We start from the raw sequence: 72,089 nt of genomic DNA on the forward strand, positions 1-72,089 counted from the left end.
TCGGGGCGGTGCGTTGGCACTCCTGGCAATCCTCTACATTCCGTTTCACCCCCGGCCAGTTGAACCGGTTCAGGATTCTGTCCCTCGTCTTGTCCATCCCCAGGTGAGCCCCCAAAAGGTGGGTGTGGGCCATATAGAGGACTTTGCTTACGTACGGTCTTGGAACGACCAACTGTTCTACCTCCTTCCCCCCTCTCTGTACCACACGGTATAGTAACCCCCCCCTGGTGCTGAAGTGTGGGTACTGTCGGTCACTCACTGAGTCCCGCAAGAGGCCTTCATGGACCTGGACGTGTCCCCAGGCGTGGCGGAGGGCGTCGTCCTCCAGCTGGGCGGTGGCGAACTGTCCTCCCTTGTCGGGGCCTGCCCCGTCGGCCAGGGGGTAGTCGGAGAAGTCTATGAGGGGTGGAGTCTCCTCCCCGTCGGGCGGAGGGGCCTGCTCGGAGGCAGTCATCGTGTCCGGAGTTCCCGGGGGAAGGGACACCGTGGACGAGGCATGGGGGTGCTGTGCCGCCTCTCTCGGGGGCCTGTCGGGGGACTCGTCCGAGTCGGACCGGGAGGGCGCCAGGTGGAAGGCCATATAGGCGGGCCGGTTACGCAGCCGGCAGGGTCGGACCCGCGTAACTACGCTCCCTGAGTCGAGCAGGGCGTGGGTGTCGTGCCTCCCCACGCGTACCGGTAGGCTGGGGGTGTCGGTCCGCTCGTGGGACCAGCAGGTGGTGTGGAGACAGACCCCCCCCTCTCCGGTCGGACGGACTGGCCGTGGGCATGGATACGTCCCCTGCTCCGGGACAATGGCGGGCCAGGTGGCCCGTCTGGCCGCACGTGTAGCACCTCCACTCCTCTCTCTGGGTCGGAGGGGCGGGCCCTCGGCGGTCCGAGATGGTTCGGTTCGGGTAGGCGGGGGCGCGGGAGGGCGGTGCCTGGGTGCGCTGGCTCTCCGGCGTCTGTCCGCGCCGCTCGGTCCGCGTCTCACCCCCCCGACCGGGGGCCAGGGTCGCCCCGCTGCACAGCCGCTGGGTGACTTGGTGGTTCTCCAATAGTTCCACGAGGTCGTTCACCGACCTGGGTTGGTTCCCGGAGGCCCAGCGTTTGGCCCCGGTGGGCAGGGCTCGGATGCAGCGATCGATCACCAGCCGGTCCAGCAGTGGGGGACCCTCCCCCTCAACGAGCCACCGCTCCGCCAGGCGGACGAGTTGCGAGATCTGGCTCCTCACCGAGCCCAGGGGGTCGTACCCCAAGTCGTGGAACCGCTGCGCCTGGGCTGGGAGGCTGTGACCGTAATGGGCGAGGATGGCCCGCTTGAGTGTGGGGTAGTGCGCCGCCTGGGCCAGGCTGAGATCCCGGTAGGCGCGTTGGTCGTCCCCGGACAGGAAGGGCGCTAGTATGTAGCCCCACTGGTCCGCTGGCCACCTCTCATGGGCCGTGGTCCGCTCAAAAATCTCCAGATATGCCTCAACGTCATCGTCCGGTCCCAGTTTAGTGAGCCGCTTCGTGGGGGCGGCATGGGCTGGTTCCCGTCCGAGCTGCTCGGCCATCCGTACCAGGCATCGCCGCAACACCTCAATCTCCTCCTCCCGCGTTGCGGGCTGGTCTCCGGGTTGGTTCATGGTTGCTCCGTCTAGGGTCTGCCGAAGGATCGCATTGCCTGCATTCTCCACCACTGTGGCAACCCCGACCGTCGGCGGCTGAGATTCCAGAAGGAGATGCACAAAACAGGGTGTGGGTCAACGGTTTTTTATTGCGGTTTACCACACATGCCAAAAGGGGTAACGAAAAAGTTAAGTGAGGTTCTTCCTGGTATCGGGGAAAAAGGGAACCGTCCCGGGTCTGGTCCTGCTGCGGGGTCGGCGTCTTGATTCCTTGCGTCTCCTGCTGCCTAGTCGGGTGTGCGCTCGGTCCTTAAGAACCCTTCGCCGTCTCCCTCCGCCGGGTGCTCCGCATCTCCGTGATTGCGCGGGTGCGCTCGATGCGCGCTCCCGCGTCGCCGCGCCGAGCGGCACATATCTCCCACGGACTACCTGCCCGCGGAGAGGGCACTGGCGGGGCTCGAACTCCTCCGTCGGATCGGGGTTGCCACAGTATGCATAGGTATACTCAGTGTTGTATAGTAGCGAAGTAGAAATACTTCGTTACTGTACTTAAGTAGTTTTTTTGGATATTTGTACTTTACTTTACTACTTATATTTCTCTGTACTTTTACTTTTACTTCGCTACATTTTGCGAAGAAAACTGATACTTTTACTCCACTACATTTCCCTTGAAACCTTCTTTACTCGTTACGAAATCAACTCATCTTTAGAAAAAAAAAAATGAATCATGAGAGATATGAGGATAACGTCGGGGACTGTGGTAGAACACAGACTGCGAGCCTGTTTGGCGAATCAGCTGTCCCAGCGCACGTTCGCAAAGCCCCCTTGCTTAGTTACTGTTGCTACGTCGATCAAAACTCCTACGACTGTCAACACACAAATGGATGGCTAGGACGAGGGCAATCAAAATTCTACTATTTGTATCAGGCTGGTTTGTACACGCAGTATTACAACACTATCTTATACACTTCAATACGCTGTATATGTGCCATTTTTGCTACAAAGCTAATTTAAATACCCTTTTTGGGCAGGGACTTAAGTTTTCCGAAAATCCGCGATCCTGGATGACACCAAAATCAATATTAAGTAACGTGTACCAGCGCTTGCGGGATAATAGGTCGGGCTATGATATCTGTCAGTGTCAGTGATTTTTTTTTTGGAGTAACTCCGCGACAGCATCCAGATCATGGCAAAATGGACTGCAATATGCAGTGGAAGGATGTTTTCAAAAAAGATCAACAACGAAGGGGAAACAACAATAATCAAAGCAAAATCATACAGGTCTCAATCAAAAAATTAGAAACTTCACGACCTCAAAATAAATACCACCAGCACAACATTTTAAACTAGTAAGGTTCTTTCACCGCTGGGTAATATTTGTATATAATATTTCAAGCTAGCTAATAACCTATAAAGATTATTTATTCTTATTCCATCTCTGGCGAGGTATCTATCTAGCCAGTTAGTGCTAAGGCATGATTGGACGAGGGCAGTTATAGGGAGGAGTTTCGATAACGGTTACTTGTACTTTTACTTTCAGTACTTAAGTACATTTAATATCAGAAAAGTACTTTTGATACTTAAGTACAGTAAAGATCAGATACTTTAATACTTTTACTTAAGTACTATTCTAAAAGGTGACTTTTACTTTTACTTAAGTAATTTTCCAGTAAGGTATCTGTACTTTTACTTAAGTATGGCTTTTGAGTACTTTATACACCACTGGGTATACTGTGTATACACGCTGTTGTTTCACATTCATACTGTTACTTGTTAAATTTGTTGAATGTATGTTGTAGATATATATATATGTGCATACTTACATCTATATATTTATTTATATAACATAACATGTTCATTTATTATTATTATTGTTATTATCATTATTATTATTATTAAACATACAGAGTAAGCAATAAGAGGGGTGGGAGTACATACGTTTTTACTTCTTCTCACTCCTTTTCGGATATGTTTACATTAATGTTTATTTTTATTTCTTGTTTCTTTTTGATTTTGATTTTTACTATTTCTATTATTATTTTTGTTTTTGTTATTCATTCTTGAATGGCTTTATTGTTGTAATTGGCAAAATTTGTTGTTTTTGTTTTGTCTACATATTCGAAATAAACATGAAAGATAGAAAGAAAGAAAGGAAAAGGACAGCAAGGTGAATTACTTATGTGACCAAAAAATCCTGCCACTTCGAAGCTCAACACAAGACACAACTAAATACGTCTGACCTACACACATGCACTGATGGCCTCTCTGAGGTGCATGTACAAATTCACTGCCTGATATGGATCTGTTGCTAGAGTGATATTGGACTCAGCCATAAAGATGTTGCATAGTTCATATAGATCTGGATCACACGGTTTGGTCTGGCGAAAGATACATTAATTTTTGCACAGTTGAAAATCACCATCTTCAGTTGGGGAAAGGAAGTTTCTTGTCCCATAGAGTTCAGGTAATGCAAACATCACGTTCGGCCGACCGCTGGGGACGTTAGGGTTTTTCGATGGCCTGATGGTGTGTGTGTTCCAGACCTGTGCAGTGTCATCCAACTCATCCTGTTAAAAACAAGAATATAAAAACAGTAAATACATTAAGGAAGAAGCTACCACTTTTTTTTTTTTAAGTGGTAGCACTTTTTTAAGCACAATAATTCAGTAGCATAAAAAAAAAAATTGTAGCACACAAAGTGTGATCGAAAACCTTAACCCTTGTATTTCACTCTAATTACCTTTGAGCATGTCATCTTGGTCTCATTTGAGATTCACAATCTTATATCCTTGTGTGCAGTAATAATTGTAGAAAAAATTAATAGGGCTGCACTTATTTAGACAAGAGCCTAACCTGCCAATAACAACTTTTGCTGATTCAGAATTGTTTCCCCCCCAAAGAACAATAATATTAATATCTATATCTGTATATTGTTTATCTATAGGCACATAATTATAATAATAATGATTAACATTTTTAGAACATTTCCTTTTAATTAAAACCAAACTTTATAGATTGAACACAGCCTATTCAATTAATTAGTATTCATATTTCTACAATTTAGGATAAATTAAATAGGTTGTTGTGATTGTTTTGGAGTAGTTCTTCCATGGCTTATTTCAAAATGTGTCTATAGGCTACTGTTGACTTCTCTCAGCTCTCTGCAGCTGAAGGAAAAGATGTGTCCAGCCAAAGTGGCGGGTGGACTCAATAACTTAAGACTACTTTACCCAGTTTGGCAAGTGTTAATTTTGAGCCCCCTAAGCAGTGTTGTGCATCACTTATGGAAGTAAATCTGTGCCATCGGATTTTGAAAATAAAAACCCATTGAATTCTAAGCACTGAATATTTATTTATTGAAATAACGTAATTCAGAATAAAATGTTTATATTATTGGATATTTTGAATAATTATTAGCTATTGCATATATAAACCCACACATGCATAATCCCATTCACAAATATATACAAGTTTTAACAATACTTGCTACACTTTTCTAGTTGAAGTTATTTATTTAGTTTAATTGATTATTTATGTTATTTCTTGAAGTGCTATTTTTTTTTACCATAGGGGAGAGCCGGGTCGATTGAAACACTTTTCAGTTAAACGTCTTTTTCAAAGATGACGTTACGTATACAAATAATTTCAACATGTGATCAACAACTCACATGTGTGTTATCTTAGTTTCAAGTGTAATTTAATACATATGTTGGATGATCGAGCTGTTTTTTAACTTTGAAAGTAAATTGACATCTGTTTCAAACGCCCCGCCTAGTCGGGACGTTTGAAACACACATGCGGGACGAATGAAACAGCATATTTTAAAAAGAAACTATTGAACTTAAGGTACGGCCACACCAAACGCGTCACCTGCGTACCACGCGTATAAAATCGGCAATTTTTCCATAGGGAAGCATGGGTGTACGCGCGTATGAGGTGCGTACACGCGTATCATGCGTACCAAGCAACATTTTACTCGCTGTAGGGGCGTATGAGGCGCGTATATATACGCGCGCACATATACGCGCGTACATATATGCGCGTACATGTACGCGAGGAGTTCAAAAAATTTAACTTTTTACGGTCATACGCGCCGCAATAGCCAATCAGCGTTGAGCTTGACCCGACGTCACTGGCAGAGAGTAGTGAGCTTGGACAGAAGCATACGGCCGACATCTTTCTTTATTCTGTGTGGAAATAGTAACATAGTTACGCCATTAAATGCTTTTATGGAAACATTTTTAGCGAGAAATGTGCATTTTACTTTCATAATGTTCGCTCGGTGAATGTGAAGGATGTTTGGTTTGATAGTTATGACGAAGAGGGAACGCTCCGTTCACTTGCATGGACAGAGTCTCTGGTTACTAAGCAACCTCAACGTCTTGGCGGACTATATATCTGCTGATCAACACTACGAATGCTGGAAACACACCAGACACACCATGTGAAGTTATTTAACCCGATTATTGTTATTTATATCCGAGATTATTTAATCTAACCCGATCTAAACTCTATCACCCAAACACGGCGACGTTTGGGTTTCCTACCTCGGACTTCAGAGCAGCCATGTCCATGGCAGCCACGGCCGGCAACTTTCTTTATTCTGAGTGGAAATAGTAACATAGTTACGCCATTAAATGCGTTTATGGAAACATTTCTAGCGAGAAATGTGCATTTTACTCTCATAATGTTCGCTCGGTGAATGTGAAGGATGTTTGGTTTGATAGTTATGACGAAGAGTGAACGCTCCGTTCACTTGCATGGACAGAGTCTCTGATTGCTAAGCAACCTCAACGTCTTGGCGGACTATTTCTCTGCTGATCAACACAACGAATGCTGGAAACACACCATGTGAAGTTATTTAACCCGATTATTGTTATTTATATCCGAGATTATTTAATCTAACCCGATCCAAGCTCTATCATCCATCCAAACACGGCGGCGTTTGGGTTTCCTTCCTCGGACTCCTTAATCCTCGGACTCCTTAAATGGTCAGATACGCGCGTATGCGTACGCGCGTATCTGACCATTTGACACAAAATGGTCAAGCAACATTTTCGCTGCGTTACGCACGTACATGGTACGCGAGGTACGCGCTTGGTGTGTTCGCACCTTAACTCTTGTTTTTATGCAATATACCGGACAACATAGTAGTGTATTCGTCATTGCTAAAATTTCACATAATTCTGCATAATATAAATAGGTTAAAATATATTTTTGGCCCGTGCGTAATTGTGCGTAATTGTCAAGATGCACATTTCGATTAAAACTCACCTTTCTTCTTTTGGACGACTAAATTTGCATTAAATTTACTTATTACCCTGTCCTAAGTCATGTTTAAGGATACACAGTTGAACATCCTTTTATTTATTTAAACAAAAACTACCACGTCAACCGGATAACATGACTCCTGTTGCGTTTGAAACAAGTGTTTCAATCGTCCCGACAGCGACTACTGACACTTAAACCTTTTTTACCTCTAAACTTCAAAACTCTGACATCGCACACTTTAACACAGGTTTAAGTACTAATTCATCTGTTGTATAGTCATATTATTATGGCATGAGACAAAAAACACAACTATTTATTACAAAAAAACGACCGCAGGAAGGATTTTAGTTAGCGGTCTCTAAAACAGGTTTGGGGGATAACATTTGAACGGTGGGACGTCATTACATGAAATTTCGTGGGGTTGGTCAGTCTTGCGTGCTGAACGTAGTGACGAAATTTGACGTGAAAGCCTTGCGTGGTTCTTGAGGAAATCGCTGTGTTTCAATCGTCCCGTGTTTCAATCGACCCGGCTCTCCCCTACATGCATTGCACATACTGTACCCCTGAAAACGTCAATATATACGTTATAAAACAGCATAGACAATGTACATGGGCTGAGTAGTGGTGTAAAAAAATGTGGATTAGCTAGTTAGCTAGCTAATCCAGTAGCTAGCTCCAGTAGCTACCGCAGGATAACAACAACCAGAAGCTTGCTCTGGGTCACGAGCTTTGAGTACGTGCGCGAAGGGGTCACGCGCGGGGGGAGTGCAGTACGACCGTTTGATTGACGTTCTTACTGTCCAATGCCACTCGGTGGTTCTGGGGATAATTTTTTCGAGCCCTGCCCGTTCCACAGATGATTGCCTTGTTTAATATTCATGTCAGTATTTCTAACTCAGTGGCTGTAAGTGGGTTATGATAAGGATTTCAAGTAATTTTGCAAAAATGGCCAAAAAAGAGAACTCCATACCCAACCTTTAAGTACTCAGACTTATGAGGGAAGACAGACTTTAAAAAATAAATAAAATTGATAAAATGGCTCCAAAATAAGTTACTTAGAGCCTAAATAAAATGCAAACTCTGCAAAAAGAGGATGAAACTGAAGGAAAACGCAGACGTTGACGGACTGTAGTGTTATTCTTTTTTTGGTACGTTTTTATCGATGACTTCCTTTGTTTACTGATGTGTCATGTTATTAATTCAAGTTCAGTAACATTAATTAAGATATATATTTATCATGAAGAAATGGGTTTTCTTCTGTAGGCAGTGAGGTGGGGGTCACTTTTTGAGAGGAGCAAATTGTCCCTATTCAGCTGGATGAAATACATTTATAGGTAAGGTATGCAGTAGGGCTGTACGGTATGGACTGCAATTCATATCACTGTATGATTTGAGGCATAGACGGAAATACCGTATTACATCACGGTATGTTCATTTTATCTTCTAATTTCTATCTAAATGCTTCTGAAGGGGTATCATCAGCCAATCAGCGTTCACTCCCTGAGGGACGTAACATAACAGCCAATCAGCGTTCACTCCCTGCAGTCCAGACTAGAGTGAATCGCAACAGGATGAGAAAGTGATTTTGCAGACCCCCGGAGCTCTATATCTAAATAATGTAATATCATTTATTACACAGCCCTTCTCAATGCTCTGTTCGCGGTGAATACTTTTTTGTTAATTCACCGTTGCATTTTTAGTGCAATATTTATTCATAATGTCAAAGTATATAACACTTTAAATAGGAATAAGTCAAAGTTAGATCAAACTAATAGTGAATATATTTCAGCTTTCGTTAGACCGTTTCCGTTCATGATTATTTATTTTTTTGAAGACTCTGTGTTACGACCCCTCCTGTGGGGTCCAGGGGGAAGAGGGGGGGCAACAATTAATATTAAACCGGGTGTTTAAAGAACAGAAGAGAGTAGCAGGATTTAAACCAATATACCATTTATTGACCATAAATGAGTCCTATGTTCAGACGGAAACAAACAATAACACTATCCCTCCACTGAGGGAGCAATGCCACGACGAAGAGCACCACGTAGCTCTGACTCGCGAGCGACAGCGACCCCAACTCTGTTCGCCTATCTGGCCCACTGGCCCCGTCTGCTTTCATCCCTGCAGCTTTATAGCAATCCACCTGATTGCTAAGGGGCTGCAGGTGTGTCTGACCAGTCCGATGGGGAGGGTGGTACCTGGAACAGCACACAAGACAGCAGAGGAAAAACACACATGTAACACTCGGTCTTCAAAAAATGGGGGCTACGCCCCTGGTGAGTCCACAGTCTGAAATAGGCCGTCGAGGAACTACTCCCAAACATTCGTAATTAACAATATAATTTTGCCTATATGTTATAGCCTAGGTTCTCAATTAAAAGTATAAAAGTTCTAAGAACATGTGTGTATGCTATGAACATATACTATATGTTATAGTAAATATCGGTATCGGTGGATTAGACTCTTTACAATCGTGATCGGCCAAGAAAATTGCAATCAGTGCACCCCAAATTATTTTGGTTGAATAACAATATATTTCTTGCCCCGATATGAGTTCTAGAAATAACACATTACCTGTTGGTGCTGGATGCATTTGAATTCAGATGTTTTTATCAGGGGCCCCTATTGTTTCTATAACGTTTTTTTTCCCCCTCAAATTCTGTTTAAGTAATTCTGCAGCGAAAACTCTTGAAATTTTCAAATTTGTGGTACTGCACACAAAGGTACTGCGGTACTGCACACAAATGAATTAGGTTTATTTCTCCTCACCAGATTGACCTGGACTCAAAATTCTTTCAGAATATTAATCTATAAAATCAGATGCATCTATTTCTCCCTTGTCTTCTGCTCTAAAAATGTTTACTTTTTCCACAATTTCATAGAAAAGCCAAACGTCCACAGTCTCAACCCATTTTGCCTATATGACCATTTCGTTATTGTATAACAACTATGGCTATCATTAGGTGGATACTATTAGGAGTGCACATTTTCAGATCTGTACTCCTTTAAGAAAGCCCTTAATTATCTTGTGAAATGTGTTCTTGGAGTTTTCGTGATGATGTGCTTATCAATATACATTTTCACCATGTGAATGAGGCTTCATGTTCAGGAATGTCAGTGGCTCAATGGGTTAATGTATTGTTCTGGTGATCCTTAGGTTGAGTGTTCGAATCCCGATTAGAGAAATATGAACAAGCTGAACATCGTTTCCAAGAATCTGACACAGTATGGCATTCAGGGGAACTATTTCGTTTACCATTTTTCCTTCATAATGAACTGAGCAGTTATTACAGCTTATTTGTTTGGTCCTGCTTCCCTTGTGGCTATAATAATGTAATATAATAATGAAATGTATTATTTAATTATTAATATATTCATATTCCAAACCTAATGTCTTAGCGTTTGAAATAATGTCAATGTTAAGTCCAATTGTCATTGCGAAGATTGTATATTAATGTGGTTCAAAACAATATGGCACACATTTCGACAATGTTCTGTTCTGATTGAATATGCTCCTACAACTGCTCTTCCGTAGTTGTAGGAGCAGAGTCGCAGACGCCACATATGGAAAGCCAAGAAGGCCACAATCCGGCCCTAGAATGGCGCGGTAAAAGTGGAAAACCGCACGGAATCCGTACGGTTTGGCAAGAATTCCGTACGGTTTTGAATGACTAATAGCCGCGGCTATTTGTCATTCACTCCGGCTATTAGTCATTCACTCCGGCTATTAGTTATTCACTCCGGCTATTAGGTATGCAGAACGAGCCCCTCCCTCTTCTTTGCTTGACCACTAAGTTTGAAGGCTGTCTAACCAATCAGAGCTGCAGTGCCTCCTTGTTTCGCTGTAACATAAAGCTGTGTTGTCTTTACTAGTTTCACTACAATGTAATGACCACCATTAGCTAGTGGAAAATACATTTGTGTCTAGTACAGTGATATATTTGTATATGTTAGGCTATATATTGAGATGGCAGTGTGCGAAATACCCGACAATATTCGGGTATGTCCTCATCCCCAGATTGTTCTCGATATGCAGTAGGCCTAGCCAGCTAGGCCATAACATTACATAACATGAACATGAACTGAATAAATGCCAGGTATATCGGAGACGGGCACACAATCAGTGCATTTGCAAATGAGAGCATGCAGTATGACCGTGACATGTGGTCGGAGAGAGTCGTGTGTGTGTGTGTGGCAAAGCAATAGGAGCCTGCATTGGTTAAAGTTGTTGCGATGCACGTTATTTTATAACAGGGAGGGGCGAAGTTGTGCATTACAATGCAAACACGACAATAATTGGCACCGTTCTTGCGCACTCAGAAGAACATGAACTGAATAAATGCCAGGTAAGTATATAGCATATCGGAGACGGGCACACAATCAGTGCATTTGCAAATGAGAGCCTGCAGTATGACCGATCTTGTGACATTATTTAACCATCCATCTACAGCTAATACGATCAGACAGACAGATACATCATTGATCACATATAAGCCCACAACAAGCCCAACATCACCACGGCAGATGCGCTCTCTCTCGGACATTCACACAATCACTCCAACTTCTCCAACTACAAGGCAAGACTGTTTCACTAAGACCACAAACAACCACAACTAACCAGCCTACATATCCACAACAATGCACAACAATCAGTTCATTGCGTCTATCTTCTGTTTGGGGCACATGGCTAATTTGCATACTCGCACACGACGCTCCGCTTGTCAAAAAAATAGAACGTATTTGTGAATAAATGCTTTGAATTCTGAATACTGGACTTGGTGAGCTTAAATAGGCTACATTTAAGTGACATTTAGTGAGATGGCCTAAAACGGAATACAAATGAATTATTCTAGGACATAGGCTTTCAGGATCAATTCAGAGGTTCAACTGTTCGGGATTCCTTTTGCTTAGCCAGTGAAAGTGATCAGCTGTAGATTCCACACACTGTTAAAAATACTTCACTACAAGGCTATAAGTCCTCCAAATAATTCAGCAGAATTGCATTACTGCCACAAGCATAGGCAGCAGTCATTGGCCCTCATTTATCAAACGAGCGTACGACAGAAAACGTGCGTAAAATGGACGTACGCTCATTTCAACGTTGAGCTTGGCATTTATCAATTTGAAGGTGAGCGCAGGCTGCGATGGAATCTCACGTCAGGTCTGAGCTCGTGTACGCAAGTTTTTTTGGCGCAACATACGGGTATTTCAATGATGAATAGTGCAGCACAAGTAGCCCATGTTCAACATCTGTATTAATTACTAAATAAATTGGAATTAGCCCAGCCGTTCAAACAATTACAATCAAGTCAGGCCTAATTAAAAACAGTATTGCTATGAAAATAATTAGAATGTGACAGGTGAAATGTTTATTCAGCTGTCTATATTAACAGGAGCTTTGCCAAATAGGTGGTCGTGTCTCAGCGATGGCAGATCTGGCTCTGTTAAGGACCTCAACGCACAGACGAGAGAGTTTTTCGAGACCGCGCCGATTTTTTTAAGGAGGGCGATGAATGGCTCTTGAGTCGTTTTCGTCTCCCAAGGCATCTCCTGATGGAGCTATGCAATGCTTTGGAGCCACAGTTAAGGCGAGAAACTAGGCGATCAAACGCAATACCTGTGCAGGTTTGCTCTACCTTGGGATTTTTGGCCACCGGGATCTTGCAGCGGGAGATCGGGGACAGGTCTGCTATTTCCCAGCCAAGTATTAGCCGAACCATGCCAGCAGTTTTGGCAGCTATAATGTCCCTCTCCGAACGTTATATTAAATTCCCATATAATAACGATCAGCAAACTGGAATCAAACGGGATTTTTATGCTATTGCTAGGTTTCCAAATGTGATTGGTGCGGTTGATTGTACCCATGTGCGTATGAACCATCTATTAATGATTACGCGTACATCAACCGCAAAAGCTACCATTCAGTTAATGTTCCGATTATTTGCGATGCCAGAATGTCAATCCTGAACATGGTAGCCCGATGGCCTGGGGGTACGCACGATTCTTTTATTTTCCAAAATAGCAACGTTGGGCATCGTCTACATCAGGGCGCACTACATGGTCAGAGTCATCTCGGTGAGTTACGCTGCAGTCGCACTGCGCCGGCTTCACAGCCGCAACACGTTTTTTGGTGCTGAGCTTCATGTCGGACCATTTTTTCTTCACCTTATTCGGAATTAAATAACTTTAACGGAATGCAAACAATAGCATCAGAAGCGGATCTTCCATTAGGCAAACCTAGGCAAGTGCCTAGGGCCCCAACCAAATCTGTCTTTATTAGGGGCCCCCAAATCTGACCCCCCCAGCCATTACTTATGTAAAGTAAAAAAAACAAACACATTTCTAGTAGAAAAAAATAACAAAAATATCAACATAACGCCGAACTAATGCCTAAATAATAATTTTCCAGCACACATGCCCCCCTCCATTGTGCATTGGACTAGTCCAGAATATGATTACGTAGTAACGCGCGCAGCGCGAAATAACGTACTTCAAACCAAAGCAGAGGGATGCGACTCTGTGAAAATGAAGCGGCGGAATTATGATAGTGGTTGTGCTAAACGAAAACAAAAAGCTGAGAAGAAAAGAATTGCAGATACACTGCCGAAATTGACTTCATTTTTTACACCTGCTGCTGCCACAGCAGGGCTCCGCTGCTGAACTTGCGACAGGCTCTGCTGTTGGGGTTCTATACTGCTGCTCACCACTTTTCTCTGATATTAAGACTTTTGAGAAGACGACAACAGTAGGACTTTGTGTTTACAAATGCTTTCTGTCTCACACACACACACACACACACACACACACACACACACACACACACACACACACACACACACACACACAGAGCTTTGCCACTCACCACTCAGTCACTCAGTCACACACACACACACACACACACACACACACACTGTTTTACTCACATGAAATGGTGAAGGCAACAGGGAAAATGGACATTTGAAGATGGAGAACTTAACCACTTGCACACCTAAACACCCCCCCCCCCCCCTCTCTCTCTCTCTCTCTCTCTCTCTCTCTCTCTCTCTCTCTCTCTCTCTCTCTCTCTCTCTCTCTCTCTCTCTCTCTCTCTCTCTCTCTCTCTCTCTCTCTCACTCACTCACACTGAACCACTGCTTTGCCTGTCTTTCACTCACACACACACCCACTGTTATTCCTGTCCACACACAAAATCTTTTCATTGGTCCTGTTTAAATGTAAATGGTGGTTTTCATAGACTCGTATCCATTTTGTATTTTAGTTCTGTTAAGTGCAAGAACATTTTGTATCTCTGGCAGAGAATGGAAATTTGAATCTCTCTCTCTCTCTCTCTCGTTTGAGTAATAAACATGTAATTTTGGCAAAGGCTGGAGAAATCGGAAACTGATTTTACTGTGGAGAGTTGAGTGGCAGTGCACTATGGGTTTATTGCGATTCTAAGAGTATTGGGATGGTTATTTGTTTTGTGTACGTGTTTCAAAAATGAGGGCCCCATGTCTATATTTTGCCTAGGGCCCCAAAATGGCTAGATCCGCCCCTGAATAGCATATATGTGAAATGTTTTAAGCTGGATAACAGAAGTTGTACATTTAATTTATTATTTAATTAATTTAATTAACAAACCTCTTCCGTAGCCCGACGAACATTTGAAACACTATTCACTGCAACAGTTATTTCCTTCCATATAGCATTCTTTTGCTGGCCTTTAATGCCAGCTATAGGCTACCAAATAAAACCAGACGGTTTGCATCCACCAGTGACCCGAGCGTCTCCATTTGGGTCTCGGAAAAATTCCTCTATTTTACCGTTGGACGTTTCTCCATGTCGTAAAAGTTAGGGGCGAGACTTCTGAAGACGTGCTTTTATATGGGCGTGTTACGTTAATTACGATCGATCTCAGCCGCCGTATTTATCAACACCAAGATCCTTCGTACGCTGGGATTGGTGTGATACGAAGGTTTCGTAAATCTCACGTGGGTCCTATCGTAAGATGAATCATGCGTTCAGATTTGCGCTCATTTCTACGTTCGTTTGATAAATGAGGGCCATTATGCGCTAAAATGGTCCCTGCCAGTGTTTTTCTATTCTGATATTTGTGGATGAATCTTTCAGCTACAGCTTTGTTACATTTCCTTGCGATGGTTTGCTAGTTTAACTATACAGCAATGAGCAATACATCAAATTATGTAAGATGATGTGTCCGTTGCGTGGCTGTCATGTGAGAGCCCGCGTATACGCATTTTAAAAACACCTGTAATCAGCGTGACTATGACTTCCCCAGCCGATCCAGGGGGGCTCTTCCCATAATTTATAGAACACTGGCCGGGACCATTTTAGAACACTGGCCGGGACCATTGGGACTGATGCCTATTATGCTTATGGCAGTAGGCCTAGGCCTAATGCAATTCTTCTGAATTATTTGGAGGACTTATAGCCTACTTGTAGTGAAGTATTTTTAACAGTGTGTGGAATCTACAGCTGATCACTTTCACTGGCTAAGGGAGCATGGGGCCGCTGTTGACAAACATGAAATATAGCTAAAATGTAGTGTATCAAATATATCACGTTTCAGTGTTTATCCTCATTACTCATAATACCGTCATTAGCTATTGACATTATTAATTAATGACAAAAGTTATAGACAAAGTTTGAGGAAAATATGTGATGGTTGTCAGAATTTTTTCCAAAATCGGTGGCACAGAATGACCCTCCAGTATTTGTCGGTTATTACTCACCAGAGCAGGGAATGGTATCGGCCATCCTTCCCCCTCGCCATGTTGGTCTGTAGGCCAGGCTTGAAGAAGGCTCCATGTTGAGGGCTGGTGCCGGGGGTGGAGGGAGTTGAGGAGGGACTGCAGTTCCTGGCCCATAGTGAGGTGGGCGGTGTGCGAGAGTCATCTGTTAACCATGACTGATAATACCAATAGGGCCTTTCTATTCATTAATATTTCAGTTTTCAATATATCAGTCCCTACCTTGAGTAACTCTCTGGATGTTAAATGCGGGTGCAGGGAGTTGAGAGGATATAGGGTGATGAGGTCCTGCCCTATGCTGAGATGCTAAGGGAGATAAATTGGTATTTAATGTTTGATCTGTTAACCATGGTAGGCTGCGAGCTACAGGGCCAAACAATGGTAAAACAACTGGTCATGCTGAACATTAATTTGTATGTTTATGCACTACCTATTTCAACCCCATGAATGGATTGACAATGTGTTTCAATACAATTTGATACTGATAAATGATTAATTTAATATTACATGCTGGATGCTAAGACTTTTCAGACTTTTCACAATATTGCATGAATGCAGAAGTTTTTAGCTGACAAAATATTTGGCTGAGATTTTGAAAGTTGCAATTTCAATAGAGTATGCAGAAAATCTGAGATGAATGACCATTGATGTGTTACGATAGATGGGGCCACTGTATTCTAAATTATTATCAGTATTTACCTAGACAGTTTTCTCCAGGTTGAGGAGCAGTGAATCTACTGCCTGGCACTCGGCGAGATGGTGGAGCTGGAGGAATGGATGCACGGTGAGGGGAATATCTTTAGTACTACGAATGTTAACCATATCTCTAATATATTTGTTATTAAGATGTTAAGAGATTATTCCTTACTCTGCAATTGGCTTGGGCTTCGAACTGGTAGTGCTTCGAACTGAGACACTACGTCACCATTTTCCACTTCTTCTTCGCTCTGGTCAGAGTCTCCGAAACGATGGCTGTTAAGTAACCGTATCATTAGGGTTATTGCAATCTCAAAATTGCCAAATATACATGTAGGTCAAGCATCTCTGGTCTATTTTTGAATGCTACGGGAAAAAACCTTTCTATTACTGTAGAAACATGACAATAACAAGACAGAACACACTTACACTGGCTTCCTGTTCCTTTTATCTGGCAGCTCAACCTCATGCTCAAGCTCTGCCTCAGATTGCAGATCTGAGGTGTTGCAGCCATTCTGATACTGCTTCAAGATTCTCATGGCATCTTTGTAGTTGTCTAGAATTTAAATTATGTTAAAATGAACATGAGTTTCAAATTAGCTGTAGAGCTGCACAGAATATTATTATTATTGATGATGATGATGATGATGTCTCAGGTCTCTCTCTTATAAGAGAGACCTGGCCAAGAATAGTATAAATGAAACAATGCAAGGCAAAGACAATTTCATGTGCATTTTTTCACAACATATACAGAATAGGTTATCCCAAGCAGAAGGAGAAGCAACCATGAAATTATATTTAAATTTTATGAATTGGCATGCCACAAGTTCGGACAACATTGACGTCGTATCTTAGCCAGTTTGGCTCTGGTTTCTCCTCATTAAGAGCTGCCCTTTTCACCCTTTCAGTGCTTTTATAGCTGGGCCAGTACGCCATCCCGTCATCGTACCATTCATTTGGGACAACAGCAATGTCCCCGTTTATTAGGAATTTAATGAGATGAAAAGGCATCCTTAATGCAGAAAGAAAGAAAAGGGGTATTTATTCATCGTCAATTAAATAAAAAAATAAAGCATGCACAAGTGTACAGTGTTTACAAATAAGCAAGTAAAGTAAAATAAATCATAAAGTATATGATTTATCCGATGTCAGGCGATATACGTTTTGGGTGGGTTTTTGGTTGATTGAAAGGTTTTCAGTCTATAGTTCAGCTGGAAATTGCCAACAGAACAGCTTAACTATTCTATATTTTATTTCAAATGTATTCAAACTTGATCACATTAGCTATTTGTTGCCATTTTCTGCAGGAAATGCATTGTGTAGTTATTATTAGTAGTCGTAGTATCATTATTTGTTCGATGGCCAAGCGCTCCAACTGCTAGAAAATATGTAAGCAACATTACATTTTAACAAACCAAAAAGTATCTTACTTGATGAAGCAAACCCAGCAAAAGGCAATTGTAGGGGATGGGCAACAGTCAAATCAAGATGCTGCAGAACACACAAAATAGAAGATGGGGACCAAGTTCCATACAGTAGCATAAGAAATCAGAAACGGGCGCAAATACCCATTAGTTGTATGAACCGAATCCCTTCACTTGATTTAAGCCATTTAACCGCATTTTCTGCAAGAAATGCTCCAACTGCTAGAAAATGTGTAAGCGACATTACATTTCAAGAAACCAGAAAGTATCTTACTTAATGAAGCAAACCCAGCAGAGGAAATTGTAGGGGATGGGCAACAGTCAAATCCAGATGCTGCAGAACACACAAAATAGAAGATGGGGACCAACCATACAGTAGCATAAGAAATCAGAAACGGGCGCAAATACCCACTAGTTGTATGAACCGAATCCCTTCACTTGATTTAAGCCATTTAACAGCATTTTCTGCAGGAAATGCTCCAACTGCTAGAAAATGTGTCTGCAACATTACATTTTAAGAAACCAGAAAGTATCTTACTTGATTAAGCGAACAGTCAATGGGCAACAGTCAAATCCAGATGCTGCAGAACACACAAAATAGAAGATGGGGACCAACCATACAGTAGCATAAGAAATCAGAAACGGGCGCAAATACCCACTAGTTGTATGAACCGAATCCCTTCACTTGATTTAAGCCATTTAACAGCATTTTCTGCAGGAAATGCTCCAACTGCTAGAAAATGTGTCTGCAACATTACATTTTAAGAAACCAGAAAGTATCTTACTTGATTAAGCGAACAGTCAATGGGCAACAGTCAAATCCAGATGCTGCAGAACACACAAAATAGAAGATGGGGACCAAGTTCCATACAGTAGCATAGGAAATCAGAAACAGGCGCAAATACCCATTAGTTGTCTGAACCGACTTAAACAGTGATTAAAATGGCAAATTTTCATTATAAAGAGGATGGCAGATAACCACTACATATGAGACCAAACTTGCCAAAATGTTAACTTGCTGCGATCTATTTGTATGGTACGCATGCCTGGAATTTCGTGATATGAGGGGCAAGGCCACTTGGCCTGCAGCGGGGCAATTTTTTTGAGGGCACAAAGGCCACATGCCAGGGCATCAAGGCCATAACATGATTTTGATTTCACTAATAGACAAATGCATTTCTCAAAGCATTAACGCCTTGTTAACAGTCTAACACTTCTGCATCTTGAAGAGCACTTTTGTGATTATTCTTCAAATCTTTTTCGAAAGGAAAAAGAGTTGAATTTGTTTAATTTTGTTAAATGTTAAAACTGTATTATTTTCTATAAGATTAGAATTAGAATTAAGTAATATATATTTTTTAATTACACATAATTAACATTATTTCAAAATGATAATAACTCTCCCTCTGCCGTCATGGGGGTCGCCAGTGTTGCAAGATTCCGGCCCAATCTATCAACACTGGGGGACAAGCAGTTTTATTTGTTCAGAAATGCTTGAAAAAATGTAACTTTTATGGAGATACCGCATTAGGCCTACTTGGTCAATAAAAGAGCTAAGCTACTCAAAAGCTATTTTATTCAGAAACGCTTGCGATCTTAAGTAGGCCTATAATTGACCGCTGTCAAGGACAGGGTTTTTTTTTTTTATCCCAGCGTACTCGGTGACCCAAGCGTACTCGGTTGCTAGGCGACGCCAAAGACACAGCACTCTGCCATTGACTGAGCTTTTGGTACTCCCAGGTACTCTCAGGGACAATGGCAGAGCACTGAGAGTCAGACTCAGAGAGTCAATGGCAGAATGCTGTTTGGTACATTTTTCTTGGGTGCAACCTACATACTCAGCACTGCTGCTCATACCACAAATAAATGGAACATTTTAAACAATGCAAGGCAAAGAAAATTTTCATAACCTAGACAGAATTGGTTATTCCAAGCAGAAGGAGAAGAAACCATGAAATTATCTTTAAACTAGAGTTTTATGAATTGGCATACCACAAGTTCTGATGATCGTAATATCATATTTTGGCCAGTTTGGCTCATGGGCCTCGCTGTTGGCAGCTGCCCTTTTGGCACGTTCTGTGTATTTATATTTTGGCCAGTACACCATCCCGTCATCACACCACTTATCCGGGACAACAGCAATGTCCCCATTGGCAAATCTGATCAGATGAAAACTCATCCCTAATGTAGAAAGAAAGACGATGGCGCAATGACAATCAAAATGTCTGTTTTTTTAAATGGAAAGTTCTGCAGAGAAGTGGAAAAAGTTGAAAGTTGGCACATGTATCAATTCAGCATAAAATTCAGCATAAAATGTAATTTCCCCTTGGTTTTTTATGTATAATGTTATGTATTATATGTAATCTCATATTTAGAAAACATGAAATTATGGAAAAATACAACCTTTTCGGAAATACTCACAGCAAATTTTCATCCAGAGTAATTAAGTAATGGAAGTCATAGTCAGAAGTCAGTAGTCAACCATATTATTTGAGTTTTTAACTTGAACTGATTGTTTAAACTGATTGATTGATTGAACTGATTCATAGTCAGTAGTCAACTATATAATTACAGTTTTTTAACTTGAACTGATTGTTTAAACTGATTGATTGAACCGATTCATAGTCAGTAGTCAACTATATAATTAGAGTTTTTAACTTGAACTGATTGTTTAAACTGATTGATTGATTGAACTAGTTCACAGTAATTAGTTCTATTTTCACAGTCATTTACATTAAATAGTTCACAGTAATTAGTTCTATTTTCACAGTAATTTACATTAAATAGTTCACAGTAATTAGTTATAATTTCACAGTAATTTACATTTTATAGTTCACAGTAATTTGTTCTATTTTCACAGTAATTTACATTAAATAGTTCACAGTAATTTGTTCTATCTTCACAGTAATTTACAGTAGATAAATCACAGCTAATTACAATAAAAGTACAACTGCATACTGTATCTTCAAAGTTGTCATACCCATTAAAAAGCTGTGATTTAGCAATATGTAGCTGTGTTATAACAGTAACTTGCGGTACATACATTACACTAAATGGCTGTATTTTTACATTTTCACTGTGAAATTAATGCAATTAGGTAGCCAGTAATTTACTATAACTTCACAGTTGTCTTTCCCATGGAATTACTGTGATATAGGGATATCCTGCATGCAATATACTGTAACTTCATACACATGCATCCAAAGTAAAAGGAAAACAAAGAAAACATGCAATTTGTTCAATTCAACATTTAATTATACAATGAATCAACATTAATACATTTAACCAATAACAACCCAGACCCATTTCTACTTATAGGAAAAATTACAACAGAACAGAAAAAAACAGAAAACGCAGGCTTGAAACCGCGAACTTTTGAAACCCCCTCCCAGGGAGGAATCTTTTGAAAACACAACTGTTTTGGTAATTCAGAAACTGGTCAAAATGGTTTCTCTGGTAACGCTGACGTCACGGCACATTTCACCCTACATTGAAATCCATTCGAAGTCCAATATCTTCCTCAAGAGTGTGCTCACATGTGGGTTCATCAACCCACGCTTTTTCTTGGCTTTGGAGCCCCTCTCTGGATTGATGCTCAAGAAGCACCTGTAAATAAAACAAGAAAACAACTTTCAGTTTTACATAGATTTATATATTGCATACTTTTTTTCAAAGACAGATGCAGTATACCTTACACCAAAGATGTCACAGGCACAGTGACATTATCAACAACTAGAGGCTGCTGTTCATCACAGAGATGAAAGACCATTTTTAAAGTAAATTCAATTTTTTTGGTTCAACTGTATTGAAGTAAGCGATTTATTTATGTTAATATACGTGTTAAATCGCTCTATATTCATACAGTGATCACTTATATAGTGTGCGCATTTCATAACTCTGATCTCTCAGTCACCTGCTCTGCAATATAATCGGCAAATAAACTTTTCGGGGATCCCACAACTGATATCCAATCAGAAGACAGAACGCTACAAACCGGCACGTCTCACTGACGGTGCACGCCTAGAGCAATAGATCTTTAAATGACTACAATGGCGGAGCAGGTAAAAAAAACCTTCCCAATGTCTGTTTTGATGGTTTTTATCATGTTTATCACACTTATGGATCTGAGATGGTTCTAGATAACTCGCTGCTTGAAGACCGCAGTGCATTAATGTGGTGACTTAGGGACGAGGGAGGGGACAGCTAACTGCATTCAGTGTCAGGAAGTTAGCTAAACTGACCTTTCCGCTTACTTCACCTTTAACTAGAAAGCACTGTGGGAAACCCTGCAATGTTCATTTGAAAGTTAAAATACCTTTGGATAAACTCCAAAGTGGAGGAGCCCTCCTCAGGATACTGCAGGTTGAAGCAATAATAGCTTGCAAACATTGCAGCTATTCCGTTGCTGAAGGAGTGGTGTGGTCCCATCACAACCTTCTGTTCAATGCTGAGCATCCATGCGGTTGGCTTCATCATGTCACCTGAAAAGAACAATGAACACACATAAAGCGCTATTGTAAAGAAGTTGGGTGCTATGAGCAAGGAAAGAAGTTTCAGTAACCTTGAATGTTTTCACAAATTGTTACCCACTTACTGATGCTCGATGGTGTTGTGCCCCTGACGGAGTCTGCAAGGCAGCACTGCCTGGAAGGCCCTAACCTTAACCAGGCAGCGCTGCCTTGAAGACTCTGTTGGGTGCACAAAACACCGTTAAGCATCATTGTTACTGATGTAATTAATTGTCTATTGCACAACTCAAACCATTATGCCCTTCTTTGTTCTCCCCATTTTTAAGTCTCCAAGATTTGGTTCACAGTTCCAGAGCAAATCTAAGTCAATACAATACCCTTGAATGCTGCATAAAAGCAATCTGTAATCTCTGAAACCATCGACTTTACACCAACTACCGGCACTACTGTTGAAAGATGCTGAATCTAAAAGATCGAGACAAGCAACACTATTGGAAAAACAGGTTAGATCACTGATCAGCATGTTCTTTCAAAATATTGTGTAGCGCCTTGTTTATTTAAAAAACACATGGTACATTTATTACAGCTAGAAATATCAATATAAAATCCAGATATCAACAGTACCTTGGACAATCAAGCAGGGGTTGCTCGGCAATGGCACTGTGCTCTCAACATCCAACCCAGTCGCCAAGAAAAAACGTCGACGGTGTACGTTTCCATGAACACTGGAGACGTACTATTACAACGTAAAAACTGCGTGTTATACCTACAGTATCCACGCGTGCCGCTGTGGAGGCGGGTTTCGGGGTTTGGGTTTCACGGCTTTCGCGGCAAATTGTGGACACGATTGTTTAGGGGGGGGGGGGGGAGGTAGACTGTTGTTGACCGGGGAGGGGGGGGGGAGACACGTTTGTTGAGGGGGGGGGACGACACGATTGTAGGGGGGGGGGGGGACACGTTAGTTGAAGGGGGACGACGACGACGACACGTTTGTTGAGGGGGGGGAGACACGTTTGTAGGGGGGGGGGGCACGCTCAACAACGAGAGTTGGTTTTTATTGAACGCTCGACAACGAGAGTTGGTTTTTATTGAACGAGACTTCAACACGGAACAGCTGCACGAAACGATGGTCACGTCACTCTCGGTGACGGTGTCGACAACAATGAACACACGAACAATGTTAATAGAACAACACACAACCACATAACATCCCGAACCCATCAACCCCACTTAATCCTAACAACAAAACAAGTTAACAAAAGCCCCATTTGTCAACTGACAACCCCAATTCCCAGAATCCCCCGCGGCTCCGGAACACGGCGTAGCTTATATTAATCTTTATTATCCGAATGGGAAATGCAATATTTTAGGACAGATACACCATTAAACGCGTTTCTAATGACATTTCTAGCGAGAAATGTACATTTTCCTTACATAATCTTCAGTCAGTGAATGTGTATGATCTTTATTAATCTTTATTATCTGAATGGGAAATGCAATATTTTAGGACCGATTCACCGTTAAACGTGTTTCTAATAACATTTCTAGCGAGAAATATACTTTTTACTTGCATAATCTTCAGTCAGTGATTGTGTCTGATCTTTAGTTTTATAGTTATTAGGATTTGATCGGATCGCTCGCATGTTTCAACGTCAGGTTGTTAGGCTGCTTTCGCTAAACTAGCAGCTCACGTGCTTCCTGCGTTTGTGTTATTAAACTGTTACTTTATGTAACTTTTAATGATATCATCTTGTTAGAAACACGTATATCTGAGAGGCAACCCAGTCGCCAAAAGCATTCGTTGACAGTGTACGTTTCGTGAACACTGGATTACGTCGCATTTCAACATAAAATAGCGTGTTATACACGCACGCACACACACACACACACACACACACACACACACACACACACACACACACGCACACACGCACAGACACACACAGACACACAGACACACAGACACACACACACACACACACACACACACACACACACACACACACGCACACGGTGCATTTCGCTGCTAAAACAACAACAACAAAATATTCCCTCAAATATTATTACTAAAGAACCGTTTTCCAAAGAACGAAATGTAAACCAATGCATTCTGAATGGGAGTGTTTCTCCGATTTTTCCATGCTACACAGAACGAAATGTAAACCCATGCAAATAAAGACTTCATGGTCATAATAATTTAAATATCATTAATCTCCGTGTGTTGGGTGGTATTCTATTTTTTTCAACGGGGCTGGTGCCGTCTCCTTTTGACCTTTTGACCCCAGACTTCTGGGGGAATAGCTGAATCAATTCATTAGTCAATCAGAAGCATGTAAATATCTTCCCGGTGGCGTAGGAGAACGAACAAGGTGTCCTTCAACATCTACACTTCCAGGCGATTGCAACGGTGCCACACATGAGCATATTCGAACATGTTTAATGGTAGTAATTAGCTGTCGAAATTGGAGGCCTTAATCAATAATGAGCAGCTATTGATTTGCTTCCCGATAAAAAATTGTGACAAATGACATGTTATTTAGCATCTACACGTTGAGCTGAGTCCAATGACACCAAGCATGACACTCTAGCTAATGGTAACATGTATTTTACATGGTACACCTAGGTCTAGGACATGATCTCGGTGTAGCAAGAGGGCGAGCTTGATCTCATTGGACTCAGCTTAACGTGTAGATACTAATTAACATGTAATTTGTCAAAAATCTCCATCGGGAAGCAAATCTATTGCTGGTCATTATTGATAAAGGCCTCCAAAATCGACAGCTAATTACTACCCCGAAACATAGGATCATGTGTGGCACTGTTGCAATCGTCTCGAAACGTAGATGTCAAAGGACACCTTGTTTGCCCTGTTGCACGACCGGGAAGATATTTTCATACTTCTAATGGATTGATTCATATTTTAAGGTTCTCGGAGTGAGACTTTAAGCGGCTGCAGCAGAAGTGTTGAGACGAAAGATGATATCAAGACATTAATAGAATATTCCCATTCACATTATGATTCTTCGTCATAACATCCGACCAAACATCCTTTACATTCACCGAGCGAAGATTATGAAAGTCCAGGCCCCCCCTTCCTGCACTCGGGGTCCGACCGGGCCAAGTTTCGGTGCGGGGGTCCCAGTTAGGCCCTAGAATATGGTATTCAAATTTCAGGGCGGTAGGACCTTCCTATCTCAAAAACTGTTTTTCCACCACATTCTGAACCATTAGGTCTCGCAGGCAACACTTCTGAAGGGGCTTTGTCCAAATGACAGTCCATTTGGGAAAACTTTTTTTCTCTATGGGCTAGAACTACAAATCTTGGATATGTCGTTCTCGGGGCCCCGGGAAATGTGTGTAAACATTTTAGCATCCCTAGCTATCTCGAAAAGGCCGGAAAAGGGGCGTGACCTCCAACAGTACAGTCAATGTACATAAGACAGAGGTTAGTTTCTAGGCCCCATTTTTTGCGGGATGGAGGTGTACATTTGTGGCTTAATGTGTGTAGACACAGCTGGCCTGTGGCCACGTCTTTGAAGTCTGGGGTCAAAAGGTCAAAAGGAGCCGGCACCATGCCGCTTATGAGATAACAAAAAGTGAATCTGTATTTCTCTCATAACATTTTGTCATTATTGAAGAGAGGCCTGATTCTCAGATATGCATGTTGGACTGTTAGGGTATAGGTCTGGGAAGAACTTCAGGCCAAAATCTTGCAAGCGAGCCGCTGGGTGCAGGTGCAACGAGATGGAGCACTTGCTGAGTCATTTCCTGTAGGGCTGGAGCCACAGGTTGAAGCGTATGCGTCCTTTGAAACCCCCTTTGATATATAAGAGACCCCAAGGTACAGTTTACTTAAATGTTCTCGCCTCAGTCACCTATTGCATCACTTCCTTTAGGGCTTCAGCCTCCTAATTGATCATTGTAGTATAATTGAATGCCCTCTTTCATATTATATGATACTTCCACCACTGGGACGTGGCAACAACTCTCCAAATCCATATGGGGAGGGGTGGGGATGCTTTTGGACAGTAGGGGTGTACACTAGACATAAATAGGAAGCAAACTCAGGAGAAGGAATGACCTCTCACAAATATTTATTGAATAAATTGTTTCAAATAACCCTGCCTCGTTAAATCAATGAACTTGGTGTTTTGCTTTCAAAAATAGGTTATAGAAGAAGTCTAAACTGCAGAAAATAAAAACATCCAAGCTGCCTTTTAAGGATACCTCGGAATATCTGTCTATTTTTTAACCGTCGGACCCCAGTTTACGACAAAAACAACACAATTTACGGCAGCTCCTTTGCCGCGTGGTTTTTAGAGCCATGTAAGGATTAGAGGGGGCGGTCGATAGCAACCACCATAGCAGCATGACGGTCAAGTGACTGGATGCAGCCCCGTTGAAAAAAATAGAATACCACCCAACACACGGAGATCAATGATATTTAAATTATTATGACCATGAAGTCTTTATTTGCATGGGTTTACATTTCGTTCTGTGTAGCATGGAAAAATCTGAGAAACACTCCCATTCAGAATGCATTGGTTTACATTTCGTTCTTTGGAAAACGGTTCTTTAGTAATAATATTTGAGGGAATATTTTGTTGTTGTTGTTTTAGCAGCGAAATGCACCGTGTGTGTGTGTGTGTGTGTGTGTGTGTGTGTGTGTCTGTGTCTGTGTCTGTGTCTGTGTCTGTGCGTGTGTGTGCGTGTGTGCGTGCGTGTGTGTGTGTGTATAACACGCTATTTTATGTTGAAATGCGACGTAATCCAGTGTTCACGAAACGTACACTGTCAACGAATGCTTTTGGCGACTGGGTTGCCTCTCAGATATACGTGTTTCTAACAAGATGATATCATTAAAAGTTACATAAAGTAACAGTTTAATAACACAAACGCAGGAAGCACGTGAGCTGCTAGTTTAGCGAAAGCAGCCTAACAACCTGACGTTGAAACATGCGAGCGATCCGATCAAATCCTAATAACTATAAAACTAAAGATCAGACACAATCACTGACTGAAGATTATGCAAGTAAAAAGTATATTTCTCGCTAGAAATGTTATTAGAAACACGTTTAACGGTGAATCGGTCCTAAAATATTGCATTTTTCCATTCAGATAATAAAGATTAATAAAGATCATACACATTCACTGACTGAAGATTATGTAAGGAAAATGTACATTTCTCGCTAGAAATGTCATTAGAAACGCGTTTAATGGTGTATCTGTCCTAAAATATTGCATTTCCCATTCGGATAATAAAGATTAATATAAGCTACGCCGTGTTCCGGAGCCGCGGGGGATTCTGGGAATTGGGGTTGTCAGTTGACAAATGGGGCTTTTGTTAACTTGTTTTGTTGTTAGGATTAAGTGGGGTTGATGGGTTCGGGATGTTATGTGGTTGTGTGTTGTTCTATTAACATTGTTCGTGTGTTCATTGTTGTCGACACCGTCACCGAGAGTGACGTGACCATCGTTTCGTGCAGCTGTTCCGTGTTGAAGTCTCGTTCAATAAAAACCAACTCTCGTTGTCGAGCGTTCAATAAAAACCAACTCTCGTTGTCGAGCGTGCCCCCCGCCCCCCTACAAACGTGTCTCCCCCCCCCCTCAACAAACGTGTCGTCGTCGTCGTCCCCCTTCAACTAACGTGTTCCCCCCCCCCCCTACAATCGTGTCGTCCCCCCCCCCTCAACAAACGTGTCTCCCCCCCCTCCCCGGTCAACAACAGTCTACCTCCCCCCCCCCCTAAACAATCGTGTCCACAATTTGCCGCGAAAGCCGTGAAACCCAAACCCCGAAACCCGCCTCCACAGCGGCACGCGTGGATACTATAGGTATAACACGCTGTTTTTACGTTGTAATAGTACGTCTCCAGTGTTCATGGAAACGTACACCGTCGACGTTTTTTCTTGGCGACTGGGTTGCAACATCAGCGGCAGTTGCACACGGCTGTAAAGTAAGAAGTAAATGTTACATTCATACAGTATATTGTAGCAAAGATTCAACATGGTGCATAAGACGTTCCACTGGTCCCACTGGTTCTGAAGTTAAAGAGTGGAGTCAACAATTCCTGAGAACGCTTGTTGTCAAAATCAGTGAAAATATCCTCATGATCCGCTACCTGTGTGTGCGCTGCCCCCCCCCCCCCCTGTTTACATGCCCGTTTACAGAGAGTAAGATGTGTATCAACACATTGTGAGGACTACACGTTGTGTCAACATGTGAATGAATGTGATTACTGGTAAATGTATACAAGTGCGAAAGATAACATTATATTACTGTCTAATACAATCACAACCTGCTTTTTTATTTTTTAAACAACTTACATCAGCCTCAAGCATGATGGCATTCTTCGGTTCTTTGAAATATGCCATCAGTAGCAGAAGGACACATGCAGCCTTGTCTGACGCCTCTGGCTCGTATTTAGCGAGGACGTCCCCGATCCCTGGACGGTTGAGCTGCTGCCAAAGCGAATGATGGTACTGCCCTTGCTGTTCATAGCCTCTTCATACTTGGTTTGTATTGAGACATCCGTCAGCAGACTGAAGTGGGAGAAAAGGCCTCTCTGCGAGAATAGGAATGGCCAATCCTCCTTTATCTCATGGATGGCTGGTGCAGGCACCCCGTTTATGAACTGGCGCTGGGTGATGTAGGTCTTCTCCATCAGATGTTCAGCCGTTTCTGCCCCTCCCATCCCTCCCTCTGCGTAGATGTTCAGTAGTTGTTGTTTTTTTCTTCCAAGGTTGCCTCCGTCTCTCCAGCAGGAAGTTCTTCCGGACACCACCGTACACAACCGTACTGGTCTACTGGGCCTCTGGCCATTGCGATTGCCCCCTCTGCCGCCACATTGGAGGGCCTGCGCTGCCTGCGTCGCCGAGTTTGAAGAGTTTGCTTCCTATTTTTGTATTCAACTCTTGTTTTTATTTGTTGCAAAAGGGAGTAGCAGCCGTCTCCCAGCATATCTCCCTTTTGTCCGACATCGGCAAAGCTTTTTGGCCAGTCTCTCACAATCATCCGGGCGATCGTGTGGCATGTTGCTCTTGTTGGGTTTTGCTCATGCACTAACATTTGGTCCACCACTGTCTTTATCATGTCTCTTCTGTCCCCTGGTGATGGTCTTTTTGCATCTGCCGTCGCTTTGCCAATAGCTGCTGGCATCTCTACCCATCGGACCCGGAAGTCAGTATACCATGGCCTGCCAGGCAAGGTGGGTGATGAAAAGGAAGAGTTTCTTTCGGAAGTTCTTTCGGAACTTGACGAGGGAGTACTTGTGAGGGGTGGAGATTCGACAGCAACAGGATCTTCTACTTCAACTGGTGGAAGACCTAGAAGTGAGAAAGGAAAATTATTATAGATAGAGGTACAGCAAGAAGTAGATCCGGGTCGGATTCAAATCCAGGTCTGCTGTGAAGAGGACTGAGCCTCTAGGGGGACACTCTAACCACCTCTAGAACCCCTGAAGTCTCAAGCTATTTTAACGATTCAACTATAAAAATAATAAAAAACATGGCAGTGTCATAGTTGGATTTACCTTTATTCTTAATGCCGTTCAGCAGTCTGCGACACTGGATTTTACTGAGGTACTTCTCCAGATCCTTCGCTTCTACAAAGGCAAGGTCTGCTCTGCTCTCCACGCCAATCTCTTCCAACACTCCCTGCAGGGAAGTCAGGGTTTCAAGAGAGAGGCCCGGTAAAAATGAAACAATTTCTTCCTTCACGTCTTCCCGATCCATTCTCTAAAATAACAAGCCAGAATCAAATCAATATTAAAGTAACCAAACTAAACTAATTAAACTAACCTACCAGGGGAGCAGAACTCAAAAACACAAGGCCATAAAAAAATACCAGCACCGTTGCAAACCTATGTTGGAGGTAACCAAGGACTGATTGTGAGAAAATCGCTATATATATATATATAATTCTTTATTTCAGACCCAGGAGGATCCATATCAACACAAACAATAAACAAATACACAAACAATAAACAAATAACAAATAAATCAAATACATTATTATTATTGCACTCTCCTTACCCAACAGCAGATCAAATGACTGTGTGAATCCCCCAAACTAATTTACTAAATTTACTGAATGTTTAATATTTATTTACAAATTATTAACAATAAACAAGGGAAGATAACAATTGTAAGTAAGCATTATCAGTAGCTCCTGCAGACACGACTCCTCAATAACTTTCAAAATTTTCGATTTCGGCCAAGAAATTAAATTTCTATGCTTCCCTGGTTTAAACCGTCTCTAAAAATGAATGGTGGAGAGCAATAAGTGAAAGGCGATTAACTCTGTAAGCTGGAAGAGGATAGTAATCATGCAAATCTTCATGCTTGATGCAAACATAATCCTCTTCAGCTACTCCTAATTCACAGTAGATGCCCATGTCTCTCAACTTCACGAAAGTGTGTTTCTCCATTACAAAGTGCACAGAATCCTGGAGAACAACAACAAGGTTAATTTTCCCAACATTAAGTTCTTCATCGTTGCTCCCAAGCAAAACCATCATCCCTTTTTTGTACACTGTGCCTTTCACTGTGACATTGTTACAAGCCAGTGCAGACTGTGACTCAAACTCATAACTGGCAAGAGATGCCCTGATCTTGTCATTGTAATCATTTACATACAACTCTGTGCCCTTTACTACTTGGATAATTGGAGGGAAAAGTTTGCCTGCACTAAGATAGGCTTGCAGAAGTTGGTGTCTCTCTGCCAGAGTCTGGCAAATACTTTTAAAGTTGTGTAATTTTCTGGCACACTGCTTGAAAAAAGTGTGTTTGCTTTCAAACCTTAGAGTCCACAGGCGGATAAGTGGGCCAAAGTGAAGGATGAGCTCTGGATAGTGGCATAAATAATGGTGCTTGGGTTTCAGGGGATGACCAGGGAAGAGCTGTTTCCTGTACCATATGTACTCTTCAATGATGACTTTCAGATATGCTACTTGGCCTGCTGTAATGGCTGGTGCACAGACAAGTTCCACTATCTCTCTCAGCTGCAAAATGAGCTGCCATACCTTGTTGTCAGCAGGATCTTTAATCCTGTCACCTATCAATAGAGGTAGCAATCTAAGAAAGCACCAGTTTTGAACTGCATGCCCACTTAATCTCTCGCCTCCAGCAGAGAGGTCAGCCGGCTTGTCCTTGCCATCATTTCCTTGGTATTTGAATTGGTTCTTACACCGATTTAACTGCAGGTAAGTAAAATGCTTCTCCTTGACTAAATGACCAATAAACAAAGCAAGGTCATAAGAGACAATACCCTCAAACAAGTCATGGCCAAGGCATGGTGGAAGGCCAGGCTGGCAAACATGGAAATGTGTTAGTTGGTTGAAAGGAGAGTCAGACTTGATGCCGCAGACTGAGTCAGTGCCACTTGTTTTTAGATGTTGCAAATTACTTTTGTAGGCTTGTACTGTTCTTGTGATACCACACAAATGTGGTTCTTTCATAAATGTATCTCTGTCTACCTCACAGTAGCGACAGAAACGATCAGTCCTACTGAAATTTTCTAAAAAACCCAAGTTGTCTCCTGAAATTGCAACCAAAGTGCCTTTTACAACATTGCCTTCACTTAGCACAATACCTCTCTCCTCCAGGACTTTGAGGTCCTTGATGAGTGGTTCAAAAACTTTGTTCATCCCAAAGTACTTAAAGTCCTTCTCCCGGCATAGAAGGACAAGCTGCATCTGATCTATAGTGGATCTATTGTGAGGTAAAATGTCAGTCAGAGTTGAGTAAACAGCTAACACTTTGTGTTTTTTTTCCCTGATCCAAGAGGGTTAACGACCTCAAACGCAACTTGGTATAGCATCAAACCAACCGAGGAAGGCTCAGTTTTTAACAGCAGATTACTTTGAACTCCCTCCCCATCCTTAACATCCTGATAGACGTTAACAACAGAGGGTTGCAAACGTGTTGCAGCATACTGTTCTCGTACAGACTCACTTTTAAACAGTGCAGCCAATGTCTCCTGTACAGGTACATACTGGGCAAAGCACTCTTTGCCATTTTCATCATTTCCCAAGAACACAGGAACAGGCTCAACGTAGTTGAAACTTTCTTTAAAAGCACCCTTCCTCTTATAGTCTGTGCTCAGAACTCCCCTGTTATAGAGCTTGAGTAGATCCCCTCTGCTCAGTTCATCAATAGTGTTGCTTATGGTGGCCTCTGGAATACCAAGTACCTTCAATTTCTCACTTAGAATGTTAAGCACATGTGACAGGCCAATTTCATGGGCATTTTGAAAGTCCTCAATGATTGTTTGTAGTGTACTTGCTGGTAACAATAGCTTGGCTTGTAATTTCAAGTAGAGAAGTGTAAGGTTTTGTAAAAAGAGGGTTTCATCCACAGCCAATTGCATTTCTTGTTCAGGTTGTTTATAAGAGATATCTAAACATGGTTGACTGGGTTCAGTCTGACTCAAAGGCTCTGCAAGAACAGACCGACTCAAAGTTTCTGTGGGAACAGACGTATCTAGAACCGAATCATCTAAGTCCTCTATACCTCTACTTCGATGTTTCCTGGAAACATGTGAGGCAAAACTGGACGCAACTGTAAAGCTGCAGTCACAACCTCTGAATGGGCATTTGATTTCCAATCCTTCTTCTGAGTGTGAATTCAAATGCTTTACAAGGGAGTTTACAGTTTCACACTTGAATGCACAAGACTGAGCCAGACACTTTAAGGGTGTGGACAACGGCTTGCAATATCTTGGTTGTTTGTGCTCTCTAAACATATGTGCTCTCAGAACAGTGGCTTTGCGGTACATCCGAGTACAGTAAGGCACACCACACAGATAGTGATAATTTGGAGTGTTACTGTGCAACTTTGCGTGCTGAATAAACTGAACAGTAGTCTCAGACACATGCTCGCACAGACTAAATTTACATTGGAACATTGTTCACCAAAAGCATAAAATTAACTAGCTAGAAGGGGGATGGGCCATATTCTCGCACCTTCGTCCTCTTTTGGCCAGGATGGGATGACAGCAGCCGTTGAAGGTCGTAGCAATAACAAACAAAACCTGTGGAAGAGAAAAATAACACATCTTAATACTATAATTGTTTGTGTGTTGTGGGTGCCTACTAGGTTACGTCTTGTTAAATTAGTAAAATTGACTGCTAAAGCTTAATTGCACCTCTAAGTTGTAGGCCGATGACTTGCAGTCAGTAACCTTAACCTTCGTCCTCTTTTGGCCAGGATGGGATGACAGCAGCCGTTGAAGGTCGCAGCAATAACAAACAAAACCTGTGGAAGAGAAAAATAACACATCTTAATACTATAATAGCAGGGTTGCCAACTTTGGGACTTTGGCTGGAGTGAGACTCTAAAATATAAGTGTGAGCGGCTAATTTTTTGGACAACCCTTAACCCTAAAAAAGTGTTTTATACAAAATAGTCCTCGTTTAGTAAACCCTCATCTATGAAAAAAAGTTAAAGAATGGAAACGCTTTTTCATAATGTACAATCTGGGCCACCTTGAATCATTTGGGGAATTTAAAAGCGCCACTTGCCCGATTCTTAAGTATTCCAAGATATGCCCTGGGCTAGGCTCTACACCCCGTGAAAATCGACAAGATAAACTCTTTGGTATAGACAAACGTCCCACCAATATTTATACCACTTACTTACTCTCTATATGTCATTCATGGTTTTATATTTATAATTTTTTATTTTACTTTACATTTAATTCTTCATAATTCAGGCATTACAGAACTTTCATGGTCATAAATAAAAAATACGAACTGCAGTTTAATTTCTTTGTTTGTTCTTGAATTGACGTAGAATGGAGCAAAGGCTCATGGGATTGGGAAATGCGTTTATCCAATAAACAGATGGAGGTCAAATCTATTTATTAAATTAATTTTTGATTAAAACCGTGCATTCTGTGTGAATGTGTATTTGAATGTTAACATTTCGTTTTTAGTTATGTAATCATTTGAAAGTCCCTTCAAGTTGAAAAAGCACATGCATTCTTATTATGGCCACACCTGGCGTCCACACGAAGCCGATTTCATGGCGAAACCGCAAAGGTCTTGTACGGTTCGGCCTTCCGTCCACACGAAGCCGGCGAATCCGCTGACCGAAACCGCAAACTTCTGAAACCACCCTCGGAGGTGGTTTCAAATCTATCCGGTTTCGTTTTGGTTTCGTGTGGACGCCTGAAACCGACTGAAACCGCAAACCATGACATCATCGCCCCACCCCTCGACCTCCTAGCCAATGGCTCTTAAGCCCGCGGAGTCTCAGAAATCACAACAAAAAAGATGATGGCGGACTACAAGCTTGTAATCGTTCTGCAGCATATCATGTCCCTTGTTGGGTTGCTAAGCCATTATTTATTGAGAATCTAGTTCGCCATCGTAGAAGAGCTGTTTGTTTGTGTTGTTAGTGGTTCGGGGGGCAGCCTTTATGCGCATGCTCGCCTCTTCTTCTTCTGGATTTGTGTACCAGAAGCAGCGCCCCTTATGGGCCTGGAATGTTTACTACAGCGTTTCTACAGATCTATCCGGTTTCGCTTGGCTTCGTCTTTACGGAGATACTTCGAAACCGGATAGATCGAAACCGTAACGGTTTCGCCCGTTTCGGCTTCGTGTGGACAGGGCCTAAATCAACTGTGATCAGATTGGTTAAAAAAATAGAGGCTGCGTGTGATTTCAGTTCCGGTTCAATGCATTTGTAATGAGGGGGCGCACTTCTGTGCAGTGTGCACATTCGTCGTCGTTGCCAGCAGGCTGCACCCGACAGCCAAGGGATTTACATGTGGCATAGCAAGGTAAGCAGCAAAATTGTTTCCCAATTAAGTGTAATTTAGAAATGGAGTTGTTGAGTATTATGGTTTCATGAAAGCAAGGACAGCACTCTGTTGCTTTCGAAACTTTGAATCGCCGACAACGGACGTTTCGGGCCGCGCGCCCTTCAGCGTGTAATGGCTTCTTCAAGGCCATTACACGCTGAAAAAGGGAAACGTCCGTGGTTGGCGATTCAAAGTTTTGAATGCAACAGTGCTGTCCTTTCTTTCAGGAAAAAATATTACGATACGTTGGATTCAGCACGCAGTTAAGTTATATAAAGAAGTCTAGTTAGTGAGCGCGTTACTTCATACATTCGATTTTTTTTCTTGCCCCTGTGGAGGCTTGGGTGAAGGGGGTCATTAATATTTGGTTTTATTTAGTATTATGGTACAATATGTAGATGGGCCGACATGTCCACGGGTCGATTTCCCGTAGTAAATGTATCATTTTAATGATTTGGATTTCCCCGCGACGGTTTCGCAGGGTTCAGCTGCTAGTCAGGGACGCAGCGCGTGACCGTGACAACGTTATTTCTTGGGAAATGGGACTAAAACGAATATAATGGATGACATTCATAGTATTATTGGTATAAAAATTCCATTACTTACATTACCATTAAGCAAACGAACAATTTTGTAAACAAGAAATCGTTAATATTTTATCAATGTCCTTCTAGAACCTGTCATGAACTTTGATAATCAAATCAAACGATGTCTCGAGCGCAATAGCTGTCTCTGATATAACGGACATTTAGCTGCTATTCTTTGGCAATTTGACATTTTAAGTTGGCCATATGAGCAATGTTGTTTCTTAATGTTACTCGTATATGAACGTAGCCTAATATAAACATAGACTACGTTAATGTGAAGTAAATATACACAGCTGTGATAACCGCAATAACTTATCCTGGCATAGCAGTAGTAGCCATAAGCAATTTGGCACAGAGTTTAGCTGAATGTCATTGATGATAAAGCTAACGTTAGTTAGTATATCTAGTTAGTCATCTATGAACGAATATGGTCTAACTAAAGTTGCTAACAGACCGACAGTCAAACATGATCGCTATTCGTGTTAGTCTACTTACCAAGAGTTGTATATAATATGAAATAATTATTAGCTTATTGCTGTAAATGTCAGTACGACCGTAGTTGCCAACTACATCAACGGAAGATGAGCATCTTCCCTGGGGAGGCTCGTGCGCCTGGTTCAGGAGCAGTGTATTGCTCGAGCAGTCAACTGCTCTTGAACCTCGCGCTCGAGGCTCCCCAGAAACTGGAACGTCAAGGTTCATGTTCGTTTTACCTTATTTGTGTATTTTGCTTGGGTGCCATTTTGATGTTTTTGCCAGGATCAATTCATGTACCCGTCATTTCAAGGTTATTTTCCCTCACAAAAGCTAGAACTTGTTTGGGCAATTAGTTGTGCAGTCCATTATACATTGTAAAAAGCCTGTAGTAAGAGAGAAAATAAAAGATATGATTATGTGTACTGTGATCAAGACACCCAAGTGGTTTGACATATTTGGTGTAACTGATGTTTTTCTTTTACTCTTGCAACTTTCCCTTTTAGTCTCTGAAGCAGTGTCTCACACTTGTTACGTGTCAAAAGTGGCAGCAAAGGCAGACAGAGAGTCATAGATGAGTTACCGATATTTATCTTCAACTGAATTATTTAGACATATTATTCACAAAGTTACATCAAAGATTACACGGTTCCCTAAACACAAAGTCCATCGCGACCACGGAGCGTCGGAGAGCGTCCAAAGGATAGGGCATCACGAGGGAGGAAGCGAAGAGTGTCCAAACGATACAAAAAAACCCAGGCGTCCACGAGAGCGGAGGGGGTGAAGAGACGTCCGCGTCACGAGGGAGGAGGTGAAGGTGTTGGCGTTCCAAAAAAACACGACGTCCACGAAAGCTCTGGAATAGATGTGGCGTCCAAACGATAGGGCATCCACGAGCGGATCGGCGCTGGTAGAGTCAAGCCCCCTCTGCGCGTAATTCTCTGCGCTATATACTGCGTGTAATCAGGAATGGGCCAATCACCAATCAACATCGCTAACCACGCATGCTGGTCTGATTGACAAAAACAAATTAGATTTCCTTGACCACAAACAAAATACAGAATCATGTCAAAACAAAACAAAACAATTCAGAAACAAAGTATCAATGGTTCATAACACCTTCCCCCTTAAAAGGGAAAATTTTGATCCGATAGATCAAAATTTTCAGACAGGTCTATCTACAATTTCAACATCTTAACACCGAGATAGACAATCAGCAATGACATTATCTTTACCCTTGATATGCTTGATTACCATATCATACTCTTGCAAGATTAAACTCCAGTTTAACAATCTTGTTTTTGTTTCCCTTTTTATTTTTTTTTTTTTCTTCCCTTATTCTTCCTTCTGTTTTTTTCCTTTTCTTTTCCTTTCTTTTTCCTTCTTCTCTCTTTCTTTTCTCTAGTCTTTTCCTTCCTCTCTTTCTCTTTTTCCCTATTCTTCTCTTCTTTTTTAAGGCCCTAGAAATAGTAACTTCTTTGATATTCCTAAGTGGAATTGCTTCAGGGAACCTTGTTGAGGCACACATGATAGTCAGAGTGTACACATCTCCAGTTCTTGTCCTGGGTAAAGGTCCTACACAATCCACAATAACCCGGGAGAAAGGTTCACCAAAGGCTGGGATCGGTTTCAATGGTGCTACAGGAGGGTCTAACTGGTGTTTACCCACCACTTGACAAGGGTGACAAGTGCGACAGAAGGTTGCAACATCTTTGCGCAAACCTGGCCAGAAGAATTGCTTCATCACCTTGTTAACAGTCTTGTTAACACCAAGATGGCCACCTAGAGGTAAGCTATGTGCCATAGTAAGTATGTCCTTCCTGTACACTTTAGGTACGACAACCTGATGGACGACTGCCCAATCTTCATTGGCAGGAACATCAGGGGGACGCCATTTCCGCATCAAAACCCCATCTTTAAGATAATAACCAACTGGTACTTTGACAATTTCGTCATCTGGGAGAGCTTTTTCTCTCAATCCAGCAATCTCTGGATCACGGCTTTGCTCAGTGATCAATTGCTTTCTTGACAAAGATAAATCATCAGACACTTGTACATCGTTCCCAGTGTCTTGTGGTGACTTACCACTGTACTTCTCAAAGACTGTGCTAAGAAATGTATCCGACAGCTCATCAAAACTTGAACTCTTACTAGAGCCACGATCTGACCCCTGCTCTGAAGGATCATGGTCTTGTTTTAACAAAGTGCTAGATTGCACAGAGTCCTCCTCTTCTGTTGCCTTTTTGGCCATAGCTCGAGTCACTGCACATGAAGGGAAAATATCAATGTCTAAATTAGACTCATCTTCAGTGCTCGGCTTAGAGGTTAACTGAACCGAGGGGACAACTTTCCCACCAGCTAGGTCGTTGCCGAGTAAAAGAGAAATACCTTTGATAGGGAGGCTGGACATAAGCCCCACTTTAACTTGTCCTGTTACTAAGTCTGACTTCAGAAACACAGAGTGCAGAGGTACAGTTACAATTCTCCCCTCAATCCCCTGAACAAGAATGAAGTCACCCATTTCAGTGTCTTCATTGTCACAGGAGGGCAATGCCTCTCCTAACAAAAGCGACTGGGAAGCCCCAGTATCGCGGAGAATTCGAATGGGTTGAGGAGCAGAATTTTCACTTGAAGAAACAAATCCCTCAGACGCAAAAGGAAGGAACTCTTCCCTCAGAAGATCAGATGACTCAGCTTTTTTAGCAATGTCAGGACAACATGATTCCATTGAACCACACTCAATAGGCATCTCTGTCAAAGAGTTCACCAAAGCGTTAGGCGAGGCCTCTTTTTCCTGCTTTCTTTTAAGAGTTAGGCACTCAGACAGAACATGACCTGGTTTCTTACAATAATGACAAATAGGGCCTGTGGGGGCCTCTTTCTTGGTGTCACTGAACTTGTTCTTAATATAAGCACTTCTCTCCCTAACATCCGTGGCATGTGCGAAGCATGGTTTACTACCACTCTTCTTAGGTGGATATAGCCGATCATGAGACCCAAACTTAGATTTGTGCGTGAGTGAATACTCATCTGCAAACTTAGCAGCTTCACGTAGTGTGGACGCATCTTTCTCATCAAGATAAGACTTAATATCATCCTTAACACACCGCTTAAATTCCTCAACCAGCATCAAGTCTTTCACCAATCTTACATCATTATTGACAGCTTTAGATGCACACCAACGCTCAAAGAACACCTCTTTGTCATGAGCAAATTCACCATATGTCTGGTCATCAGTCTTTCTGAGACCACGAAATTTCTGCCTATATGCCTCTGGAACCAGCTCGTAAGCTGTCAAAATGGCTTGCTTAACCACATCATAACTTGAGGCATCATCAACAGACAAAGCTGAATAGGCTCGTTGTGCTTTTCCTTTTATCACACTTTGCAGCATCAAGGGCCAATATTCTGTAGGCCACTTTAAACACTCAGCCACTTTTTCAAAATGCTGAAAATATTTGTCAACCTCCAGCTCATCAAAAGGAGGCACTAACCTCACTTCTCTGCTAGCACTGAATCTATTTCCCCTTAATGGTTCTGCTTTTTCTAGCTTTGCCAACTCAAGTTGTTTTTCTAATTTTTCTCTTTCCAGTCCAATTCTTTCTCGTTCAATCAACATTCGTTCTTTTTCCATTCTTTCATGTCTTTCTCTTTCTTTTTCTCTATCCTCTCTGTCTCCTTCCAATCTCAATTTCTCCAGTTCAAACTGCCTTTCTTCTTTTTGTCTTTCATTCTCCAACTGAATTAGGCGAATTTTTAACTCAGTTTCAGAGCTAGGCTTAGGTTGAGGGTCACCATCAACGTCTACAAACGGAGCTAAATCTTCACCTGTGAACAAAGACTCATCATACAAATGTTGTGCTATTAACTTGGCAATCTGAGCTTTTGTGTAGCTTGCATTAACCTTAACTAGGTTCAGCGATTTTGCAACTTCCAACAAGTCCGTTTTTTTTAACTCCCGCAGACCCGTAACAGTAGGTAACTCCAAAAACTCTTGCACTGCTGCTGCCATGATAATCAGTTGAGTGAGTTGGATTCCAATTGAATTCTCAAAATTGCTTAATGCCAAAGACTCATCAAAACCGGTTCAGATCCCGGACGAGCCCCCAATTATGTTACGTGTCAAAAGTGGCAGCAAAGGCAGACAGAGAGTCATAGATGAGTTACCGATATTTATCTTCAACTGAATTATTTAGACATGTTATTATTCACAAAGTTACATCAAAGATTACACGGTTCCCTAAACACAAAGTCCATCGCGACCACGGAGCGTCGGAGAGCGTCCAAAGGATAGGGCATCACGAGGGAGGAAGCGAAGAGTGTCCAAACGATACAAAAAACCCAGGCGTCCACAAGAGCGGAGGGGGTGAAGAGACGTCCGCGTCACGAGGGAGGAGGTGAAGGTGTTGGCGTTCCAAAAAAACACGACGTCCACTAAAGCTCTGGAATAGATGTGGCGTCCAAACGATAGGGCATCCACGGGCGCGGATCGGCGCTGGTAGAGTCAAGCCCCCTCTGCGCGTAATTCTCTGCGCTATATACTGCGTGTAATCAGGAATGGGCCAATCACCAATCAACATCGCTAACCACGCATGCTGGTCTGATTGACAAAAACAAATTAGATTTCCTTGACCACAAACAAAATACAGAATCATGTCAAAACAAAACAAAACAATTCAGAAACAAAGTATCAATGGTTCATAACACACTCGAGTCCTGACCGAGGGCCTTGAAATTGGCATGCCTATTCAAAACATCTCCAGGACAACAAGGTTATTTTCTGTTGACGTGTATTGAATTCTTAAGGGCAAAGGTTACTCAAAACAGGCAAATTCTGTAGAAACTCCATAAAAAGAAATATTAACTCACTAAGACCATTCATGAAACATCAGTAAGCTGCAGTTTGCATAGCCAGTCAGTAATATTTTAGTTCTTTCAACTGCGACTGCTTGTAAAAAAAAAAAAATGCAATGATGCCACCAACAATAACCAATACAATGTTGTGCCAGATAACCTCAAATATAATTAGCCTACTTCCTATTTGTGCAAACCCATCAGATGCCTTTGAAAAAAACAAAAGTGCAAAGATGCTTTGTCTGAAATGAGTTCCCTTACCGTTTAATTTGGAGCAAGTGAAAAAATCACGGGCTTGTGTTATCTGTAGGCTCTCCGTTGTTGTCAACAGCTTCTCGGAGAGCTGGATGGAGAGGGTTTGCAGCGTCTGTATTCCAATTGGTTGTCAGGGTTTTTGCATTGGAAATGCATCAGTGAACAAATCGCCTGCTTGTGCCATCCGTAAGGTCTTCGTTGTCAACTTCTTGTTGGAGAGCTGGATGTAGAGGTTTTGCGACGTCTGTATTCAGATAAGGACTGCACGATATGGGCAAAATATGATATCCCGATATTTTTTGGCTGAATGGCGATATACATCTCGATATTTTCTATAGAGTGGGATAGATGGCTTTGTCGCATTGTCCTGCGTACTACGGTGAGGGTTTCAGTGCGCCCTAACTTAAATCCCCCACCCCCTTCCTTCTCCGTTCCATTTGGGAACATGTTTGGTTTAATTTTGCTTGTTTCGTATGTTTTAGTTAATTAATTAAGGGCGCCTCCAGAGGGCGCCCCCAACACATTGGATCGGCCCTCCGCTTTGGGGCCGCATTATCATCTAGAACGTGTATTAACTTTTGATAGTCTAACGTGGTCCATTATCCCTTACTTGTTGCAAGACACAGTAGTCTACACATACATCTATTAGGGCTGGGCGATATGGACCGAAAGTCATATCTTGATATCTTCAAGCAGAATATCGATATAAGATAAATATCGATATTTGTCGAGGGGGGGGGGGGGGCGGCGCGCTCCGCGTGCAGATTTGATATTACTATTTCTACCGTTCGGAATTGAATACAGTTTGATGGTTGAATAAACCGTGGACTAGACACTGCCTCCGCCTCGTATTTGAGAACATTATGATATATAACATCATGGCCAAAAGCTCTGTGCGCCTCCGAAATATTACGAACCGTAACGACTGCGTGGGGGGGCGTTGCATGTCATGTCCCATGACATGCTATTTTATGTATTCTTTAATATAGGTATTAGTGGGCAACTAACACAGTATTCAAAGACGTTCCCGAAATTCTGCCGTGGTGCAGAGTTACAGCCACTCCGAGCCAGTCGCACATTGAGCTTCCCCCAAATGCGCTGTTTTGGTGTCTGTAGCTATAATGCAAATGAGGAGGAGCGAGGCGGGTCAAGGAGGAGGGTGGGGGTGTGGCCCTGAGCAGCTTGCAGCCACGGTACCATTCGCTCTGTTTACAGTGGATGGATCACAATGGCGAGGCGCACATAGCCTTTAGCCTTTAGCCAAAGTTCCTTTCCCCCAATTCCTTCTCAACCATGGCTCAGATAACCCCCGCTACAGTCTCGTTGTGGAAATACAAGACACGTCAAAGAACCGACAAGAAACACTTGCGTTACAGTGTGTGTATTCACACACACACATGTGGCGCTCGCACGGTCGTGTCTCATTGGCGGGCCAACGTCTCTGGGCGGGCCAGGCAGAGTAAGGGGAGGAGCTTAGATGCTTTGTGACAGACCTAAAGACATTCCAAATCAGCGCGCTTGAGCCTCCGTTTTTTCAAAGGCGAGCAGAGCAGCTAGTGCTCGTTTTACACCAAACGCAAGTTTTAGCCACTGGGGGACCATAGGCAGGCTAGGGGAACTCATATTTATGTTAGAAAACCTCATAAAGTGAGATTTTCATGTCATGGGACCTTTAATGTTTTATGTTTGGGTCTCGCGGAGTGAGAAACCTTGAAGTTACCATTACTATACCTACCTACCGTTTCGATTTACAATTACTATTCCTACCGTTCAGAATTGAATACAGTTTGATGGTTGAATAAACCGTGGACTAGACACTGCCTCCGCCTCGTATTTAAGAACATTATAATATATAATGTTAATAATGGCAGACTGTGTTTGTGAGCCGGAGGCAGAGCGGGAGAGACATAAGCAGAGTTACGAAATAGCAGGCGGCAGGCGCGGTTCCAAACTGGTGTTATTTGGAACAAATGTACTGTAATTTCAACGCAAATTAAATTATATCGATATTGACGATATGGTCTCGTTTCATATCGCGTTTGAAAAAATATCGATATATTTTAAATATCGATATATCGCCCAGCCCTAACATCTATACATAAGGTTTCTGAGAACAGCAGGACAAGTTGGCACATCAACATTCACAAACGGAAGGCTTGCGCTACTCCATCTAGGCACTTTGAGTTGTAGCCTCATACCATAATTGAATGCCGCTTCTTTTGTAGCAAGAAGCAGCAAGTGTTATTTTCACAGAAGATGAACACATACCAAATTTTCTGATTAGTATATTAGCTTGTGCATACATCATACGATACTGCCTGCAAATTTCACGGTCATTAGACTGGTCATCAGTTATGTAATGTTATAAGTTTTTAGCCTCATTACATATGTTAAGGACTGTGCCAGGAAAGGAGAAATCAGTAGTTATCAGTTTCTTATCTGCCTTACTTCATGAGCATCAGCTGTATGTGGCCTTAGTGCCTAGATTTAATATGACAACCGCCACTGTTGTTTGGACCGTCGGGTAGACGTAAACTGGCAGATAAATCTAATTGTTATGATTTCTCTCATTCATTTCTTATGTTTGCATTTGTGTCTTGCAGAAGATGAAGGAGAATGCGTGCAGTGGGCTGAATAGAGAATTCGTGAATCAAAGGCAACACCATCAAATGCATTATGAAATTAAGCACTATCAGGTTGTCAAGGCTGTAGCTCAGCGGGCACATGGTCCTGGATACCTGGGGCCGTATTCACAAAGCATTTTATCTTACCGCTAGGAGTGCTCCTAACTCGCGCTAAAACATTTTACGTAGGAGTTTTTTCTTAAAAGTTATTCACAAAGCCGCTGAGACCTACTCTTACTAAGGATAAATCACAAAGAGTGAACTAAGAGTGACGCGCCGTTGCTATGGATTACGTCAATTCTCGTGCACGAGTTTAGAAGCGGTCAGTTCGGTGATTGGTTGTTCAGACGAGCCCACTGAATCACCGAAAAACAAGGAAATAGCCTAGGCTAGAAATGAATTCATATTAAGTAGTTATAGTGCAGTTAGCAGAATACACGCATGATGACAATTTTGTGCAGACCACGATAATGACGTTGTAGCCTGCACGTTCAAGAGAGAGAGAAAGCAAACAATAAAAATACGTAAAATCTAAAAGAAAATAAATGTTACGAACTACCCAAGTGTTGACTGATTTGTGCCAAGGTGTTTACCTAAAATGTGTTTTCAAAGTGATCCCTAAATGCCTGTCCACTCGGTTCCACACGGCCAAATTCCTTGTAATGTTGATCGCCATCATCATCATCATCATCATCATCATCATCATCATCATCGTCTGGCTGTGGAATGTTCCTCCGCTTGCAGAGGTTGTGTAGAATGGCACATACAGTGATTGATTACTGTGCTTGCCCTCTCTGGGGTGAGGCGTATTTCGCCGTGGAGGACATGAAACCGACGTTTCATCTGCCCAATTCCTCTCTCCACAACATTTCGTGTATGTTTGTGTGCTCGCAAAGAGCCAATACGATGTGTTTTACGCATAGGACTAAGCGTAATCTGCGTAATCACTTACATGTTACACTTTAACTGTGCTCCCGGTTGTGGATTGAGGTAGGGACGGGTGTCTAGAGCCACGTCTTGCATGGATAGTCACTGTCACCCAGCAAGTGACACCCAACTGGTACATCTCAAAAAGCTGCCTCAGACCGCTCACCATTAAAATGCGCGAATCATGGGTAGCTGAAGATCCAGGCCACTTTGCAACAACATCCAGTAGGCTATGTTAAAAATTTGCATCAATTTGCATCAAAAACAACCTGCGTGTTAATGGAATGCACTTTCTTCCTATTGACGAACACGTCCTCGTCTTTTGATGGCGCAATTATTTTTATTTTTTATAAGTTATATATATTTTTATATAATTTATAATTTTCATAACATTTTATTTCGGGACTAATCGGATTATTCCTGTTAGTCGGGGATGTTATTGCATCGCGCATTAACTCCACAATAAATTGAATACCCTAACATTTCGTCTCGCAGGCATTTTAAGATTCTTTGTGAATAGGTCTTACTGAGTTAGGAGTCCTCTTGAGGACTTTTAAGCTCTCCTAGACTTAGGTGCTACTTTTAGTCTTAAAATACTTTGTGAATTGCTCTTAGTGAAAAAAGTTAGGAGTCCTAAATTTAAGAGTGACACGCCCATTATTTTTAGGAGTTACTCCTAAATTCGCCAGTTAGGACCTACTTTTAGCCCTAAGATCCTTTGTGAATACGGCCCCTGATATATATATATTTTTTTAAACTATTTATATATGGAATCTGAATGCACTCCAAGAAATGCTGCAGTTCTTTGTGCCACAAGAGGCCAAGAAGCTCTACTACAAGAAGTTAAGGCAGAAGATGAAGATTATTACAAATTATCCAAGTCAGTTCCGACCAAGTAATTTGATTGGACAAGAGGCATTCCAGTGCTGATATAGAGTATAACAGCACTGGGTCTTTTAACTATACACGTATCGCTCCGCTTTACGGGTGTTCTCATAACCGTTAATGTTATTAACAATCTTTTTGTAGCTTAGATTGCAGCTAACTTTGCACAGCAAATATGAACATGTTTCCAGGAATAACATTGGAGTTGAATTAAGAATGGTCGCCAGAAGAGGACCAAGGGAACCTAATGTAATGCTAATGTATTTATGTGTTGCTTGGCAACAGTTTGACCAGTTGCGGATCTATTTGTGTTGGCGGAGCCAAATAAATCATCAATGAACCAAAGAAATCTGATCATAATATGTTGTTAATTATTATTGTTAACTAATGATTGGTGCTTGTAGAACTGTTGTATAAAAGCAATATCACTCAGGAGGGAGTGCTTTTGTACTACGGCTGGGATTCGGTCGTAGGTATGAGGCCGTTGGCCGAGTGCCGAAGAGAATCACAGCCGTGCTGATATTCAGTACAACAGCACTCCCTCTCGTGTGATATTGCTTAATTATTCTGTTCCAAAATTCCATAAAAAGTCTGATTACTAAGAAATATTGATGCATCATTACTTTTGTCAGTTTCAAGTTTTTGTTTTAACACAGGTGTACCAACAATGTGTATGATGTATGACTACCTAAGCTGTACATGTCTTTAAAGATATTGATGCGGATATTTCCACATTTACATTTCTCAGTGCAAATGGGTTTTTGAATAAGTTTCTGAAACTAGTGCTTTGAGATAATAAACATTTAATATGTTGGAAATATTTTTGGTCGCTGTGTCATAATTCAGCTTAATATTTAATATATTGTTTCTTATGGCACATTAACGAGAATTTCAAACTGGCACTGAATGTTGAAAAGGTTGCTGACCCCTGGTTACTGTATTCCCTCTCCCGCTCCATTACATGTATGTTCGTTTATTTCAAGTTAACTTGTTTTTCTGTGTTATTGCAACCTTGCAACACATTTCCATTAATGTAGTTTGTTTATTCCTTAACAGTTTACAAAAAACACAATCAAATGGGTATTAAAACCTTAATCTTTGTCAAGCCAAACTCTTGAGTAATTATTTCAAAGAATAGGGGCGTGGAAATCAATGAGGTAAAGGTGCGGCCACACCGGACGCGAATCTCGCGTACTTTTTACGCGAGATATGCGCGTAAAATGTTGCTTGACCATTTTGTGTCATAAATGGTCGCATACGCGCAATACGCGCTATACGCCAAGCCAAGCAAAATACACACACACATTATTCACTGATCTTACCAGGAACGCCAATATCCTCTGCCACGTCGACCCCTCTCTGTTTTGTTCCTGTCCCTGTACGACACCATCGTGGTGTCGTACAGGACAGGACGGCCGCACACGGCGACGATGATATTTTGATCCACCTCCATTTCTGTTTGTGTAGTGTCTGTAGTGTTGATCAGCAGAGAAATAGTCCGCCAAGACGTTGAGGTTGCTTAGTAACCAGAGACTCTGTCCATGCAAGTGAACGGAGCGTTCCCTCTTCGTCATAACTATCAAACCAAACATCCTTCACATTCACCGAGCGAACATTATGAAAGTAAAATGCACATTTCTCGCTAGAAATGTTTCCATAAAAGCATTTAATGGCGTAACTATGTTACTATTTCCACACAGAATAAAGAAAGATGTCAGCCGTATGCTTCTGTCCAAGCTCACTACTCTCTGCCAGTGACGTTGGGTCAAGCTCAACGCTGATTGGGCTAATCGGCTAATCGTCATGCGTATGAGCGTAAAAAGTTCAATTTTTTGAACTCTTGAGATGTACGCGATATACGCGCGTATAGCGCGTAAATATACGCGCCTCATACGCGCAATGCGCACGTAAAATGTTGCTTATACGCGTAATACGCGTGAAACGCGTAATACGCGCGTAAACCAATGGTTCCCTATGGAAAAAATGGCGATTTCATACGCGAAGTACGCGAGATACGCGTCCGGTGTGGCCGCACCTTAAGTGGGTTTTGGGGCTTATCTTATGACTAACTTTGGATCTGAACTAATGTGAATTGTGAGTAGATGGTGTTTACATCGCTTTACTAGGATTTCTAAATTGCAGCTTCTGTGTTTTAACCCCTCTCAAATGCTACTGTTGTAATGGGGTTTTCTTGCAGTGATCTTTATTGCACTTGTGAAAGCTGTTTGTGTGAGCTTGCTAAAAGTATATAGACCAGTTTTCCTGCCAGAAATAGTTGTAGCTGCAACATTCAATGGCCATACCTGCAGATTATCTACAAGGATAAGCATTAATTGATCTCATTACAAAATGACAATCGAACTATCAGGAAAATTGCTAATATTCGTTACAACCTCAATTCAAGGCCATTTCGACGTGTGGTAAATTACGTTGAAAATTAGTTCGCAAATCATCGTTGAAACAACATAGTATTTTCGACATTCTCTGACCGTCGAGATAACGACTATCCACCACGTTGATTCATCTGTGAATTTTAGTCGTCTGACGGAAACCGACTATTTTAACCAACAATCAACCCGTTTTCGACGCCCCATTGCTGTCTGGGATATGCACCGCAAGCAAGCACATGTGCACGAACATACTATAGGAAACGCACACACATGCGCACAGACTACAGCGGGTTTTAAATCAGGCTTGGGCCTATAAAAAAATACAGTTAATAAATCAGTTTATTTATTTATTATTAATAGAACGGGCCAGGCTCGGACAGAACAGAGAGCTAAAATCCTAAATTCAATAAACTGTCAGTTGAGCTGGACGAGCCACGGTGTTCTGGAACACAGCGCTCAGTTCTGATCTCTCTCCACTATCGGACTCATTTCACTTAGTAACTCTAATGTTGTAAGGTATTTATCTTCATCTCTTATCTATTGTACTACGGGGAACTATGCAGGCTAACCCTAGTGATGGGCAAATGAAGCTTTTATGAAGCATCGAACCAGTTGAGCCAAATGTTTCGAAAATGGGTTCATTACTCGAAGCTTCAGTGACAGCGACCTCTGCTGGCGAAGTTCGAGGCTGCAGTGGATTCAACGTATCCCTGCTTTGAAAACTATTTGACGCACAAACACACAAACCCAAATACTTAATAGCATGATCTTTTCACGAATAAAGATTGATCTAAATACAGATGTCTAAATTGTTCTTAAAGGGATATGCCTAGCCTTCTGTCCAGATAGGCTAACTGATGTAGGCTAGGATATAATTGAAACAGCATATAAAAACTTTCCACCCAGGAATGGGATTCGAACCCGGGTCCTCCACTCCACAGTCAGTGTGTTATCCCCTAGTCTAGGTTGGTTGGGTGTGCTTGAGTAACTCTAGGGGGTGATTATGTGGGATGGGGTTAGACACTCAAAGATTTGTATTGAGGTAGGCTGCCTTATGGATTGAGTCGGTTTCTTTTTTTTTGCTCAAAGCTTCTCCACCGAGCCGCGGACCAGTCAAGTGATTCATTCAGGCAACGAACCAGTTGCTGCTTCGGACGTCACATGTCACGTTTTTTTTTTGCTCTGAAGCAAGCTTCGAAGCAGTGCTTCTTGGGAGTTGGTTTGAAGCAGAGCTATAGAGAGAGAGAGTTGCGACACGCTATGATCTCGCCGACAGGGTGGTCACGTGGTTGTCACGTGGTTCATGTAAGCCTCAATAGTTCCAAACACGCCGCGATTTCAATGTTATTCTATGGGACGACAGCAGAGATTTCAATATTAAATGGTAAATATGTATGAAAAAATCACATACAAGTATTTGTCTGACTGTTATTGCATATTTGTAAATGTCAGTTTTACATTTAGAGCGGTAGGGGGGCAACTGAAAGCTATCTATAAGTACTATTACTTAGATACGTTTTTAAGTTTTGGAGGGAAAGCTTCACGTTCGTGTTAGCATACTGGCCTAACCTTAACTTTTACCTTACATCTGTGTTGAAATCAAAGTATTCAAGATGTTCTACCATGATCATTTAAAGATATAAGCCACACAAAGTATCAAATATATTAAAGAATAACAACTCATTACGCTTGGATGAATGAAATTGTAATTTTTTTTATTAAACAATTAGTGTGACAAGAACAAGTGATTGCGATTGTGTGAACAGATTCAACAATGGACACAGCAGGGAACACTATATACTTAGGGCAAACCATTAACATATAACGTTGCAAATATACTATACTTTATGCCGTTACAATACTTAGAATAGCCCTGAGCAAATTCAAAATGGGTTTAGGAGGGAGGATCCTCGTTTGGTCATGAACTCTGACCTCTAACCTATTCTCAAAAGTCGGGGCATAAGTGGTTGAGGAACAGTTGTTACCCGCTCTGTGATCTTCAATGGTGTCATGGTTCATTGGTTACAACTAACATTTTATAGATAAATGGTCATACCATGGTTGGCTGTGCAGCATTTGGATGCCCCAATCGGTCCGAGAAGGGTTATCACATGTACGGCTTCCCCAAGGACCAAGAGCGCAGGGAGAAATGGATGGCAATGGTCAGCCGTCAAAACGTATTGACAGTCAGCAACAGTCAAAAACGATGTAACGTAATGTTCAGATCACTTGCTAGCATTTTAAAGGGCATAATAATTCTAAGTGTAGAGAATTATGACTTTCCAATGATATTTGAAGTGCAATGGAAACTGATCTTACAAGCCTACCTACAGGTACACTTTGAAAATGACCGATTCAAAGCCACAAAAGTAGATAGGATGTTGAAGTTGAGGCCCGATGCAGGCCCAACAGTTTTCATCCATCGCCCTAAACCGAAGAGGAGGAAACCCCCTTCTGTGAGGGTGCCTCCGGAACCAAGTGCAACGGACCACACATATTGCACCAAATTAAACTTCGGTATGATCCATGCAGCTAACAATATTCCCCATTTCATGTAATTCAAGGATAGACTACACTCCTAATGAGATTACATAATTCATATTTGTACATTCCGTTTAAAAAACAACCAGAAGGCAGGGATTCTCTGAGGATTTGCACACAATGTAGATAATCGACACATTTCTACCCAATTAACAATTGCCGGTAGATCCATTTATAAATTGTATTGGTTTCTGATTGTGGCAGATGATTTAATTCACATTACAGAAATGTTTTGCTTTAATTCATTTTATTACATTGGAGATGACAGTAGTTGCAAATGCAAAGGCAAAATACATATAACAGCAACATTACCTTGTAATTATTACAGAGATTGAGGGAGAAATTGAGGTGGATTTCAAGAGCATTGAAAAGGACATCACAGGAGACGGAGAGAGCAATCAAGAGGTTACATTGCCAGGGGCAGGTGATCCAGGGGCAGGTGATCCAGGGGCAGGTGATCCAGGGGCAGGTGATCCAGGGATTTGTGTGCCGAGGGCCAGTCAGTCAGGGGTCAACAGTGAAGGAATAACTTTTGCCAGGGCCAGCTGCTCCAGGGACCAGACTGCCAGGGACTGATGGGGCGACTGTGGAGGACCTAATAAGGCAACTAGAAAAGGAAAAATTAATGAGAAGGAGAGCAGAGAGGGCTATTGCAAAACAAAAAAGAATCAATTTGGCACTAAGAAAGATAATCAATTTGGCACTAAGAAAGAGAAACAATTCAGTCAACAAGAAGTTAAAACGAAAAAGCCATACAGGTTAAATTGACCGCCCATCATAACCAGCATTGTTGAATCGGCGGCATCTGTAGGGCTTCATGTGCTGAACATCACCCTTTCCAGGATATAATTAAACAAACACTGTTATTTCTACTAGCTATCGCATCATAAAACCCGTCCTTAAATCAACCTAAATTATCCTAGTAATCCAACATAAATAACTAACTAAGTTAGATTCACTAGTACTGAACTTTGTAATTGTTGGTGTAGATACCATCACATTGTGCAGTCGAGCTAACAAACTAGCAGGCAATCGGTCGTCTACCAAGATATAAATATATATAATTACGCTGTGCATATACAAATAAATATCAGTATATGCATCATAAAAGGTCCTGATACAATATAGACAGTTGACAATTCAAAGGAGGTAGCTATTTAATCAATTTACCCCTGGAGATACCTTCAGAGATGGTGAAGTCGAGCTAACAAACTAGCAGGCAATCGGTCGTCTACCAAGATAAAAATATGTATAATTACGCTGTCCATATACAAATAAATATCAATATATGCATCATAAAAGGTCCTGATACAATATAGACAGTTGACAATTCAAAAGAGGTAGCTATTTAATCAATGTACCCCCGGAGATACCTTCACAGGTGGTGAAGTCGAGCTAACAAACTAGCAGGCAATCGGTCGTCTACCAAGATAAAAATATATATAAATACGCTGTGCATATACAAATAAATATCAATATATGCATCATAAAGGTCCTGATACAATATAGACAGTTGACAATTCAAAAGAGGTAGCTATTTAATCAATTTACCCCCGGAGATACCTTCACAGATGGTGAAATCGAGCTAACAAACTAGCCAGCAATCGGTCGTCTACCAAGATAAATATATATATAATTACGCTGTGCATTCACAAATAAAGATCAGTACATGCATCATAAAGGGCCTCTGATACAATATAGACAGTTGACAATTCAAAAGAGGTAGCTATTTAATCAATTTACCTCAGAAGTTACTCGGCGGCCAGCAATGGAAATGAACGGTCTCCTCCGCCGTAAAATGGTTGTTTGGAACTATTCGAGGCTCCATACCCCGGAAGTAGGCGCTACAACGGAGTCCAATGGAAGTGTCGCAACTCTCTCTCTCTGAATACTGGACTTGGTGAGCTTAAATAGGCTACATTTAAGTGACCTTTAGTGAGATGTCCTAAAACGGAATACAAATTAATTATTCTAGGACATAGGCTTTCAGGATCAATTCAGAGGTTCAACTTTTCGGGATTCATTTTGCTTAGCCAGTGAAAGTGATCAGCTGTAGATTCCACACACTGTTAAAAATACTTCACTACAAGTAGGCTATAAGTCCTCCAAATAATTCAGTTTTAGGCCATCTCACTAAAGGTCACTTAAATGTAGCCTATTTAAGCTCACCAAGTCCAGTATTCAGAATGAAGAGCATTTATTCACAAATACGTTCTATTTTTTTGACAAGCGGAGCCGACAGTCATGTGCAAGTATGCAAATTAGCCATGTACGACAAACAGAAGATAGATGCAATGAACTCATTGTTGTGCATTGTTGTGGATATGTAGGCTGTTTAGTTGTGGTTGTTTTTGGTCTTAGTGAAACAGTCTTGCCTTGGAGTTGGAGAAGTTGGAGTGATTGTGTGAATGTGCGAGAGAGAGCGCACCTGCTGTGGTGATGTTGGGCTTGTAATGGGCTTATATGTGATCAATGATGTATCTGTCTGATCGTATTAGCTGTAGATGGATGGTTAAATAATGTCACAAGATCGGTCATACTGCAGGCTCTCATTTGCAAATGCACTGATTGTGTGCCCGTCTCCGATATGCTATATACCTGGCATTTATTCAGTTCATGTTCATGTTATGTAATGTTATGGCCTAGCTGGCTACTGCATCGAGAACAATCGGGGGATGAGGACATCCCCGAATATTGTCGGGTATTTCGCACACTGCCATCTCAATATATAGCCTAACATATACAAATATATCACTGTACTAGACACAAATGTATTTTCCACTAGCTAATGGTGGTCATTACATTGTAGTGAAACTAGTAAAGACAACACAGCTTTATGTTACAGCGAAACATCGAGGCACTGCAGCTCTGATTGGTTAGGCAGCCTTGAAACATAGTGGTCAAGCAAAGAGGGAGGGGCTCGTTCTGCATACCTAATAGCCGGAGTGAATAACTAATAGCCGGAGTGAATGACTAATAGCCGGAGTGAATGACTAATAGCCGCGGCTATTAGTCATTCAAAACCGTACGGAATTCTTGCCAAACTGTACGGATTCCGTACGGATTCCGTGCGGTTTTGCACTTTTACCGCGCCATTCTAGGGCCGGATTGTGGCCTTCTTGGCTTTCCATAGACTTCAGCTCATCAGATGCATCATTTACAGCAAATATGTTCATTCTGTCAGAGTTCAAGGGGTAGGTATAGAATGGAGACTGCCGGGAAAATTCTGTGTAAATAGCGTACACGCCATTATCATTTTGGATAATGTTTTTGATAAGGCAGACTTTATCCCCCACCAGAAACATGTTGTCCCCTGTTGATAGTTTTACCGTCCACCTTTCACATCGCATTTCCCCATATTGCACATGAACTCCCATGCCAACAACAATTGGGCCCACAAAATGCTCCCTTTTCAGAATAATGTCTGCATCAGCATCCAATTTGCTAGCTGTAACCTCTGAAAGGCGCCGAATGAGCTGAGCTAGAGGGAATTCAGGTTTTCTAATGAGTTTTTTTATTTTCCCAAGGTGGTTCTCGTATGGGAACGCTGAAAAAGAGTCCAGACAGCCATGCCTCTTCACCTCGTCTGCCAGGTGGACCAGACAGTGGACATTGTACACAATCTGGTCTGTCCCATAAAGCTCACCAAAATGGTTTACAAAAGATTTTAGCATTTGTCCAGCATAGTCAGCAAGGTTGAGATGTTCAGGGCTCACCAAAATGGATATAGCAGTTGACAGGAGCATGAAATTGCAGTACATGTTCCGGTCCAGGAATCCTGCCAGCACCACAGGGCCAGTGTACAGTAAGAACTGTCGGAATTCAGTTGCCTTCCAACGGTCCAACTCCCTAAGCGACCGTGGTCTCCTGGCAAATTCAATTGGCACGTAGGGCCTCATGGACTGGAGTTTGCCTGACATCCTGTCCACTATTAATGCCGGCAGTCTTACTGGTAACGGACCCCGGAGCCAGGTCTGGAGCAGTTTCCTTACAATGCCCAAACACACTAGATGCATATAATCTAAGGGAAACTGTGTTACCATGCCAATCTTGACATTCTGAAATGGATGTGGCCCCTCATGATGGTGTAATTCATCAACCTTCAGGTTGAATGAGATGTCAGTTCTAAGGGGGTACTCTGGTCCAGGGAAAGACATACGCCGGTTCTGGTATTTCCCTGGGTGTAGGCACTTGTCGCACCCATGGTAAGCATTATGGGCCTTTGTTTTTTTCACAAAGGCCCGTGCAGGGGTATCACAGACTACCGTGTGAAGCTGAATCTTAAGGTTCTTATCTCCAAAACAAAACCCAGCCTCTAGCTCCTGCAGTTCTCTGACAAAATCAAATAGGAACTCTGTGGCCGAACTAGGTTTTTTTGGTCCACAGTACGCCCCAATGACCACAGGTTCCTTCATGGGGACGCTAACCAGTAAGCCAAGGATGGGCCACAGCTGTACAGTGGAACTTTTAAATAAAGGTAGACCATCGATATTAATCTGCAGCCCCAATGTCATGCCCTCTGCCAGTGTTTTGGCATATTTGCTTAGGGTGGACTTCAAAGAGGAAAGGATGCCAAAGTGAAGGTAGTTCCCCCCAGCCTTCTCCTGAATAGCATAATGCATTTTTGTCTTGAGAAGGGTCCTACCATCCTTCGGCAGATTGGGATGGGTTATATGAAGTATACTCAACAGTGCAGTCAGGGCAACCATGGAAATGCCAAAACTCACTGCCCAGTTGGCAATGTTATCAGAAAGTGATGTTGGGTCATCATCATTTTCAGAATCTGAACCTGATGTTCCCTCCCCATCACACCCATCCCAATACACATCATCAAAATCTGCCTCAAATTCCATGTCCTCTTCAGTAAGAACTTGCACCTCTGGAATTGCATGTGCACCTGAAGAGGGTTGGGCAGTGTTCTCAGAAAGAACTCTGTCATCTGCCCCTATTCCTGTCATGTCAGTCATGTCTGTCCTAATTTGATTAAGCCTTTTTTGAACGTCTGCACGTGTCCTTCGTCCTAAGGCTGATAAGGAGACAGGCACAGTCTTTCTATTCATTTTTGTTCTAAAAGACATTTCAGAAAAAAAGAAAAGAAAGTAAAATGTATCATTAATCATTGTTTCTAATGTTGTATTTAAATAAACACATTGTTGAATGGTGGTGTTGTCTGTTTCATTGCTACAAACTAGACAAGAACATAGAAATGTGCAATTTTCTGCAGGAAATGCATTATGTAGTTATTATTATTAGTAGTAGCAGTAGTAGTATCATTATTTGTTCTGTGGCCAACTGCTCCAACTGCTAGAAAATGTATAAGCAACATTACATTTTAAGAAACCAGAAAGTATCTTACTTGATCAAGCGAACCCAGCAGAGGAAATTGTGGCAACAGTCAAATCCAGAATGGGCAACAGTCAAATCCAGATGCTGCAGAAAACACAAAATAGAAGATGGGGACCAAGTTCCATACAGTAGCATAAGAAATCAGAAACTGGCGCGAATACCCATTAGTTGTTTGAACCGAATCCCTTCACTTGATTTAAGCCATTTAACTGCATTTTCTGCAGGAAATGCTCCAACTGCTCGAAAATGTGTGAGCAACATTACATTTTAAGAAACCAGAAAGTATCTTACTTGATTAAGCAAACAATCAATGTGCAACAGTCAAATCCAGATGCTGCAGAACACACAAAATAGAAGATGGGGACCAAGTTCCATACAGTAGCATAGGATCAGAAACAGGCGCAAATACCCATTTGTTGTCTGAACCGACTTAAACAGTGATTAAATTGGCAAATTTTCATTATAAAGAGGATGGCAGATAACCACTACATATGAGACCAAACTTGCCAAAATGTTAACTTGCTGCAATCTATTTGTATGGTACGCATGCCTGGAATTTCGTGATATGAGGGGCAAGGCCACTTGGCCTGCAGCGGGGCAATTTTTTTGAGGGCACAAAGGCCACATGCCAGGGCATCAAGGCCATATTTTGATTTCACAAATGCATTTCTCAAAGCATTAACGCCTTGTTAATAAACAGTCTAACACTTCTCACTTCTGCATCTTGAAGAGCACTTTTGTGATTATTCTTCAAATCTTTTTCGAAAGGAAAAAGAGTTGAATTTGGGTAACACTTTATAATAACCCTCCATAATAAACCATTTATGAAGCATTTGTTCATAGTTTGTTCATCATTTACAAATTGTTATCCCAACATTTACAAACCTTAGTAATGTATTTGTAAATGAGTAGTAATGTATTTATGAACCTGTTTTCTAATGATCTATAAGAGTTTTTTATAAGGACATTAGTCAGGGATTTATAAATGAGTATTAATGTATTTACAAACATGTATCAAATGATTTTCTAACGATCTAAAAGATCATTTATAAGGACATTAGCAAGCAATTTGTAAACGAGTAGTCATGTTTGTATGAACATTTTTCAAACCATTTTCTAATTATTTATAAGATCATTAATAAGGTATATAATAATGGTCTGCTCACATTTGAAAAATGATTAAGCAAGCAGGTTTCAATGAGTTAGTAATGATTCATAATATCCTTTATAAGGCATGTGATGATGGTCTGCTCACCATTTATGGGTCATGATGAATAACCTTTGTCAAGCATAAGCTATCGTCCAATTCATAAGTGAAATAATATGTGAGCACATGTAACACCTTAGTTTATGCTTAATATAGGTTTTTAGAAAGCATTTACTTATCATTAGTAAAGTGTTTTGCATGGGTTGATATAAAGTAGACACTGTCTATACTTTATAAGCATTTACAAATGCCAATAACTGAGGAACATACTATAGAAACCATTTACTTACCATAAGTAAAGTGTTTTGCATGGGTTGATATGAAGTTGGCACTGTCTATACTTTATAAGCATTTACAAATGGCCAGTAACTGAGGACCATACTATAGAAACCATTTACTTACCATTAGTAAAGTGTTTTGCATGGGTTGATATAAAGTTGGTACTGTCTATACTTTATAAGCATTTACAAATGGCCTGTTACTGAGGGACATACCATTAGAAGACACTTCTGCAGCAACAACTCCAAAAATGACCTCAAACGTTAGGTTGTTAAACATATCAATGGCAAAAACACACAACACAGCATCGAGGGAATGAAGTGAAATTGTAAAACATTTATTTAAAAAACCACACTGACAATAAATTCACTTTAAACATGCATTCTAATAATCTAATATCTAACACAACAGCAACAACAACAACATAACTTTAAATAAGGGGATCAGCTAGTTTTTTTTAGTAAGTCTTTATATTCTTTGATTCGGGTAACAATGTTTTCGTCCACGTCTATGGCATCCTTGCACCTCTGTGCAAAACTGGAGAGCTTCTCCTTTTTGGGGGCGCTCTCTTTTAGCTCTGCATACGCCTCTGGGGCAGCAATGCACAGCTCTGCCATGGGGGCATTTACAACAATGGTGTTGCGGTCGACCCCCACAGCTTTGAAGGCTGCCCCCATGGTTCTTCCCTTCCTGCAGATTTTCAGCACCTTGCGGTACCGGGCCACCACCTCTTCAGGATCTTTAGCTTCAAATGAGAGAAGGTAAAATGAGTACAGCGCACATCATACATATACTACTAATTCAATTATCAAACTTGATACACTTGAAAGTGGGTGTACACTTTCCCCCGCCACTGTATATTCTTATTACCTCGCTGGTAAACACCTTGCCCCTTCCGGTTCTTTGACCTTTTCCCCTGCTTCCGTCCTTTTCCCCTGCTGTTCTTCTTCTTCTTCTTCTTCTTCTTCCGTCCCTCATCCGAGGAGGAAGAGTCGGAGGAAGAGTCGGAAGAAGAGTCGGAAGAAGAGTGGGAAGAATCAGGCCCCGACTTGGACGAGTCGGTTGAGTCGGCTCCCTGCGACTGGCACTTCTTCGCCTGGGGTGGACTGCCCTTGTCCTTTTTTCTTGCTGCTAAAAACAGACAATGACCGAGGATGATTAGTGGAAAATATAGGCATATGCGTGGCACACTAGTAAGTGTGATGGTCTTTGGAAGATAGTTTTCTGAGTTCAAAATCATCCCGTGACTGTTTTTTGTTTTATTATTTACCGTATTAAAAATATCATAATTCATTAGTTATTATTAATTAAAGTTTGGCTTTCTGTAGAATAAAGAAATACAGAATACAGAAAATAAATATACATAATAGCAACCTGTACCAATATCCTTAATATTTAACAATATACATGGTAATTATTCATTATTTATAATATATAATTCACTATTGTGCAATTACATATTAATAATTCATAATATATAATTCACTATTATGCAATATGCAGATTTGCTATGCAAACAACTGAAATAATAATAATAATTGTTATACCAATCACCTGCACTCAGTGTATTATAAACACTAGAATTACAATGCAGTTACATAACTGCATACGGCAACACAATGATAACTTTATGTTAGCATAAGAGATTATAAACACGTGGTATTAGACCATGAGGGCACGTTTGGGCTGGCACGAAAAGGTTTCAAGTTAGCAAGTGTATTGTCAAATATGGCAAATTGACTTACTCATAGCCAGTTGTTCCAGCAGGAAGTCCCTTTCTTTGGTCAAGTCTTTAACCAGCTCCTGCTGCCAGTCCAACTTCTGCCTGGCCATCTGCAGCTCATGGTACAGTCTCGTGGAAGCCAGTTGGGCATTAGGAGCGACTGTGGTCCTAGCTTAATGTTTGGGGGAAAGAATACAACTTTTCAATAAAAAATTTCACACCGCTCATTTCCAATAATGAAGGTTAATCATATGCACATTAAGCAAGAAGGGAAATCGTTTTGATAGTCTAAGGTTACTAGCTAGGTGGTACATCTGTACATTAATGCCTGTCGGAACGACACTCAGGCGTGAGACAGCTGAACACGTGGATGCTAACTATCAATAGTTGTCAATGGCAAGCTAGCTAGCTCTTACAGCTGGTTAGCTAGCTTACCACCGCGGCTCTCATGTGCATTAGCTTGGCCTTGCAACTTACCGGTGGAAGACGTTCCCGCTGCTTCCTCCTCAACCGATTCGTCTCCGGCGGCAGGGGTATTCCTTGCCGAGCTCAGCGTGTTCGCTGGACGTTTAGACCGAGAGCGGGTATCAGCACGTCTCATGTCTGCAACAAGTTGGCAGTTGTGTTCCGACTCCCTCGTGTGATGAATCTAAGTGCCCACCTGATTGGCTGTCCCCCTCTGCTCAACACTGCCGGAACTATGAATGGGTTTTAAATAAAAGTATTTCATGTTACATGTTTCATGTGATGGAAATATGCGCTAAATAAACTGGAAAGTTCTCCTGAACAACTTTTCAATTTATTGCTGGTTTGCCAACTTTAGTTATTTTTGTTTCCTGGTGAGACATTTGTGGGTGAAGAACAACCACCGTTGACGGGACTGTACCAAAACTCTACCTTCTCCTTCCTTCCATTACGCATTAGTAAGAGGAAACATTGGTCTGTGTGCCAAATAAGTGCGTGTGCTGGAATACTAGTTTATGATGAATAGATTGAATAGGAAATTGCTGGAGCTTATTCATAGGCGCAGGTCGAAGAAACGAAGCCTGAAGCTAATCAAATGGCTACAGAAAAAACATCTGTTAAGGCCACAAATGACATGCAATCTCTGCAATCGCAGGATGAAATTGAAAGAAGACAAGGGAGGAGACAATTACACTTGGTAAGAAAAGGTGTTAATATCAATGTGGATTATTGATGCATATTGTGTTGGGAAAAATAACCTGATGAACACATCACATGGCAGTCACATTACAATATAGTCAACTCTTGCTCTAACCCAACGAACACAAACATGATAATATATAGTCAGGTCAAGGCCAGAGCCGAAGGCCCCATTTCCCAGGCAAATGATAGACACTCAGACAATGCACCAGCCATCCTCAAGAACGGGAGAGCCACATTAATTTATCACACAGGAGACATTTTGAGAGCTCTCCCCCGTTAGGAGGAACCAAGAGATACACCTGCCCATACCAGGGCCTCAGAGCCACATTAAATTATCACACACGAGACACTTCGGGGGGCACTCCCCCGTTTTAATTTATCACACCGGAGACACGAGGAGCTCTCCCCCGTTAGGAGGCATAGACCAGGGCCTGGGAGCCAAGGTCCAGCGAAAACACACAGAACCACACACACCTCAAACGCACACACCTCATCGAGAGGAGGATACAGCATAAGACTGTATCACACAGGGACTCTTGATCTTCTTCTGAAGCAGACCTTCCACAGAGGCGAAGCTCTGGACGAACCATCAGCGCTGATTAGGGACTTAGACATATTCGATCTCTCACGCTTTATGACTCTGTATAACCGTTGCCACTTTACTTAATAAATCCAAGGTCCTCGTGCCGACAGACTTTATTACCTCTCCGTCTCATTTCATCTGGTCCAGTAACTAGACAGACCGTTTTTCCCCTCACCGCCGAAGGAACTCCCTTGGCGGCGAGACGCTCTCTCACAGGCAGGGGGAGCAATCATAGATTACCCAGAGATCGGCCAGCGCTTGTGGGCCTGGCCGCTGAACGCGAGCGCCTAGAGGGTCTCGGCCTCTCCCAGGAGGTCGTACGGACCATCCAGGGTGCCAGAGCTGACTCCACCAGAGCGTGTTACTCGGCTAAATGGGCGGCTTCCCAGAAATGGTGCACGGAGAGGGATTGTGAGCCCATCTCCTGCCCTTTGCCGCGTGTGCTCTCTTTCCTCCAGACGCTGATGGAAAGAGGGCTGGCCTTTAGCACGGTTAAGACGTACAAGGCTGCAGTTTCATCATGCCACGAAGGCTTCGGGGATAAAACTGTTTTTAGTCACCCCTTGATGAAGCGCTTCCTAAAAGGTGTGAGGAGAGAGAGACCCGTGACGCGCTCTCTCACTCCACAATGGGATTTAACACTGGTGCTGCGCGCACTGGTTAAAGCCCCATTTGAGCCTTGCACTTAACCGGGTGCCCCTCAAGTTTGTGTCAGCCAAGACAGCTTTGCTGCTGGCCCTGACGTCAGCTAAGAGAGTGAGCGACCTGTCGGCACTCTCTGTAGCCCCTTCTTGTCTTAGAATACAAGGGGACGGCAGTTCGGCCATATTACACCCGAACCCGGCTTTTACACCAAAGAGTATTGCTAGCTCGTTCAGATCGAGAGTAATAACGCTCAATGGTTTCTCTCTCCCTCCTCATCAATCTGAGGAGGAGGCAACAGCCCATCTCTTGTGCCCCGTACACGCGCTTGCCTGTTATGTGAAGCGCACGGAGGCTCTGCGCAAATCTCAACAGTTATTTGTGCATTACAGAGAACATTCCCAGGGCTTCCCCCTGACGAAACAACGGCTGTCGCATTGGCTGTGTGATGCTATCACACAGGCTTATGTGTCAGCGGGGGCAGAGCCGCCTGAGACTATCAGAGCTCACTCGACCAGAGGAATATCGTCCTCTCTCGCTCTGCAAAGAGGGATGCCTATGGAGGATATTTGCACAGCAGCCTACTGGGCTGCCCCGTGCTCTTTTATTAGGTTTTATCTAAGAGACATGTCGCGCCTCTCTATGACGCACTCAGTTCTAGGTGCTTTGTCAGATTGAGTGTGATTGTGTGACTATTCCCCTCGCATATTAGACAATGTGAGGAGTCAGATAATCATGCTGAGAGCTCTTGTGTCTTATCAGACACATTGGAGCTGCTCGTTGATGACGTGCCGTTAGACGCATGACGTATGTTATGCTACATCTGACGCATGATGCTAGCGCGTATGTAGCTGTGTTTCTGGTACTGATCGGGACCAATGAGGCATAGACTATATCGTGCTTCGCCCTTTAACCCAATAGCGATAGCCTTAAAAGGCGAAGCCTATACGACATAGAACGATAGTTACGTGTTGTAACTCTAGATTTTATTAGTATAGGCGCAGCCTTTTAAGTGTCGGCCTCATTGTCCTTTAAATAACTGAAGAAAAGCTGTTTATTGGGAGCAGAACGTCCGCCGGCGCCCGACTATATCTGCGAAATGCGGACGTCGTTGAGGCATGCCGCACGCGGACGTAATTGAGGCCCACGCTGTTGGTGGGCGGGGATTACAAATTTTTTAGTGCTAGGGCTCACGCCTAGGGATAACCCAATAGCGATAGCCTTAAAAGGCCGCGCCTAAACTCATAGAATCTAGAGTTACAATACGTAACTATAGTTCTTGCATGTTGCTGAGCTAACTCATTAGCATGGCATATTTTCATAGCTCCAGCTAAAGTAAGATCAGTTTCCCGCAGCATTCTTTCTCTCACTTTTTTGTCATTTGCTCCGGAAACAATTTGATCACGTATCATTGAATCTCGAAGCACTCCAAAGTTACACATTCTGGCTTTTAGTTTCAAGTCTGTTACAAAGGCATCAAAGCTCTCCGCTGGCATTTGAATGTGCGAGCGAAACACATACCTTTCGTACGTCTCGTTCTTCTTTGGCGAACAGTGTTCATCAAACTTTGTCACGCCATATCAAACTTTCCCTCGTCATCCTCGCTGTCAAACACAAACGTGTTGAATACCTCCACTGCCTGTGGTAGTACACATCATTTTGCTGCGTCATAGCTTTTGTAGTTCCAATGAATTATCTCTATTATGTAAAACTGTGATCACAAACTTTGCAAGCTTATTATATGTTTTTAAGGGTAGGAAGCACACCTGTTTGGTCTGATTTTAACATTTTTATTGGTAAGAGGGTGAAATCATGTTTTTTATAGGTTTTGACCCTACTCAGTGGCACCCCCTATTGGTCTGCTGCCGGGTATGATAGTATAGGTACAGAGCTTTCCAAAACTGTTGACACCATGTCTGTAGCATATTTTGTTGTTGAATTATAAGCCTTCAAAAGTGTCACAGGTACAAAGTTCAAAGGGCACACCTGAAGAGCAAGAACTGCCCACACATCTCATATTGACATATGTTGCTCCCTATGTTAAGATCTTTCCAACGATGTCTTCACTGTTGTCCTACGACAAAGTTAGATTTTCTTGTTGGTACACATCATGGCTGTTTGACGTATACATTCAGAGACCTCTTGAAGGGCCAAGCTGGAAACAATCAGTCAAAATCTTTTAACAGGTATTTTGTGGCTAGATTTATTTAAGATATCAATGGTAGTATTATACACAATCATACTTTTCAATGTGGACCAGTTCTGAGTTTATTTTCCCCTAAACTACTGATTGTTTCACCTTTGACATTTTCCCATTAACTTGCTATGGCAGTTTATAGACCCTTTTACCCCTTCCCCAGTCAGACAGGATGATCCTGGATGATCCAATTTATAATATATCGTAGTGCTAATACATTCCTGTGTACAGTTTAAGTTTTGCAAACACATCTTGTCAAATGACAATCATAGGACCTTTTTATCCAAAAAGTCAGCATAGGCCTAAAGCCCAGTTCAGACCAAAGATTCACCTTGCAACGGCTTGCAACGAGACGGTTTTAGAACGTTGCAGGGGCGGTGTGAACGGGTCGTTGCAAGCCGTTGCAAGGAGTTGCAAGGAGTCGCCAGAGATTGAACATGTCAAATCGCAAGGTCCAGTTTTAGAACGCCGCGATTTAACTATTTCTCTTCAGCCAATCACAGCACAGAACAACTTGTACGTCACAGCCTTACTCCGTCCCGGTACTGTACTGTCCATTCCAGCATAAAAAGATCTGAAGATGGCAGACTTCTGGTGCGAGGAGAGGGAGGAGAACTTAATTCGCTTGCTGGAGGAGTAACCTGTCCTTAACGACGTTGGCAGCAACAGGGACAGCAAGAAGAGAGCGTGTTGTGACATTGCGGTGGCAATTGGTGTATCCGGTAAGGAGGCTATACTTTGTTTTTCTTTTCTGTTACTAAAGGCATAGCTTAGGCTGTAGGCCTAATATATAGGCTTATTAAATACAAGTTGTAGATGCTAACAGTATTATCTTTGTTTATGAAGAACGATTGTAGATAACGTTAGGCTCGAGCTGATTTACAATTATTTTAACGGGACCAACGGTTCCCAACGATATCTCAGTATCTCAATATGTATGTTTCCTGTGTAAAAACGAGGGGCTAAAAATCGGAAAGGGGGTAGGCTTAATAAATAAATATTTACTGCTGGTCATAGGCCTACTCCATCCGCTAATGCTTCGTGGGGTCAAAGGTGATTGTAAAATAGTCTTTAGTTTAAAATGTGCAAAGTTTTTTGCTAACATTAGGCTACTGTCTTTTACAGAAAAAGAGGTGGGCAAAAAAATCCCTCCCTCCGGAATTCGGTTACAATTCAGCATCTGCTGGCCCACAACTAGATCGTCTCATTTCCTCGTTACACGCTTTAATTTAATTATATTTAAATTATTATGACCATGGAGCCTTTATTGTCATGGGTTTCATTCTGTGTAGCATGGACAAATCGGAGAAACACTCACATTCAGAATGCATTGGTTTACATTTCGTTATTTGGAGCACTGTTTATTTTATTTTTTTTTCAGTTTTTGAGGAGGTGCTTCAAAAATGCAAAATTTTCTGCAATCATCCAAAATCCAATGGAAAAACCCGTTGGCTTGTTGTCAAGGGAACCCAGGGCGACGCTCAGTTCCGGGTTGGCCAACATTCGTCATCCCTCCACCACTCTATACTGTAAAAATACATGTTCAAGTTAAATCATAATGCATGAATTTATTCTTTATTCTGCCATAGTATTTATTGAACTTTTTCTTCAATTTTTTTTGTTTTAGCAGCGAAATGCATTGTGTGTGTGCGTGTGCGTGTGTGTGCGCATGTCCACTGCCCAACCCCGCCCATCCTCTGGTGTTTAATAGTCTGACTGAGTTTTCATAAAGATTATACAATGCATATTACACCCCAACTGTTTCTGCTGTGGGTTTTGAAAGTAGGCCGATCCAAGAGAACCGTGACCCGCGCCTTTGAGGTTTACACCCGCCGCCACCCTGCATCACCGTCACCTTCGCTGTACTGGCAGCAATGAAAAGTTTCCAAATAATTATATAATTATTTATGTATTGTATATAACCAGGAATTTATGTATTTTATAATCTTGTTGGTTGTGGTTTCTTCAGGCCCCTCCACAGCGCTACGCGCCGATACTGCTATAACACGCTATTTTACGTTGAAATGCGACGTAATCTAGTGTTCACGATTCAAAGCGACTTAACCGATGTAAGTCGCTTTGGATAAAAGCGTCTCCTAAATGCCCTAATTGTAATTGTAATTCGCGAAAACGTACACTGTCAACGTATGCTTTTGGTGACTGGGTTGCCTCTTGTGAAATGTTGATATAACGTAGATGACAATGAACATTACAATCAAACGTAGGCTACCCCGAGAGGTAGGCCTACAGGCTATACCTTAATGACAATAATGTTATCAATGTTTAACGTATAAGATATGTTTAAATTAAATGTAAACCATCCAAGAGGGAGCCTAAATAAGTAACAAAAAATATGTTCAATAAGACGTAATCAGTGACGAAATACGTTAAATGAAACGTTCCCCGAAAGGGGAATATGCCTTAATGACAATAATGTGTGATGTTGACATCTAACATATCTGGGATATGTTTCAACTGTGGCATCCCGCCACGTGGTCCTCGGCCTGGACGGGCCCGGGGTACCGTGGAGGACGGGGTGTACCACCCCCACCCACCAGCCGGCGATGGAGAGCAGCCCTTTCGGCACCCCAATCAGGGTGATTGGGGGACACCTGGCCGAAAGCACGGGAGCCATTTTAAAAGGAGGCACAGCACAGCACAGGACAGGTCGGGAGCAGGAAGGAAGGGCTCGTGGCAGGAGAGAGCCTAGAGGCCCACGGAGGCCCTAGAGACCGCGTCTCCTTCGTTGTTCTGATTTGAAGTGAGTGTTAATAAATGCCTGAAATGGCTTATACTTCACACCAAAGTGTCGTTTGTCCGTGGAACCCGGCCCAACCGAGCGCCGGGTTACCACACAACCAAACATAATCCTAGACGTAAATAAGTGGCAAAAAATAGGCTGAGAACGAATTCGTATTTGCGATATGTTCAATAAAACGTAATCACGGAGAAAATACGTTTTCCAGACCAACGTAATTGAGAATGCCGAATAGTTCTCTGGGAACGTCATTTTGATGAGATAGGGTTGCTCTGTCAGTTGTCATACAAAGCGGACGGACGGGGTCTCTATAGCAACGACCTCAGCTACCTAATGCTGATCAAAAATTATTGTTTCTCTCAATCAAAGCACAAAACAGGACAACTGATGTCCATAGACTTAACCCATACACACACGTGTAATTAACAAGGACACGGTGTAGTTGTGTTTCACAGATTTCACTGTAAAATCGTTGTTAATGTGCAGCCATCGGGTCTTCCGTTAGCCAATGGGATGAGTGCCCATAGCTTCATATATTGCCGTGGAGGGATTACATTGTAATGAGTGGAAAACCCCCTGCATCTGACGCACAAGGGTACCCTTTTGCGTCAGAAGCTGAAGCCAAAGTCATTGACCGTTTGTCAAAAATCGACGCATTCGGAGTGAGAATGTGTTCATTAAATATATCAGTGAATTGTCACAATTTCTCAGAATCAAAAGGTGAAAGTAGAAACGGTTGGCCAAAAGCTGTCAAATTGTTAGTTATCACAGACAATTTTTAACAATAAATTATCTTTACGGAGTCCTTAAGGGAGTCTTACGGAGTCTCTTAAGTCCTTAAGGGACTTAAGAGACCGAAATTGAGACACTCGTGTCACTAGTTCTTCACCAGCCCGCCCGAACAGCGTGCCACGGCGAGGACGACATCGACTAGCACTACGGCACTAATTATATTGTTTGCTGCGCCACGGCGCAAAACGGCCACTCCTGTTTAAGGTCTCTCCGCTCCCCAGCAACGCTACAGGCCTGCATCTCTTCCCATGACAACTGGTTGGGTACCCATTTATTTTAGGTAGTTAAATGCCGGCTTAGTTTAGGACTGAACCGTTTGAGTGAATACCAAGAAATTGAAACAGTATGTGTATGTGTCTGACTAATTTTCAGTAAATTATGAGGGGCCATTTAGGACATAACTAATTGAGACACTCTCACACACACCTATGAAACACTCTTACACTCACTACTGAAACGCTCACACACTCACCACTGAAACACTTACACATACATATGAGAAACACACACGCATGCATACATACCTCTGTGGCATATACATACATATGAAATGCTTACATTCATACAAGTGAAACATTTATACGTATCTATCTGAAACACTCATGCAAGCACATATTTGTATAAATGTTTCAAATGTATGAATACGTTTTTCAGTTATATGTATGTATGCTCTTACATGAGGATGTGCAAGCGTTTCACATGTAGTACCAGTAATTTCAGTAGTGACGGTGAGAGCGTTTCAATAGTGAATGTAAGAGTGTTTCATAGGTATGTGTGCATGAAATTCCAAGGTCAAGGTCGGCATTTAAACCGGAAGGCGGGAACAAAGAGTGCCGGTTTCTAAGCCAACGGTGAAGAGCATTACTGAGGTAATGTTACGCTCTTACTCGCTCTTGACGGTTGGCTCAGATTGGCGCGCTCTGGCTGTTCAAAAATGCACTCTTTGTTCCCGCCTTCCGGTTTAAATGCCGACCTTGACCTTGGAATTTCATGCACACATACCTATGAAACACTCTTACATTCACTATTGAAACGCTCTCACCGTCACTACTGAAATTACTGGTACTACATGTGAAACGCTTGCACATCCTCATGTAAGAGCATACATACATATAACTGAAAAACGTATTCATACATTTGAAACATTTATACAAATATGTGCTTGCATGAGTGTTTCAGATAGATACGTATAAATGTTTCACTTGTATGAATGTAAGCATTTCATATGTATGTCATATGTATTTCATATGTATGTGTATATGCCACAGAGGTATGTATGTATGCGTGTGTTTCTCATATGCATGTGTAAGTGTTTCAGAAGAGTATGTATGTGTGAGTGTTTCAGTAGTGAGTGTGTGAGCGTTTCAGTAGTGAGTGTAAGAGTGTTTCATAGGTATGTGTGTGAGTGTCTCAATTAGTTATGTCCTAAACGGCCCCTCATAGTAAATAGTTCAAACGTATTTCTCTTGAATATTGTGTATGTCATTCGGTATTTTGATACTGATTTGTTGATAGAAAGTATTGGTTTACAAGTTTACAGTAGTCTCATTTAAAGGATACGGTAACCCTTCCTTTTACAGTCCCCTAATTACTAGGTATTCACCCGGTACATGCATGGTAAATCATAGTGTATTACTGTGTAATTACCACTGGTAATAAGGTAAATACAGAGGTAGCTACCCGGTAAATACACAGTAAATTATAGTGTATTACTGTGCAATTACCACTGGTAATAAGAAGGTAAATACAGAGGAATTACAGCTGATGTACCAAGTAAAACCTCCACTATTACCCATCAACTCAACTAGCGTGTAGTTGTAACTGTTTTAGGTTGGTAATAACTCAGATATTTTGTACTTCCTAGGAAATTAGGCAACCAATTCTTAGAAACACCTATTATCCAAGGTTTATGTTGGTAACAGCCCAAATTTAATGATGTACTATCGAGAAATTAGCATAGTACTTTCCAATAAAATACTTTTTCTTAGTTATTATTCATAGCTACACCCATTTAGAAAGGGTTTATTCGATTTACCACTATGGAATTACTTACCTGGTAACAACCTCTGCAGGAATCTGTTTTCCTCTAGTGTCATGGTACATCTTCTTAAATACTGGGTACGAAGCCGTTTGTTTCCATGGTATTACCAGGTTCTTACCATATCATTTATAATAGATACATTCCATTATCCATGCAGTCAACACAAACATGTACCATGTACGTTCTGCGACGTTACCAAGTAAAACACGACAATTTACCCATTAAGTAAGCTGAAACTGTACTGTAAAAGGAAGCCTCGTTTGTTTCCATGGTATTACCAGGTTCTTACCATATAATTGATAATAGATACATTCCATTGTCCATGCAGTCGACACAAACTTGTACCATGTACATTCTGCAACGTTACCAAGTAAAACACGACAATTTACCCAGTAATTAAGCTGAAACTGTACTGTAAAAGGAAGCCTCGTTTGTTTCCATGGTATTACCAGGTTCTTACCATATAATTTGCAATACATTCCCTATAATTTGCAATACATTCCCTTTTCCATGCAGTCAACAAAAACTTTTACCATGTACGTTCTGCGACGTTACCATGTAAAAAAAACTACAATTTACCCAGTAATTAAGCTGAAACTGTACTGTAAAAGGAAGCCTTGTTTGTTTCCATGGTATTACCAGGCTCTTACCATATAATTTGTAACTGGTTATTGCCTTTTCCATGCAATCAACACAAACCATATATGTTCTGCAACATCGTTCACCAGTAGTTAAGCACTTTAATTGTTGTTATAAAACCCCAAACCACTGTTGATGAAAGGTATATTAAAATTAAACAAAATCAAAGGCTTATCTTTCAAACAATGCATATCTCACAAACAGGCACTGAACACTGAAGAAATCGGACAAAAAAAGAGCCGTCCACATCAACTAAATTTAAATGTTACTGATGGTGTTTTCATAAAACACATGACAGTGTTATGGCAAGTGACCACAAGGAAGACTGCTTCAACCTCTACAAGTGTTATGGCAAGTGACCACAAGGAAGACTGCTTCAACCTCTACAATTTGAATAAGTGGTGAATGCCATGCAGCAATCTGCCTATGGGAGCATCTTTGTGGTCATTCGCAAACCAATGAGTCCACTCGATGAATGAGAGATGACTCTTTAGTGTCTTCTCTGTGAGGTATCCCTGCAGTCTCCACATCTGGGATTTGAAGGCTGACCAAGACCTGACCAGGTACCTCCAAATCTCCCCTTCCATACTGTCATAGGGGTCGATTACGGGGGGGACGGGGGGGACATGTCCCCCCCACTATTTGAAATACGAATTTTGTCCCCACCACTTTTAAAAATGTGCAAACCAATTGCGACTGAAAAAATCCCCACATACTCAACCGAATTCGTCGAGTCTAAAATCATGCGATAGGCGCGCACGAAGACATCATTTATTAGATAGACCTACCTAATAAACAGTTGGAACACACACGACCGGAACCCATAGCAACGCCGGTAAACAAACCCAGACTCCCGAGAAGCCCAATCCCTATGAGCTCCCCGCGCTACGGCCATCCGGAGGCGCACAGAGCTTTTTGCCATGATGTTATATATACAATTATATTATATGATATACTATTATATATAGAGCTCCGAGAGTCGCAAACGGCAACAATCACTTTCTCCTCCATGCTGCAGTTCACCCCGGACTGCACTGCACTGAGTTTGACGGTTGAACGCTGATTGGCTGTTACGTTACACATGTCACTCAGTGGCCACGCTGTTGAACGCTGATTGGCTGTCATCACGCGAAATTCGTGTCAAAGTTCAAATATTTCAACTCGAGCGAATTTGTCGTGCCACAAATCCTCGTGAACGCGCTCGAAAGTGTGGCGCGACAAATCAAAACAAATCCAAAAAATTCGCCCGATACGCGTCTATACGTTCACTTTGTATGGGATCTTGTTGCCCCGTCGCGTTTGGTGTGAACGCACTGGAGAAGTTTCAAGATAGACAGCCAAAATTGACATTTTTATTCAGAAAATAGCCGGTCCTTTTGCTTCCTGTAAAAAGCATGTTTGTGACACGATATGGATACATCATTTAGCCTGCATGTGGAGGGCCACATAAGGTAAGAAATTGGTTTACGTAAACTTTGCTGCTGGTTCTGTTTGCTCGTGATGACCTGGCCAAAGGTTACCCACGGTCCTAAGCAATTGTGATCTGATTCTGGTTGGGGCTCCAGCTAGTATGCATTGTATAGATTGCAGCTAGTAGCAGCTACACACGGTGCGATTGCTATGCCAATGTGGTTATAGTTGTTTTGTCTGATTGAGATATGTGACGACTTGGAGCCTGGTAGGCCTATCCTGACATAAATATGTTCTCGCATAACCTGTGTGATTATCCTAAACTGTAGGGGATTTTATCTGCGGGCAATTTGCTAATGATGTTGCAATGAGTGAAGTCTACATTGGTCCTTCGCAAGTGTTTACTGGTGGTCAGGATTTGGCAGATGCAATTCTCCTCTGGGCGCTTGTTTTTTTTATTTTTTTTAATGCAGCATAACATATGCTACCAGCAGCCCTTGCTCGTCTTCAAAAGGCTGATGCTCAGTACCTCGTTTCATTTCGTACCCCCTTTACAGTCTGGCATTGTTTGTCTGGTAAACTTTGTTGATGTCAAGATAAGTGTTAAATTGCCAACACTGTTCTTTGTCCTGTGTGTATTAGTATTACATATCCCGAGCCAATACCATGGTGTTTCCAACGCAGTTTTGCAAAACAAGCCAAAACACAAACTGTGTTTTCAACTTATTGTTCGAATAGGATTTTCAACACCTGACTATACAC

At 42.0% G+C, this 72,089-nt stretch overlaps 2 protein-coding genes and 3 long non-coding RNA genes across 6 annotated transcripts; 1 reads left to right on the forward strand and 4 right to left on the reverse strand.

Moving 5' to 3' along the window:
• Window positions 1-15,835: 15,835 nt before the first annotated feature.
• LOC132469992 (uncharacterized) lies at window positions 15,836-16,741 on the reverse strand. Its single transcript, XR_009528545.1, has 3 exons — window positions 16,482-16,741; window positions 16,313-16,378; window positions 15,836-15,919 (listed from the first exon to the last, which is right to left on the reverse strand). It is a non-coding gene; the product is annotated as an uncharacterized LOC132469992 (long non-coding RNA).
• Window positions 16,742-21,016: 4,275 nt separating this feature from the next.
• LOC132469983 (uncharacterized) lies at window positions 21,017-29,938 on the reverse strand. The gene is given in 8 exon segments (XM_060068132.1): window positions 21,017-21,339; window positions 22,049-22,214; window positions 22,827-22,880; window positions 28,136-28,151; window positions 28,529-28,650; window positions 28,653-28,934; window positions 28,937-29,527; window positions 29,734-29,938. Coding segments are annotated over 8 exon segments (1,554 nt in total). The 5' UTR covers window positions 29,936-29,938; the 3' UTR covers window positions 21,017-21,218.
• Window positions 29,939-34,079: 4,141 nt separating this feature from the next.
• On the forward strand, window positions 34,080-43,917 carry LOC132469984 (uncharacterized). 2 transcript variants are annotated; one of them, XR_009528538.1, is made up of 4 exons: window positions 34,080-34,205; window positions 34,813-34,985; window positions 40,756-40,839; window positions 43,780-43,917. It is a non-coding gene; the product is annotated as an uncharacterized LOC132469984 (long non-coding RNA). The 2 variants fall into 2 exon arrangements; XR_009528537.1 differs by having other exon boundaries at window positions 40,756-40,880; window positions 43,780-43,911.
• Window positions 43,918-57,818: 13,901 nt separating this feature from the next.
• LOC132468546 (coiled-coil domain-containing protein 106-like) lies at window positions 57,819-59,839 on the reverse strand. The gene is made up of 4 exons (XM_060066276.1): window positions 59,576-59,839; window positions 59,121-59,270; window positions 58,246-58,506; window positions 57,819-58,120 (listed from the first exon to the last, which is right to left on the reverse strand). Exons 1-4 carry the CDS (start codon window positions 59,697-59,699, stop codon window positions 57,819-57,821), a joined length of 837 nt encoding a protein of 278 aa, XP_059922259.1. The 5' UTR covers window positions 59,700-59,839.
• A 10,159-nt stretch (window positions 59,840-69,998) lies between these two features.
• Window positions 69,999-70,509, reverse strand: LOC132469990 (uncharacterized). Its single transcript, XR_009528543.1, has 2 exons — window positions 70,299-70,509; window positions 69,999-70,252 (listed from the first exon to the last, which is right to left on the reverse strand). It is a non-coding gene; the product is annotated as an uncharacterized LOC132469990 (long non-coding RNA).
• Between the last annotated feature and the right edge of the window lie 1,580 nt (window positions 70,510-72,089).

The sequence above is a fragment of the Gadus macrocephalus genome, chromosome 12 (assembly GCF_031168955.1).
Source record: "Gadus macrocephalus chromosome 12, ASM3116895v1".
NCBI classification, from domain to species: domain Eukaryota; kingdom Metazoa; phylum Chordata; class Actinopteri; order Gadiformes; family Gadidae; genus Gadus; species Gadus macrocephalus.

Bases quoted from the DNA above. Each gene is read 5' to 3' on its own strand.
- LOC132468546 (XM_060066276.1), bottom strand. From the start codon at position 59,699: ATGAGACGTGCTGATACCCGCTCTCGGTCTAAACGTCCAGCGAACACG. The intron at 58,507-59,120 runs GTAAGTCAATTT...GTCTGTTTTTAG, and splicing joins GCTGGAACAACTGGCTATGA to CAGCAAGAAAAAAGGACAAG. The intron at 58,121-58,245 runs GTAATAAGAATA...TCTCATTTGAAG, and splicing joins GCAAGGTGTTTACCAGCGAG to CTAAAGATCCTGAAGAGGTG.